Consider the following 71,762-nt stretch of genomic DNA (forward strand, 5'->3'; position numbering starts at 1 on the left):
AAGTGGAAACTAAAAGGAAAACTGTGAAGAAGGACTGAAAGTCGCTCATTCAGCACCTCCTGGAGAAGCAGGGAGATGCCTCCATCCTTCACTGACACAGTCATGCCAAGCCCCTCTCCCTCTCTGCAACTCTCATATTAATTTTACTTGCTGAATTCACATCTCTTAGCATCCCTACAATCCTCTTCAAACCAGGGCGGTGAGCGCTGAAGGACATCACAAAGACGTCCTTTGAAATGGGGCCTCATCAACTGAGAATCTACCTGTCTTGACAGGCATGTCAAGAAGCAATGGATGATGGGGAATGGCATCCTTCCCCTGAATGCTCTACCTGTGAATGTCTAATTTGGTGAGTGTCACACTACTTTTGGGACAATGCCAGTTTAACTTGTCCTTGCATCACCACAGACCTGAAGACATCCTTTGTGAATGAGTAGGGAAGGGAAAGCAGCACTAGGGATGTGGAACCACATTGTCTTTGTGCTCTTTACAGCAGGGCTCTTGTCCTAATGAGATGGGTTACCCAGAGAGGTGGCGGAGTCTCCATCCTTGGAGGCTTTTAAGACCTGGCTTGACAAAGCCTTGGGTGGGATGATCTAGCTGGGGATGGTCCTGCTTTGAGTAGGGGGTTGGACTAGATGCGACCTCTTGAGGTCCCTTCCAGCCCTCATTTTCTATGATTTTATGTTGATCTTCTTGAGTCCTTCAGGCATTCTTGCTTTGATTCTGTGGCATCCCTATAAAGTGAGGTGCGAAGGGTGAAAAAGCAGTAAGGAGAGCAGGGTCATCCTCAGAAAATGATCTAGGAAATTTCAAGGGGGTAACTACTGGTCACTTAAGTCATCCAAACCAGAGAACGCTCCTGAACTCAGCTAGTTTATTCTTTCATGACCTGGGCAAGAGGAACTGAGGCCAGCATCAGGTGGCTGTTGTCTCAGCCACCTGCGGAGGGCTCGGGATTGAGTGTGGTTGGGGGTAGAAAGGTAAGAAAAGTTTATTAACTTAACAAAAACACAACTATGCATAGTAACAAGACAAATGATGACAGATGAAAGCAATTCATATCGGCAACTTATCAGCAGTCCCCTCTTATGCCTGATACACAGCAAGTTCTTCTTTCTACGAAGTTCAGCGAAATCAGATGTCCCCGATCAGCACTGTCCGAGGGGTACCGGGAAGGACCCTGGAATACAGTTCTTGGGCTCCTTGAGGTCCAGGGGTCCACTGATCCAGGCAACAGCTAACTAATCTTTTTCACAGAGCTGCATTTTCCTCCTGAATGGTTTCCAGATATTCCAGCTAATTTATAGCTTCTGAAGGACACTGATAATGTACAACCACTCAGATTCTTTTTCTTCAACTGTCCTTAGACTGACCTATAGCAGTACAAGCCTTGCTTTCCATTGATAAGGTAATTTTAACTGCACTATAGGGCCTTACTACTTCTAGGCTTTGCTAAATTTACCAGGCTTCACTTTATACAAGGCTTCACTACATCTTAAACTTTAATTAGGCTTTTAGCAACAACACATAGCTTAATATCTAAAAATACAGAAAAAATCTTCATAAAGCCTTCAGTAAGTACCTTTATCACACAGGCATACCTTTCAGCTGTCACAGTTGTAAAGAACACACAAAAATATGCTTCTGTGAACGCTGCAGGGCTTCAACAGGAGACGGTTTGCTCACAGCTGTGGGCCTCATTCTCTGCAGCCCTTAGCCTAAAAGCTTTCTCTCAGCTCTTGTCAAGACCACATTTCCAGGGCTTGTTTCATTTACTTTCTTGACTTTTTATGCCTTGTTTTTTCCCAGTGTTTTCTCTACTTAGAATCGAAACTCCTGCTCACGGTAGCTTCATCCCTATCCAGATCACCCCATACAAGTGCTCATCTAACCTGTTCCTAAAACTATACAAACAACTCTGTTGCACAACTACAAGGCACATTGACCCTAAACACCCTTATCTGCCACAGGTAAAGCAGGGGGATAAGGACTGTCAATGTCCTGCCACTGCAAGGGTCAGGGCCATCCCTAAGGGGGGGAGGACAAATCAGGGCAACCGCCCTGGGCCCCACACTTTGGGGGGCCCCGTGGAGCTGGGCTGAGTGGTGGCTCCATGTCCAGCCACTCGATACCCACTCCCATTGCCGCTGCTGCTGCGGCCCATGGCAGCAGCTTCTTCGGTTCCAGGGCCCATGGGATCAGAACAGGGGTGGGGCCCTGCAGAGGAGAGCCATGCGCATGAGCAGCGGTCAGGATAACAGACCTCATGACGAGAGGCTGAGAGCCATGGGACTCTTCAGCCTGAAAAAGCGCAGGCTCAGGGGTGTTCTGGTGGCCACTTATAAGTTTATCAGGGGTGCTCACCAGGATCTGGGAGGATGTCTGTTCACCAGAGCGCCCCAAGGGATGACAAGGTCGAATGGTCACAAACTCCTCCATGACCGTTTCAGGCTGGACATAAGGAAGAACTTCTTTCCTGTCGAAGCCCCCAAGGTCTGGAATAGACTGCCTCTGGAGGTGGTTCGAGCACCCACTTTGAACGCCTTCAAGACACTTTTGGATGTTTATCTGTCTGGGATCCTATGATTCCTGCTGACTTCCTGCCCCTGGGCAGGCGCCTGGACTCAATGATCCTCCGGGGTGTCCCTTCCAGCCCGAATGTCTATGAAATCTATGGTCTGATTTGCTCTGGGCCCCGCACCCTGCTCAGGTCAGCTCTGGCAAGTGTTGTTAAAATATATTTGAGAGATCCAAGGAAAAGGGCCACACCGCCTGCTACAGGGGAAGGAACCCCCCCCACAGTCCATACTGATCCAAGATGCTTTAACTGGGACCCTTCAGTTTTTAGTCTCAGCAGGAGCACTGGCACACCCCAGTCAAAATCCCCAGCCTTGGCTGCGGCCAATACCCAATACTTCTGAGGAAGGCCAACCCCCGCCCCCCCCCCCCCCCCCCGGTGCTTGTAGCAACAGGCACGGAAAAAAGATTCCTCCTTGGCTTCATGTGCCAACCAGCAAAGCCCACTGTGCATGCACCATGCAATCCAGGACAAGTGTGACCTGCACCCACAAGTGAAACCTCTCCATCCACAACTGCTGTTCAAGTGCCTCTGTTTTAGGCAGTGCCATGTACCTATTAGGGCTGTGCGAAATTTCACCGGCTGTTTCGTTTTGATGCTGTTTCAACTCACTTTGAGTTTCGAAGCAGCAGCCCAGCCAGGTGGTGGGAGGCAGGGGACAGCCAGAGAAACAAAACTTGAAATGAAACACTGTTCTGCCGAAAGGGATGTTGAAGTGGGACGCTGCTGTTTTGCACAGCCCTAGCACCTATGTGTCTGGGTGGGAGACTCCTTGTTCCATTACAGAGTCTTCCCACTTTTGTTCGTGGAGGCAGGGGTCAGATCCAACCCCATAATGTTGAGGCAACTGGAAGAACCAAGCCCAGTATGATGTACATAATGCAAAGAGAGCTTCACCAAGCAGCTCCTTGTTGCACAGACCATTAGCAAGCCTAGAAGAGTTGTCTCCTCATTTCCTTATCTCTGAGGCTAAGGAAAGGGAAAATTAAGGGACATTTGCTGGCTACAGATGCATGGATACCTCTGAGCAAACAACCCTTGGCTGAATGGCAGGCCCGGAGCAGGGAGCATGGCCAGAGGGAGTCCTGTGGCAGCAGTGTCTAGCAGCTGCTGCACCACAGGAGAGAAAGGGAGCAAAAGGTCAGCGGGGCCATAAACCATCTGCTGCTTTGTCTGGGCACACGAGAGCAGCAGGGGGAGGGATGGGAGTCAGGGGCATTGCAGGTTCTTTGTCCCCCTGTTTATCTGTTGGTTAATGAAGGAGAATTCGTCAGTATGTGAAATGGAAATGCACGGCTGTGTTCCTGGGATGGTCAGGGCAGTAGAAGAGAGCCCGTGGCACCTGGGGATACAAAGGGGACAGAAGGAAAGACCACAGGATAGGACAGACCCTATCTCAGGGCTGGGTGCTGTAAGGGTGCTGATGGCAACACGTGTCTAAGTGCTACAGAGTATTTGCATATAGGGCACGTGGGGAATGGACGTGGGAGGGAAGTCGATACAGTGTCTCTCATATTTGACCTCAGTTTGGTGGCACAGGGAGAAGCATACTCTCCATCCTTGAATAGGGGTCAGATTCATCCCTGACCATCCCTGGGGGTATAGGCAGGCCCCACGGGGCACCGTGTCGGGCTCTCCGCAGCTAGCAGGGAGAGGGTGCCTGCCTCGCCGATAGATTCAACTGCTCTCTGCCCTGCTGTGTTTAAAAAATCTCTCTGCTGGAAATTGATGGCAAGACCATTGATGGCAAGACCATTGCTGGCTCTGTGTATAGCTCAGGGAAGCAAAGGCACCTCCTCACCCTTAAGGCCTGGTTACCTCCAGCGTGGGTGACAAGGCAGGGATGGCATCCTCCAAAGGCTGTTGCTATTGCACTGGTGCTTTGCAAGGGCATAAGAAGCAGGGAAGGGGTGAGCGGGGGCCTGGCTCCCCGCCAGTGCACTTGAGGGAGTAAAGAATGGGAATGAAACAGTCACTTACTGTAAGGGGCTGGCTGGAGGCAATCTGTGCCTTTCTCCCCTGGTCACCAGGGCTTTGCCCCATGACCCTGGCTTTCACGAGGGGCAGTGACTACCAAGAGAGTCGGGAGCAGCAGGGCTGCGTCCTTTTGTCACCCCTTGCCCCCTGGAGTAGCAGGGGAGTGAGGGGCCTTCCCCAGTGCTGAACCCTGGTCGCTGTGGTACATCTGCTTGAGGGACTGAGTGCATGGCATTGTCCCCTCTGGGCACACGCAGGGCACGTCTTCACTGGCTGCATCTACACAAGATGCTGACTGCACAGCTATTACGGCACAGGCGTTTAGTACTTGCATACCCAAGTACTAATTGACTGAGCGGTGACCAGCGTTACTGCGTAGCAGTGTCCCCGCACGACTTCCTGGTGACGCTGGCTGAGCACTAGCTTGTTACTACTGCACAATGATGTTGCATCATGGTCCGCGCCCCGCGACACTACCGCGCAGTACTAATGAGCTACTGCACAGTAAGCGGCTCATGTAGACACAGTCCCTTAATGAGTCTGGGAGCAGCTGGTAACCCACCCACCTTCCAGTGGGGATGTAGGTTAAACTTGCTGACAGCCCTCCTGTGCCTTCCCATAAGTCCTTGTGTCCCCGCAGCAGACACATTCTCCCACAATTCACTGGGAAAGCGTAGTGCAACCTGAAGAGCTGGGGGGTTTGCTTCCCGAAGTCCTGGTGACACGTGCATGGGGGCAGCACCAGTGAAGGCACAGTTGCACCAGTGTAGCTTTTCAAGGCTAAAGCAGACTTCAGACCTAGGTGCCAGTCACCTGCTTTGACGACCTGTCTCGGAGAAGCCTCTGGGCCTGAAGCAATGAATTATATAGCTGATACCACCTGGAGATGCGGGGGGCAGCTTGTAATTCTCAGATTACTTCCGGCTGCTTGCAGGCCTTGTCTACAGTATAAGAACTGAGTTGGCAAAATTATAGTGGTGAAACCCTCTTAACATACACAGATATATCTGGCTAGAAGTGTTTTTGCTAATACAGGATAATGTAGTTGGCTGAGTGAATTAGCCTTGCTAACGTAAGTGCCGTTATCATGTAATGCTCCCTTAGAGCTTCTGATGGTATAGCTGGTTGCAAAAAAATCTTCCCCCCCCACCCTAACAAATAGCTGGCTGAACTAAGTACGGACCTGTTTATGCATAGGTCACCTTTTCCAGGTTTTCTTTCCAGCTGTGAGGGCTAGAAACATACTTTTATTTCTCCCTAAAGGAAAGCTGAAAGTCTGTCATCATAGGACTCCAGGAGCTGGAGCACTGGCTGCAGGCCCTGTTGTCCGTGACCCATTTTGGTACTGCTAGCATAGACCGGGGGCAGCTGAGGAACCAGGGAGAGACCTGTATGTGGTGTTTTGGGGCAGGGCTGTGACACGCTACCCTTTCCATAGTGTGTGTTGGGTGTGACAGACAGTAAGCCGCACCCCAGCCCCGTCACAGTGTTCGTTCTCTAGTGCCAGCTTGAAAAAACAGTGAGTGCAAATGCAGCCAGGCATTCGCAAAACCCAGCTGTGAGGGCCTTCTCCCCCCGTGTTAGGAGCCATCTAGCTATAAGCCACATTGCAGTGACCCCCCCTGCAGCCAGCCGTGCCCTTAGCCTCCATGGCCTCTCTCCAGCATGGTTCGATCCCTCCCAAACCGGTCTCAGCTCTGGGGACTCGGTGCGCTCCTGCGCACTCGTTCCATGCTATGGTGTTGGGGAAGCTCAGACTGCGCGCTTCTTTCCAGATTTGACTATTTATAAAGCATATCTCCAACTAAAACAGCTTATTGTAGCAAATAGTAGGCTTTTGTGCCCTGCTTTTGAATAGGAGGGGTGTTATTCTGTCACCATGACAACCAGCATTTGAATTAAGAGCAGCCTCCTTGGAACAATTTGCAGTCACATGGCTCGGAGGAAACACTTTGAAACCCTTGTAATCTTTTCAATAGGCTTGATTGTTAACATCTTCCAAACTTAATCATTAACTATGTTCCGTAACAGATAATTACTGTAGTTTGCATTTTTCTGTCCCTCACATGAACTGGGAAATGTGTGGAATGTAGGCCATGCAATGTTTAAATTTTTTTTCCTGCTTCAGGAGGTGAAATAAAGAGATTTGGCTGTTCCCTAACCTCTGTGTCCCATGTTCCTGTAGGGGAAAGTTTGTATAACAAGCACATAAGTTGTTGGATAGAGCATTTGCAGTCCCTAATCCATTCCCCATTCCCCACCATGCTCTTCAGGAGTGCCTGTATAACTCGTGCTTTTTTGGTTCTTGTTGGGATTTTCCTTCCTTGGGGTCCGCCCTCCAGGGGGCTATTTGGGGTTTTGAAAGACTTGTCATTTTATTTAGTGTTCCTGTGTAGCCAACTGCTGTAGTCAAGGGCCCACTGTGCAAGGTGCTGTGCAAACACTCATAATACAAGAGAGCCTCTTTTTTGAAAAGCACTGCAAGCAAAGGGTGAGAAAGGGGAAATAGAGGCACAGAGAGATTAAAGGTACAGACGGAAGTTACATTAATTGTGCAATTGGCCCCTTGAAAGTACTCTACAGCCATGCCTTGAGAGAAGCCTATGGTTGCAGAACACTTTAAAAATCTCTGCTCGTGCAACGAATTAACTCTCATTATATGAGGGTTCAGATGAAGGCACTCCAAAGCAGAGTGTCTTCATTAACTTTTGAGTGCTTAGGCAGCTGGGCTGATGCAGCCCATCCCTGCTGACTGCATGATGGGAGGAAAGGGAGCTCAGGCTGGGGTTTGCCCAGCCTGTGCTATGTGTGGGGAGGGTGGATTGGAGTCCCTTGGATGGGGCTGGGGGAAAGAAGCTGCAGACATGCAGCTCCTCAGCTGGACTGGCTCCAAAGTGGAGCTCAATCCCTCACCCTCCTAACCCAACAGCGAATATCTGTTGGGTCGGGAGGTCAGTCTAACTCATGGCACTTTCTGTGAAGCACCATGAGTTAGATCCAGGAGCTGCATATCTGTCAGCGCCTTTTATGATGTGTTCATTTCATAGTGTAGCCTCACAGGGGGAAACCCAGTGACAGGAGGGAGGTTTCTGGGATGGTCAGAGGTAGTAGAAGACACAGCCTCTGTTGTGTTGGCATTGACAACCATGTTGCTGGTGTCCATTGTCCTGGATGTTCAAAGCCAGGTTCTTCCAACTCCGTTGTCCTAGCTCCCAGCATGCATCCTTATGTCCTCTGAGCACTTGGCCTGCAATATTAGATTGGACCTATAACTTCTACAGCTCAGACTGAAAGAAGGTAGGGAGCCGCTTAATATTGTCTGTTTTTCACTTGTGCTGTGTTTGCTCCTGGATGCCTTATCCCAGCAGGTCCTGTACAAACACAAGCAGATTTTCACAAGTGCTTATGTCCCTGAGTGGCGTAGACACTCTGGAAAATCCCGCTAAAAGATTTTCCTTGGGGTTCTTGAATTTAAGATCATTTTTCTCCGTGCTTAGCACTACATTGTGCAGTGATCTCATTCAGGGTGAAAGTTTAAGTTGGCACACTGTAACCGCCCTGTTTGACTACCACCAGACTGCTCAGCGCAAAGACTTCCTGCTCCCTATGACAATGGAGCCTTCCTGGAACTTCAGTATCGTCCTGATTCAGTCCAATTTCCCCCGGATAAATTACAATGTGAATCAGCGGGATGACAACAGCTGGCTGTATTTGAGATGCCCCATTGTTCTGCATTAATTTGATTTTTATTGTGAGAGGGCTGGTGGTGATAAACTCATTTACAATTTCTGTGCTTGCCACATGTCCTTTCAGAAGTATTGCATTGTAATCACGCATTCATTATCCTGAATGGGCTGCCTGCCAGCCAATCGGATCATAGGGACGGCCTGCTGTTATTCACTGGTAAAATAAAAATAAACCTTCCTCCAGTCAGAAATGAGGTTATTCATAAAAGCATCACTCTCCTTAAAAATGTGCTTTTATGGATAAGACGCTTTGGTCGCTCATTGGCTGAGCCGTATAATGCTTCTGCTCTCTGGAGCTGTCGAGATGCAGCAGGTCAATAATGCAATTGACACTCTGGTGCACCTACATCCATCAAATGAAATGATTAAATCTACATCAGTCGCTAGGCATAATAGAAATAATGGCATTGAGAGAGAAGTGTTGGAGGATTAATTTCATTGGCTTTGAAAATGAACACCTTGCTCTTCCCCTTAGCATTTATGTAGCAGCAGGGAGCTCATTATCCCATGACAATGGTCTGTTTTGTTGACATTATTGCTTAATTAATGAATATTTGCATTTTAGATGAGGTCCATTTTTCCTGCCTTCCACAACTAGAAACACTGAGTTCAAGTTTCTCAACTTCAGCGTCAGTAGTAACAGGTCCCCAAATTTGAAAGGGGTTGTTCTCTTGGTGAAAGAGCAAAACCCCTTTCCATCACTGTTAATAGGGTGGCACGCTGGAAGTGGAAGCAAAGATCAGAATTTCCTCCTTGTCAGTGCTAAGAGCTTCCACCTAAAAACACCGCCCCATGGAAAGTTATTAGATTTTTTGAAAGACGGCATTGGTGTCCTGAGATGTGCCTTGACTTTGATAATGGAGCCATTTTTGTACCACCATGCAAATAGATTTATGTTGCCATACCATCACATGAGGACGCACAGCCCAGAAGACAGTTGCCTTAAACTGTACACAACCAACACGCGTCTCCAGCCTGGATTAATCCCAAGGATGTAGAATGGCATCAGCAATGGGGAGAAGAAATCTGCCCTGAAGGCGGGGCCTGAGCTCCCTCCTTTCATAGTTGTAGCAGTAGTTCACACTTAAGCTCCAGTGCCAGGAAATTGAATGGAGATGGGCAATAAAAGAGGGGACTGCTGGTGTTCCTCTCTGAGCTAAAGTTTCAAATAAAAGGAAGCAAAGGTCAGATCCAGGGCTCAGTCATTACCATGCTCCCTGGCAGGAGGGAGCATGGTTCAGGAAAGGAAGGGAAGTATGATTCTGCAGGATACAGAGCATGCCGTCTTTTCAGAGCAGGAGCTACCGCTGTTATATTCAGGCCATGTCTGCATTGCAATAAGAGGTTTAATTGCAGCACCTGTAGACGTATGCCAGCTTTCTCGCATCTAGTTAGCTCCAGTGCCTGGAGCAGTGAAGATGCGTTGGCACAAATGTGGTCATGAGCTAGTTGCTCATAAATATGCCCAGGGTCCCAGGAAGGTCTGTGGGATCTGTGTCACTCCATCTCTAGTGGTATTGGCCTCTGAGCTAGCTTGGGTATGTTTGCATATTTACATGCGCTGTAGTCAGACCTAAGATGTGATGCAAGCATAAGCGCTGATCCTTCAGGCACTTATGCATGTCCATAATCTTTCTGACCTGACTAGTCCCATGAAGTTAGACACAGAATTGCTCATCTTCATAAAGGCTGGGAGAAGTGGGACATTTTTATGCTGCGGTTCAGGGTCATTCTTAAAGGCCGCCCTAAATTAGTCGTATGAGTTACCCCTCCCTAATTATATCAGTTTACTGTAGCTGCAGGCCAAGCTCAGGGGAGACAAGCAGTGAAAAGACTGATTTCTAGATGGTCTTAGGAGGAGTCAATCTCTCTACTACTCCTCTCCTCCTTTTGTTTGGGCAGTACAAATAGGAAGCAAGATGCTAACAGGTTGGAAATGAGACGTTAGCAGATATCCTGTACCAGGCCCTGCAGTAATTGGGTGCATACTGAAGACACTGGGTTACTGGTAGGTGTGAGCTAAAGGGATTTTAAAGTAGCTGATCAGCAGATCTGGCCTAGGGGTCAGGCCTGGAGGAAGTCTTATGCAGCAGGTGTCTTTAGAGTTTGATCTGTTCCCTTTTCAGTCAATAGAGCAGCTCCCACGGAGTCCAGAGGCAGCTGGATCTTTTAAAGGCTTCCTCCTGTGAAGTGCTGTGTTTTTTCACCTCTGCTCTGTTTATTAAATGTTCAGGGTGCTGGGTCCCAAAATTCAGGCCTTCAGTGGCTGTGGAGCTGGCAGGCAGAACCAGCCCTCTCCAGCGTTATGTACATGTCCCAGGAAGTTATGAAACATCTTGCTATATGAAAAAGAGCCAAAAAAAGAGGCTATGAAGTGCTTTAAAAGCAATAAAAGATTAATGGCAAAGTGCCTGGGTGGAAGCAGATATTATTTCTTCAATTGAGGCCTGAATGGAGTAATAGTTCTGTGTCTTTGAGTGAAGAATAACGGGGTTTTACAAGAATGCTTCAAAAGAGAAACGGGGACAGCGAAGAGCTCTTTAACAATACAGACAGCAGCTTTTCAGATGCAATCTTCTAATTTTACAGCCCGTTTGTTCTTTGCTGTGAGAGAGAAGGCTGCTGTTCTTAATCTCGAATGCAGAGCATGGGGAAGAGTGGTGGGGGGAATTAAAAAAAAACCCTCCTAAACAACCTTTCAGCAGCCGGAGTATTAAACAGAAACAAGCCCTGGGAGCTTTTTGCCATGAGCTTCTTCACAAGAGGAATGCTAGATCTTCGGGCCAAAAGCTATTTGCCAGACATGAGAAAACCACCCATTAACAGCAGAGTTGATTATTTATTCAGAAGCCGGGAGGTTTCTGTGCTGGTTAGTATGGTACTGCTGCCTCTTCGCCTGTGCTGTTAGCCAGGAGACAGCGTCCTGCTGAGCTGCTCCTGCTAGGAGGAAAAGGTGGTAAAATGGGTCAGGGGGTCCTTTGCTGGGATCATGTTTATGTACAAAGAAGGTAAGTTGAAAGGTCCGTTTCCCTGAACAAGGTAGGATCAAGTAACAACCTGGGGTGTCTCACAACAGGGGACCCTGCCTCTTCAGCCATGCTTGTTGTCCAGCGAGTTGTGTCTCTGCTCTCCTCAGGGTGGTGCTCATGAATGCTCTTGCTGTCTGCTTTCAGGTTGTAGCCATGACGGCCTAAGGACATAGGCAGACAAAGTTCTGTGGGTAGATGCATGATATCTTTTATTAGACATCAACTAAATAGTTGGAAAAATTGTTCTTTACAAGCTTTTGGGCACAAACACCCTTCTTAAGGGATAGGGAGAGGCTGTGGTTGTTTGTGTGCTGTCCTGGGTGGAATGGAAGCCAGTATGTACCTACTTGTCTCTCACCTAGGCTAGGGACAGGCATTCAAAAAGCCTAAGCCTGAATTGATTAAATCTCAGCAGGTTAGTTTAACCTGCCGAAATTGAATCAGTTTGTAACTGTACAGGCATTCCCTCTGGACTGAGGAAATGTAGGCACATGCCTGCAGTGGCTCAGGCTGGAAGCTGGTGGGTGCTAGAGCAGCCCTCCCTTCCCTTTTGTAGTGCTGAGGGGGGCGTAGCCAGGCCCCAGCTGGATGCTCTGATTAGGGAGGGGCTTAAACCCCACCTTGGCCTGCACAGCCTCAGGCTTTTCCCCACTCTCTGCTCAAGGGGCGGGAGTGTTGCCAGCCCCCAGCGCCCGGCTAGCACTCTGATACAAAGGCATGTGTGCAGCACATGCATTTGTTGATGATACTGAGCTTTTCAATCCCCCCTCTCCCTGCTTCTTCACTCTGTCTGAAAACCTGATAGGCGAGGGAGCCAGCAGGAGGCTGATGAAAGGGTGTTTAGCAAAACAATCCCTCTCTCATTAGTTCAAGCTCTTCTTAAACAACTTTTTCCAAGGAAGGAATAGAAGGACATTACCAGCTGACCTGTTGATTAGCTCCAAAAAGCCCTAAGCAGACACTGTCCCATCTGCCTGTCTCAGTGAAATTGGGAGGACACACACAGACACCTCTCAGCATTAGCTAGCATACCACATGCCTTGGGTCTATGGGGCTGGGGTCCATGCTGTGGGAGATGGGAGGGAGTGAGGAAGGGAGGGAGGGGGTCCCTGCTTGAGCAGCGAGTGGTGAGGGGGACCTGGGACAGGGGGAAGCCAGGCAGACCCTGCTGTGCCTGCAGTCTCTGCCAGGGCTCTGGCTAGGGAGTGGAGGGGCGGGAAGGGGTCAGCCCTGTTCTCTGGAGCAGACAGCCCAGCCCAGCCCAGCCTAGTCCAGGGCTGAAAAGCATCTGGGTTGCTGGGGGACTATGGTTTAAGTTAAACCAGGAAGGGGTCTGGGACAGACATTGCATAAACCAGTCTGACCCAAATCAGTTAAGTCTGATACTACATGCAACCAGGTTTATCTTAAACCAGTTTTGGCTATTTTGAAACTAGTTTATGTGCACTAAACTTCCATTATGTTACAGGTTTAAACCAATTTCTAATCACTTAAACTGGTTTATGTGTAATGTCTGTCCCTAGCCCTATTGTCTCCCTTTCCCTCTGACCATCATTGCCATGCATTTGTGTTTTCACAGACCTGTATTTTGGTTTCTGTTCCCCCCAGGAGAGCACACCAACACCAGCAGGCTCTCCCTATGCTTGAAGAAGGGTGTTTGCACCTGAAAGCTTGCAAAGAACAATTTTTCCAATTACTCAGTTGGTCTAATAAAAGACATCACATCTACCCAAAGAACCTTGTCTTGCTGTCAGCTGGCTTTCTGCAGCCTTTTGTCACTTCCTCTGCCTTGCACACAGAGCCGTGACCAATCTATTCTCCAGCCCTGTGTTTGCAGGCACTCCCTTGGGAAACCCCTTGACCTGAGTGGCTTAGCTTCTGCTTAGGCCTCACCATGCTGCCTTGGGTGGTGGCTTTTAGTTCACCTCTTTCTACACAAAGGGCTGTTTAATTGCTCCATTCTTTTGCCTGAAGGAAGGGTGTCTAATATACCCATTGCTCAGCAGTGATTGATGGCAGTCATTGATTCCTCCCAGCGCAAAGAAAAGGCATAAAGCTGTAGTAATCTCACATGTTCAGGGTTATACTCTCTGCAAGCTGACCTGTGGCCATGAAGGGCCAAGTTTTTAAAAGCATTGAGGCCTGTGATGATGCAGAATCCCAGGAGGACTTCTAGAAGTGCCCAGGCACCTAATTCCTATTGAATAAACCTAAATACATCTTAGACGTGAGGATTAGGTGGGGAGTAATAGGGCTATCGTGCTGGATTCACCACAAAAGCTAGACCAGGTGGGTTGTATTATTGGCTCCTCGGGCTAAGCGGCTTTTTGAAGACAGAGCTCCAGGAAGTCAGAACGGAGCGGGATTTTAGGAGCAGGTATTTCAGGAAGGAGCTTGTACTTCGCTGTATTGTGTTGGTTAAGGGCTCTGCTACTTTAATCTCCAGGAGGGGCTCTGAGCACACTGGATATTGTGTGTTGCATGTAAGGGGAGAAAAAATGAGTGAGCCCTGCTGGTCTCGACACAAAATGGACACTGGTATGAATCTTTTTGTGATTTTAGAGTAGTTACTGGGAGGGGTTTAATGAGTGTAACTGAGCTCAGGCTGTTAGTGTCAGTGTTAAAGAAAAAATAATACTGGACAATTCCACCGTGCCTCTGATCCAAAGATGGAAAAGCCATTTGCGAATGCTAATGAGGTGAACATTATTGGCAGGTGGGAAAATAGCAGTACTCTCACTTCACAGAGGAGGAAATCAGCCCAGATTTACTTTCCTCTGCTTGCAAATAAATTCTTGATCCCACTTGCAACCAGGAAGGAAATACAGGACAGTAGTAGCTCTGTGATCGAGCTCCCTGCCCCCATCCCCAGGGCCTGCCTCTTACACAGCTTGGCTTGCTGAAAAATGATGAGGATGGAGTGGTCTCCACTGCTTATGTCCCATGGGGAATTCAACAGGGAATTTGTGCCCCTTCAGTCAGTTAATGGTCTCTCCTTGGGGCCCTCTCTACAGTCATTGTGGAACAGCCATGAGATGAGGGCGTGGGAAGGGAGGGGTTGCAGACCAGCTGTGTGGCAGTGCTGGGGCTGGCTCTGTGGGTGCCTCCTGGGCTGGGTGGAGTTGGAATATCTTTTTGACGCTCAAAGCCAAGTTCCCTCATTCATTCAGTGGGGTCTCCCAAGTGCCTTTCTGTAGCAAGCACCAGCCAGGGTGGCAAAGAAGTGTCGCTCTACTCTTGATGTGGCTGTACTGATGTGATGTTCTCAGGGCAACCGTCAGTGCCACCTTCCCAGGGTCTGTCTACTACCCTACACCATATTGCTGGTGCATGCAGGGAGGGGCAGGCTGGTGCATACCACACCCACCTGCTCCCACTCATGCAGTCTGGGGGGGTCCTACATAGCTGCTGTCAGCCTGCTGGACACAGTGGGCATTTATACACATACTTTTTGGTCCCACAACGTGTTGGCGATCTGCTGCTTTGGAGCAGATTCCATTAATCAGGTCTGCTCCACACGTGAGTGGATGTGCACAGCGCTGCATCACATGAAGTTCTATACGCAGCGAAATGCAAGTCAGCATCCAGAAAATGGCAGTGGTGTGCTTTTCAACTAAAGCACCTTTGATGTGTTTTAGTTCAAAAGTGCGCTACCACCATTTTGTCAGTGCTGATGGGCATTTTGCCGCTTAGACAATTGCAAGTGTTGCAACACCAGACACTTTTCAAAGTGCCCGGCACTGTGGCGCTTGTATGTGTAGAAATGCCCAGTGGCTAGGGACAGAAGTTGCACATAAACCAGTTTAAATGATCAGAAACTGGTTTAAACCTGTAAGAGAAGAGAAACTCAGTGCACAAAAACCAGTTTCAAAATGGCTGAAACTGGTTTAAGATAAACCTGGTTGAATGCAGTATCAGACTCAAGTGATCTGGGTCAAACCAGTTTATGAATCTTCTGTCCCAGATCCCCTCCCAGTTCAAGTTAAATCACAGTCCTTCAGCATCCCAGCATGTTTTCCTGCCCTGGGCTGAGCTGTGCTGTCTGCTCCAGAGAGCAGGGCTGGCCCTGCCCACCTGCTCTCTAGCTGAAGCAGTGAGGTTGGGTGACAAGGTGGTAGGGTAGACAAACCATGGCTGGGGTCTGGTGGCAGGGAGGGGGCATTAAATACTCCTTCCCCTGGTCAAACATACTGCTGGCAGCAAGTGTGCACTACAAATCCCAGAGGCACCTGGAAGCAGGAAGAGGAAGTGATGAGAAACTTTGCAGAGCCCTGCTGCTGTAATTCTGGACTGCAAATCCCAGAAACCTTGTGGGGGGGCCGCAGGAAGAGGAAATGAACACACAGCATGAGAGCCATGCATTAGCACCCTCAGCTTCTGGCCTGAGCCGCTGCAGGCATGTGGCTGCATTTCCTGAATCAAAGGTAAGTGTCTGTTCACTTCTGTTTCAATTTAATCTGTGCAGTTTAGATTAACCTGCAAAGACTGCATCCATTCAGCCTTGGGCTTTTGTACTGTCTGTACTTAACCAGTGGTCTACAGAGTGGCCACAGGGAGTTGGCTCTGGAGTGGCTTCACCACTGCATTTCCTGGCATGGAGTGTCCTAGGGAGAGCACAAGGACTTGGTGTGCCTGGGTCCATACTCCTTCAGTCATGCTGGAGATGCAGTGCAGATGGACCCTCAGTGACTCCAGCTCAAATGGGCTTTGCAAACAAACCCATATTCCTAGCTATCAGCTCTGCAGACCCAGCCTGTGAGTCTGTTCTGGCTTGCACAGCTCCCATGGTAATGCGATTTGCGGGTTGAGTTCAGCCCATTACCCAGTAGGGCTGTGCAAAACTTTGGGTGCTGATTTGATTTGGAGGAGATTCGGCCCGAATCGCGGGCCGAATCTCAGAACCCAAATTGAATCAGGGAACCAACTAAAAGGTCTGAATCAATTCGAAGCTCTCCGAGTGGATTCGGAAAAGATTTGGAGAGCTTCAGTGATTTGTGCAGTCCCTGCCCACTGCAGCAGGGAGCTGGACACTGACTCCATGCTGGTAAGTAGGGGCAGGGGGGAGGGAGGCTGAAGAGGAGGGAGGGGACCATGGGTGGACCCTTACCAGGCCCCATCCCCTGCCTGCACCTCCAGCCTCCTATAGCACCCCCTGACCCTCACCTGTTCCCCCAGCCCCCCTCCCATGGCTGCCCCACCCACCCCAGCTCCAAGCCCTTTAAAAAAAAAAGCCCCTACTCACCGGGTACTCCCCAGTGGGGGGGCAAGCCCTGGTGCCCCCCACTGTCCCATGCCACATGGGGGGCTCTGCCACAAGCTCCCTGCCCTCTTTCTCTTTAAGAAGAAAAAACAACCCCCTCCGAACTCACCGGCTGCTGCTGTGGCCTCAGGGCTTTGGGACCAGGCAGCACGGGGCAGTGGGGGGCAGCAGGGGTCGGCCCCTCCACCTGGAAGGAGCCGGTGAGTCGGGACTTTTTTCTTTGTTTTTTTTAAAGGGCTGGGAGCTGGGGAAGGCAGGCAGCTATGGGGCTGGGAGAGCGGGAGGGGGGTTGGAGGGCTTGTGGCATGGCATGGGGCAGTGGGGGGCAACACCTGGTGAGTCAGGGCTTTTTTTCCCTAAAGATCTGGGAGCTGGGGTGGGTGGGGCAGCCATTGAGAGCAGGAGGGGGATGGGGCCTGTGTGATTCGGCAGCAGCCGAATCTCCGAATCCGATTTGGCCGAATTGGTTCAGGACAGTGATATGAATCACCGACTTGAATTATCGTCCCCTGAATCGGCCGAATCCAAAGTGAATACTAGCTGCTGTGCACAGGGCTATTGCCTAGTGCAGGACTGCAGAGCTGGGAGGACCCAGAGCCTGGGAGCCAGGGTTGGAACTTGCTCGTTAGTTTGGCTTGATGAACCTGAGCTGCGTTGTAAAAGCCAAGGTGGGGAAGGGACCTTGAGGATCATCCAGTCCAGCCCCCTGCTCAAAGGCATGAAAGTGAGTCCTAAATTAGGGCTGTTCAGGGGCTGTATTCACACCTTCCCTACTGTCCAGTGCTCATCCAGCTGCTTTTTGAAAACCTCCAGTGAAGGAGATGCCCCAGGATCCCAAGGCAGTCTGTTCCAGTGACTCGGTTTTCTGACAGTAAGGGATTTTTAGTGCTACCAAGGTCAATTTGGTGGACAGCAGGGCCAAATGTCCAGAGCTGAAAGCATAATCCTCTACAGCTTTAGTCAAGAGCCAGGCTTTGTAGCTGGCTCCTGATTCTACACTTGCATCCTCTGTGGGTCATGCCCACGGTACGTGCAGATTGCTGGCTTACTTTGATTCTGCAGGGTGAACGGAAATAGATAAAAATAATAATAAAAGATATTTTGCCACTAAAGTAGCCCGCTGTGGGCTGAGGGAAAGGATGGCAGTTTTATACAGCTGCTTTTCTGTCTCTGACTGCCCATGCGGGACCTGCCAAAGGCATTTGGGAACTATGCAGAGCCCTTGCTCCCTCTTGTAACTACAAGGCTGTCACCAGTGCAATGTTTGGTAAAGTCTATTTAATTTACTGCCAGAAGGTATTTAGAAGCCTTCTGGAAGAGCAGGACACGAGCATTGTAGGGGCGCCAGCAGGCACGTGCCTCTGTACCTGGCCCCAGCCTAATGCTGCTTTCGGACTTGGAAGTTGTGGCATGGCTCATAATTTGGAGGTGAGTTTGGACTGATTTTCATCATGTACCGTAAGGCCTAGAGAACACAGGGAGGGAGCTGAAACAGTGCTCCAGAATAGACCTCATGTGCTGCATCCTAGCTACAGAAAAACAAAATGGAGTTCCTCCAAAAGAGCATGTAGACACCATAACCGGGCAATGCCGGAGTTGACGGGAGGCTTTTTAGATGAAACTTTGCCCTGTTGACAAATGATCATTGTCCAAGATGTCCTACTTTGATAAATGTATCAGTTTCTGCAGAGATTTTGCTGGGAAAGTGTCTTGGAGCCAAGAAAATGAGGGTGGAGGAGAAAATAATCTGGAATATCCCAGAGTTGTTCCTTAAATTCTGCCTGATGTGCCAGGGGCTCGAGCCCACCTTTCCCCATCCCTGGAGTTTTTCCCACCATTGGGCTCTGCTCTCTATCTATATGTCAAGCCCTGGAAATCTGTTTTCATTCTTGTTCTGGAGAAGAGCCTTTTTTTGGGTATTTTCTGCCCCCCACGCCCATCCCCACCCGGTGCACAAATTGTCTTCCCGGAGCTTGTGGCCATTACTCCTGGTTTTCTTCTCTTAATAATATCTAGTTATGTCGACCTAAAATTGTGGCCACAGCTAGCAGCTGCAAGAAATTGTCTGGTTCCCCCTCCAGTGTGTGAGTGCAATCAAGGTTCGGACGGGCTGGGGGGGATGCCTGCCTCTGAAGGAGCCACAGAAAATCGCAACCACAAGCTACTAAGAAGGGCAAAGCGCACGAGCAGAGGCACCAAGATGCCTGCTGCATTTGGAAAGGAGCTTTCCCAGCTCCGGGCTGTCCTGAGAACTGACCTCAGGCTGAAGTTGAACTTTTTTATCTTAATGAGCATGTTGTGTGTGCACAAGTTAAGGATTGGGGAGGAGAGGGCAAAGGGGCATGGAAGTGGGGTTTGCTTTCGGGAGAGCTGGGCTGGAGAGTAGATGCCCACAGTCAGGGTATAACTGGGCAGGGTGCGTTTTGCGTCCCGCATTGTGTCCGCTGGACAGGAGTCAGCTGCAGCTCTCGGCTGGGGGACGGAGGCATGCAGGGGATGTGGGTGCTGCCAGGAAGACCTGAAGGTGGTGGTGGTGGGGGGGGCGTTCAAGTCCGTTTTCAACAGCTGCATCTTCCATGGTGTTTGCCTAAGAGCTGGGTGCTCAAATCCTTTTTTGGGTCTGGCACCTAGTCTCTGGAGGGCTGGAGCATTCCCAGAGTGGGAGGTTGTTTCAAATCAAAGTGAATTTAGGGGCAGGGGCTGGCTGGAGAGTCCTGGGGGATGAAGTTCTTTGTTTCTCCATGGAGCAATGGCCCTGGTGGCAGACAGCTTGCAAGAGGAGACCTTAAAGGTTGCCAGCCCCTGCCCCATCTCTCAGAGACTTGGACCTGTATTTTCCACACCCCTGGCGGGGAGCGCTCTAACCACTGTCGTGCCTGGGATCTCTCCTGCTTTTCTTTTCATGGAGAGGCCTCGTTTTTATCCTGAAGTGGAACGGAAACAAACTTCGAAACGTCGATGCGTTCCACAAAATGGAGGTCTCGTCGTGGCCAGCCTGGCTCTGCCTCCTCCCTTAGCCTTTAGCCTGAGGGGCGAGGTTCCCGCAGCAGGGCCCTCCTTGCCGGCCCGTTCTGGCATCTCCCCCCAGCTCCCACGACTTCCTGCCTGTCTTAGCCACCCGCTGCCTCACCCCGTCGTTTCTCCGCTCTGCAGACTCCAACACGCTGTGTCTGGCACGCAGCAAAACCGTGTCCCCAGGTAAATGCGGCCCACCCTTGGCAAGCTTCCTGGTGCAATGCCCTGCCTTTGCTCCCAGAGCAAGCTGGGAGGCTTTTGGGGAGTGAATCTTGGCAGAGGATGGGAGCAAGGAGAAATGGCGCAGAGGGAGATGAACTTGAGGCCTGTCTAAAATAAGCCCCCTACTTGACGTCCTGGCCCCCTTGGAGTCGGGGGCAGGTTTGTGGGTGACAGCATTAGGGGCTGGAGTGTCCCAAGGGATGTTGTAGTCCTGGACTTGCAAAAGCAAGCCACCGGGGCAGTGGCTTCCTCAGCGCTTGTTCAAGTGGCATCCAGGAGGGTTGGTGGCACGGCGGGAGACACGGCTCCACTGGCATGAGCTGCGGGCAGAAAGAAGGGCCACGCTCTCACCCGACCTCTGACGGGAGCTGGCAGCCGGGCTTCCCCCTTTGCCCGCTCCCAGGGCCGACGGTGCCTGTGACGGAGCCAAGGGCCTCGTTCGTGTTCAGTGCGTGACTATTCGGGGTCGACTCGCTCGCCTCCGAAAGGGCCGTGAGGCAATTAAAAGAATTTGCCAGCAAGCAGCTTAATTAACTCTGGCTTGCGAGAGAGAGAGATCCCCGTGCCTGCGCTTTGTGGTTGGCCGTTTCTTCTCGCTAGATTAGTCAGAGTTTGTTCCCAGCTGCGAGGAAATCCTCCTGGGACTCGTTGAGGCTGCTCGAGTGCTTTCTGCTTGCTTCGTGCGTTCGGCAGCGCTAGCAGGGGAGGGAAGGAGCCCATCGGGTTTAAAGCTGGCTCTCCATCTTCTCTTCGGGCTGCTGCTCTGCAGCAGGGACTGGGGCACGGTGGGGTGCAGGGAGCATCCGTCTCGCTGTGGGAGTCTTCAGGCTCAATTTGTATCTTTTGTTTCCTCCTGTTTCTCCAGAAACTCTTGTTGCCTGCGCGCTTTGGGGCTGCCGAGGGAAATGCCCTTTGTGACTTTAATAAGGCAGGGTGGTGTAGTGGGGAGGGCACTCAGAAGGAGCCCTGCGGCTGACTCCAAAAGTCGCATCTAAACCTCCCCTCTCACCATGTGTCTCTGTCTCTAAGTAGTCAAAAATCCTGGTCCAGAGGAGCGTGCGGCATGTTTGTACAGTGTCTCTCATGCTGGATTTTGGTCCTGATCGGGGCCTCCAGGCAGTGTTGTCATGCTGCTGCTGCTGCTGCTGCTGCTGCTAATGAGGCTAGTAACAAGGATGAATCCAGGGAACCTGGTGGGAACGACTCTGGAGAGAGCAATAACGTTTCTGGGGTATTCGCAGCTGTCCTTGGCAATGCGTTTGCAAGGCTTTCGTTGTCCACCCATTTCTCTAAGCAGGTTACAAATGCCTGCAGAAAGGTTCTCCATTTCCATTTTCATCCCCAGGACTCTGCTTTTTCCTATGCACTTCTTTCTTTTTTTGGTTTTAAAGCTTTGGTGGGCAGAAACCAGCAATGTAACAGGTATTGATGAGGGAGCTTCCAGGCCACCCCTAGTAGTACCTTTGTGGAGACTGACATATTTAGGTGGGGTTTTTCTTTTTCTCTTACAGCCCCAGCTTCTGAACCCAGGCCATGACAGGTGTGTTTTGGCTTGTCCAAAGAAAGGTCCTAGCTCTCCAGGTCTGCCAGAAATCTGGAAAATGAGGAGCTGACTTGATTGCTCGCCTGTTCGGGGTTGGCAGAGGGGAGGGTACTGTAACATTCATTGTTGGAGCTGCCTGGGCAGTTCCTACAAGAAGGCACGCTCCCCACAGCCCGGTCTTGTCATGGGGCAGAGGGGCAAAGGCGTCGTGCTGCGGTTCCAGCTGCACAAGATGCTGTGTGCCAGACTCCTGCTGTTTGTCCCAGTCAACCCAGTAGTAAACGAGGGTTGGCCATTTGGGCTGAGGACTCAGGAGGATGGATGTGATGCCCTGTTGTGTGGCACTGGGGTGTCTTCACTGCAGAAGCCCATTTAATGTAGCCCCAGGGATGTTGGGGGAAGCTCCGGATCATCAGCATCTCTGAACATCTGCCCCCCCTTCTGCTTTGGCAGTTCAGATAGGCATTGAAGGCCTGGTTTTAGCCTCCTGTGTTTGAAAGTTCTGGCTGCAAAAAGGATCTTATCCTCCCTTCTCATTGTGGTGGGTTTTGTATTGTCACCCGCTCATACCTGGTTATTCCAGAGCCCTGGTCTCCTCATCTGAGAATGCATGGGGTCAGATGATCATTTAAAACTCCTGTGGACTATTCAGGAGGTGCAGAACAGCTGGGATCCAGCTGTAGTGGGCAGAAGATAATTCATCTTGCAGAACCGGATACTGCACTGAAAGCCACTGCAGCATACAGATGGGGCAGGGGGATGATGAGGACCCATTCTGCTCCTCAGGTGGAACGTGGACCCTTATGGACATAGCACTGCAAAAATGTATGGTAGTCCTGGGGCAGCTAAATCATGTGAAGGTGGTAGAGACTAGTTTCCTACTAACCTGCTGAGTGAGGAATAGTCTGATCCCTTTACATGTGGGGTTTGTAAGCTGCACAGTTCCAGAGACAGGCAGCTGGTTTAGTGAAAGGAGGCTGGAGATGCTGGTACAGATATAGCTGAGTCTCCCTGGTTTTATCACGGTGAGGGTAAAGATCAAGCCCTTGGCACTGGTGAGAGAAATAGGCTGGGAAGCAGTGGAAGGGCTTGTGATGCATGGGGGAAAATGTTTCTGGCAGCCCAGCTAGCTGGGAAGGTGTTTGCTGCACTTCCACAAGCTGGGGTCTTTAGTCTGCATTTGCACTCCGCTCCAGGTAGAGAGAAGTCCAGTGATCCAGTGTGGAAGTGACCCAGAGCTGGATCCTCACCTGAAAGAAGTTTCTAACCGTCACAGCAATGAGGTTCGGAAACAGCCTCCCAGTAAGAGGAGCAGGGCAAAGAAATCAAATGAGCTGTGGGATGGAGTTTGGTCAGTGTAAAAGCCCTGTGACATTGTGCCAGACTTAGCTGCTCGAGCCCCGGCGTACCCCAAGCTTGAGAATTTTCAATTCCGATTGGTGGAACCCATCCACCAATTGGGGAAGAATGGGGAGGAGCTGGCACCTCCCCTTTCCTGAAGGGAGGGGGCAAGGAGCCCCCAGACCGAGTTTGGACCTGCAAGCCGCAGGTCCGCTGGGCGGCAGGGGGTGGAGCCCCTTGAGGGTGTAAAAGGAGCGGCATGAGCCGCCCGGGGGAGTGCGGCGTGGGACCGTTGGAGAGGGCTGAGCCCGGAGAGGGCCTCCACCAGGATCCCTCCTTCGCCCTGGTGGTGCGCAGATCGGTGCGTGGGGCTCCGGCTCTGGGGGCCATGTCGAGGCGACTCAAGTCTGCCTCTCCAGCCGGGGGCCAGACGGAGCGGTGTGCAGACCAGCGCATGGAGAGCCGGCCCTGCAAGCAGCTGGCAGACAGTGCTGGGGGGTCTCTGACTGAATGGAGGACCCCGAGGCCTGGTCAGCGGCTCCTCGGAGAGGACTGTGAATTGCTAGTGGCGTCGGGTCCCGCAGGGGAGGCGTTCCTGAAATAAGGCCCCTCAGAGGGAAGCCGCGGGTGAAAGGTTCCTTCCCGGCTAGACCCGGAGGAGGGGAGGGACCCCGCGCTAACTGGAATCCAGGGCTAGACGCGCCTTATATTGTGTAAAGCTGCGCCTTATATTTTGTAAGACTGTTATCATAATTATGGATATATTGTACAATATGTGATGGGATTGTTTTCACAGATTTCAGAGACGCTAGGGCTGGAAGGGACCTCGGGAGATCATCGAGTCCAGCCCCCTGCCCCAGGGGCCAGAAGTCAGCTGGGGTCATAGGATCCCAGCAAAATAAACATCCAAATTTTTCTTGAAGGCATTCAGAGTAGGTGCTTGAACCACCTCCGATGACCGGCTATTGCAGACCTTGGGGGCTTGGACAGTAAAGAAATTCTTCCTTATTTAGTTTTGTATAATTGGTTCCTCACTGGTGTGCTGCCTGCTCATACCTCCCCACCCCGCTTCCTTTTCTACCCAGTTATACGCTGCCAATGGTTCCTCTGGGTTCCCTGTAAACTACCTGTTGACCCTAACTTACTGGCTCACCCATCTGGGCACCCACCCTTCCTCCTTGCATGGGCATCCTGAGGACTCACCATGTGTGCCAGGCCTCTGTAGGGCACAGGGTTGAGAAGGCCATCCCCCAGGTAGGTTGCCCATTGGGACAAGCAGTCCCAGGAGGTGGTTCCTGGCTTACCATATTGTAAATATTTATCTGTATACCCTTCATGTTGTCGAAGGATATCATTGGGAATCCTTACCGAAAGTTTTCCTTTATTTGCTGGGTGATGCCTACTGAAATACTTACCTGTATATATTGGATAAAAATAGTATGTCTCTTATAATTTAATAAACTGTAAATAGTTAAGAGCATTGGTGTGAAGTTGACTTTTTAGAGGAAAGAGGGCCCAGAGCTCAAATCACTGGTGTCCCTCTCACAGCACTGTCGCCTGCTTCATCTATCCCTTCCAAGCTGAGGATGGGCACACCCTCGGGTATTCCTGGGTTACAAAGTGATTTCCTGTGATAGCCAGGAAAGTCCTTCCCAGTCCTGTGGCCCCATCAGGAAAGGAAGAGGTGTAGATACCCTTAGGAAAGGCATCTTCCCCCACTGATACCACTAGGTTGTCCATGCAAAGAGCAGATTTGAGTAGGACTCTCAACCTTTACTCTAGTGTGATGGATGAGGGGCGGGCCACTGTCCTGGCTCATTTGCCCAAGCATTTCACCTCCTGACTGGCCTCCTGTCTTGCATCGGGGAGTCAAAAAATCACAGCCTGGCCCTGATACAAAAAAATCCATCGGAAATTTCCTTGAAATAGTTTGAAGGACACATCCTTCGGCGAACTCCAAGAATCCCATTTCTAGTCAGATGGAAAGAACTGCACTGTTCATCACACTTTGATGCATCTGTATATCTGTGTATCTGTATCAAACCATCCCTAAAGGCACCAATTTGCACTGTAACACAAAGCCAACACAGTGCCAATTTAAGTGCCACAATGTTTTTGAGTTATAGGATCACAAAATATGAAACTCTCATTTACTTTCCTGGCACCCTGTCATTTAACACACTTTGTTAAAAACAACCCCGTTTTCCCTGTGGCGGTTTTGTGACAGCAGGGACGTTTCTGGCAGAAATATGATCCCCAGGGAAGAGCTGTAACCTACTGACCTCAAGGGAAGAGATTTATGTGCATGAAGCCTCCCTGCTGTTAATTGCTGTGCCAGTGAGTTGAGTAGAGTACAAGCAATAGCCCAAACCATGTTGTTTTTTCCCCCGCCAGTGAATAAGGAAAAGGAAGTTGGTATTTATATGCCTCTGGGATGGTCCTGTCAAAGAGGAAAATAACAAACGGAAAAATAATTCATCTCCCAAAGTACTCCTCTTTCCGGACTCTGCAGAGAACTGTGTTTGCTGAGCGGGCCCCACCCCAGGGTAAGCACTGCCTGTGGATCTGGGGTGAAGGCCCCATGGCCCCGCAAAGCCTCAGCATGACCTTTTTTTGGGCTTCTCAAAAAATCCAGCTCTGATCAATGACCGACCCAGACTCAAACTCTAGTTCAAGCTGTGTCCTCCCAAAGGATGCTGCAGACTCTGGTGATCTAGTTTGTCAAGCGGGCTGAGTGTCGAGCAGGATGCTGCAGCACCCTGGGATGCCTTGAGATCCTTTTAAGGGTGTTGCAAGGTGCCATGCCATGCTAGCATGGTTAGATGTGTGAGCACGAATCACAAGCATCTGATACAGTGAACTCGGGTTCATGAAGGTTTGTGCTTTCTATATAGCTTAGATACGCATCTTTATAGACTAACTGCCCTGCCTTCTGACTTCAGATTAACACAGCTAACTACCTCTCATAAAATAAACCCAGAGATTTCAAATAAGAATCCATCAGGTTAAAAGCAGTCTGCCCTGTCGTCGTCTTTCTGAGTTCCTTGCAACAGAAGAATTGCTCTATTATTTTTCTGTAGTCGAACGAGAGAAAACTGAAAGCATTTTCCAAGGAGGGCTTGAGTCCAAACCAGGGCCAGGCCATGCCTCCTTCCTCCCTGTGTGGCAGGATCAGGGCTGGGCTGATCCCTGACCCCTGTACACAGCCAGATCAGGCCCTGCCTCCCCTCCCTGAGCACTGATTCAGGCCTCAAGTGGGATCCAGCCCAGGGATGGACTGAGCACTGTCCATCCAGCCCGAGAGGTGGAAAGGCTGGGCACCACTGGTCTAGTAGGTCTGCAAAGGAATACAGCAAAGTTGGATCAGTATGAAAATGTTTCCTGTGAAGCAAAGCTTTGTGTGAAAGCAGGGCTCCTGTCCTCATGCTGTGATCCCCCTCCGACTTGGGTCGTTAGTAGGGTTGGGGTCCATCCACTGCAGCCTCAAAGCGCACAGGCCTCTCTGTCTTTTAATCTATCAGATAACAGTCAACTATTGATCACAGCCTGGATCTCAGATGTCCGGGAGGATTACCGAGGCTCATCCGGCCCTCTGATGGCAACCCCGTGCTACTCATCCATGTGGGCACCAGCGATATTACTGGGGTGACCCCGAGCAGACCAAAGGTGACTACAGGGCTCTGGGTGTAAGGGTGAAGGGGAGTTATGTTCCCTTTGATCCTTCCAGTCAAAGGGGAGCGGAGGCATCCTGCAGATCAGTGCATGGCTGTGCAGATAGTGTTGCCAGCAAAGCTTTGGCTTCTTTGACTACAGATGTTGTTCCAAGAAGGATTGCTAGGGAGAGACAGGATCATCCTAACCAAGAGAGGGAAGCGCATCTTTGCAGACAGGCTCGCTAACCTAGTGAGAAGGGCTTTGAACTAGGTTCACTGGGGGTGGAGACCAAGGCCCGTGGGGAAGTGGGTGACCTGGAGGAGGCAGAAACAGGAGGGGACAACAGGGAAAGCCTTCTCAGTATTACTGAGAAAGTAGGGCAATTGGCTGGTCACCCCAGGTGTCTGCACACGAGTGCACAGAGCCTGGGAAACAAGCAGGAAGAATTGGACGTCCTCGCACAATCACAGAGCTGTGACGTGACTGGAGCAACGGAGACGTGGTGGGAGCTCGCATGACTGCAGCGCTGGCACGGGTTGGGACAAGCTGTTCGGGAAGGACAGGCAGGGCAGAGAGGAGGTGCGGTGCTTTATATAAAAGAGCTGTACGATTGCTAAGGCCTCCGGTATGAAACTGGAGATTGGCCTGTCAAAAGTCTCTGGATTAGGGTCCGAGGAGAGAGCAACAAGGGTGATGGCTATAACAGACCCCCCACCACGACCAGCAGATGAGGGGGATGAGGCTTTCTTCAAACAACTGGCAGAAGTTTCCCCATCCCCGGACCTGGTTTTCATGGGGGATGTCAGTCACCCGCCATCTGCTGAGAGGGCAGTACAGCCGTGCACAGGCAACCCGGGAAGATTTTGGAGACTGCTGGGGACAACTTCCCGGTGCGAGGGCTGGAGCGGCCAGCTAGGGCTGTGCTCTTCTTGCCCTGCTGCCCACAAACAGGGAAGAACTGGTGGGGGATGTGGAAGTGGGCGGCAACTTGGGCAGCAGTGACCATGAGATGATTGAGTTCAGGACCCTGAGGAAAGGAAGGAAGGAGAGTAGCAGAGGAAGGACCCTGGACTGCAGAAAAGCAGACTTTGACTCGCTCGGGGAACTCATGGGCAGGATCCCCTGGGAAGCCGGTCTGAGGGGAGAGGAGTCCAGGAGAATTAACTGTACTTGAAAGAAGCCTGACTGAGAGCACGGGGACGAACCATCCCGATGTGCAGGCAGGCTAGCAAGTACGGCAGAAGCCCAGCTTGGCTTAGCAGGCAGCTCTTCGGTACGCTACAATACAAAAAGAAGTGGAAACCTATAAGAAGTGGAAAGTTGGACAAACAACGGGGGAGGTATAGAAGAGTATTGTTCGAGTACTGTATATAAAAGGATGTGAAACATAAAACTGCACTCCTGAATGCTGAGCGGCAAAGGTTCGGTACTGGGCCTCTGCGCTTCATGCAGCCGTACTAATGGAGGCTCTGAAGCAACATAGTGCTGTGGGACATCTGGCCCGGGTGGGACTCTGTGCAGTTGCCTGGCTTGTATTGTCTTAACATCCACCCCTTGATCCCAGCCCCTGTGCAACTTGGCTGAGGCAAGCGGGTTTCCCCACCCCCAGGACAGCGGGGAAAGCAGGGGGAGTGGAGGGGACATGCCTCTGAGTACCGAGGGGAAGGGACCTGGGATTTTCATTTGCTTTAGGGACTTAAAAAAGTTCCTGGAGGCTCCTGCTCTGTTGTCTAAACCAAACCAGGGGGTGCAGCCCCTTAGACAAGCTTCAGGGCACTAAGTGCCCTTGCTTAGGAAAGAAGCAGGTACAGGACCAATATATTAAATACTAAATGTGCTGAAACTATACCTGCTTCTTCCCCAAACCTGAGGGGGCGAGTACTTCGTTCCTGAATCTAATATCTCTCCCAGCTATATAGTTGGTTAAATAAAAGATATTTTATTTAAGCCCTTGCTTCTTGCGCGTATCTGTGATGGCTCAGGAAATAAGTCTCCAAACCCAGGGGTGACTGAGTGATTTGGGAGCACAAAACCCTGTTGAATACGTGTAAAATCCTACTCCTAAATTCCAGACAGGTCAGAAAGACAAAAGTGCAGAAAGGACTTTAGCTGCATGGTCTTAACTCTTGGGAGGGCCTTTCCCCTGTCTTGCTAAGCATTTACATGGAAGTGTTTTGAGGGGGCTGGGGCAAAATTTATAAAACCTACTTAGGTGCTGGGGATTAGATGCCTCAGTACCTTGATCAAAACTCACCCCTGGGGAGCCCGTTCCGTCTTCAGCGCAAGCCTTCGATCTCTTGGCATTCAAGCTCCTAATGCTTCGTGAATGCCTGCCTGATCAGCGATGAATCAAAGTTTTATGTGTAAAAGGCCTGGGAATGATGAATGAAAATTCATGCTAATGTCAGTAACACTGCACATAACGGTGCTTAACACCCTCGTATAATTAGGCATTTCTCAAAGCAGGCCACCTACCCAATCTCATTATTGTCCGCACACAGCAGATAGATGAGTGCTTTCCTGGGAGGAAAAACAAGTATCGATTAAGGTGCGTGAGCCGGAGGATCGATGATGTACTGGATTTTCTCCGTGGAGTGTTTGGGACTGCTCTGCTGGACGTAGTTCTGGCAGCGGGCTGCTGGCGCTGGGGATGAAATGCAGGCGGCAGTCAGATGAGCATTAATTCAATCAGAAGGCAGTTCCACTGCTCTGCCCCCGATAACGGAGCACAAATATTCCTGTTGTTAAGCAGCTCTGTGGGGCTTCTCTCCCTAAGTGGAAATTGTATTAATCAAACTATGGAGTGCAGAGCAGCCGCCGCTTTCCTGGTTCGGTGCCACTTTCAGTGCAAGAAGTCGGCCTCCTGGGTGGCTGGGGCAGGTGGAGGATGGAAACCAACAGATATTTTGGATGGGGCAAGACACCCTGGTCAAGCCTGTGGGAGAGCTGGTCCGATCCTCTGCTATGCCGACTTCAACGGGACCAAGTCAATTTATCCCAGCTGAGCATTGCCTCACCTTGTGGATCCTCTTCGTTCGCACATCTGCCTTTTGCGTGTGGAAAATGTAATGCCAGCCAGGGCATCGCCTGGTGCCCTGTGCCACGCAAAAGCACTGGGCATGTCTGTGCAGCACGATGGAGGGGTGATTGCAGTGCGGGTGGGCAGCCTTCATTTACCGAGCGCAGGTCGCAGTGATGATGTAGCAATGCACAAGCATGGGTTAGGCTCCACATTATGCAGCCGGGGTGCCAGGCAGGCTTGTACCCTGGTTGTTAACTTGTGCTACCACAATAATCACCGGAAGGTGAAGTTAATCATTACTGTACTAACAACTTTAGCTGAAATATAAAGATATATCAAAATTACATGTCTGTCAAGTACTATAATACATTGATGAGGACAATAGAACCGAACACTGCTTTGCACCAGCTGTGATTAGAGCACAAACGTCCCAGCAGTAAACCTCATTTTAGAGCTTATCTGAACATATCATACCGTGAACCCAAACTGTAACTTCATCTTAGGATACCTCCGTGACACCTTGCAAGGGTGCTGCAGGGTGCTATGTGATGTTTGCACTGTTAGGTGGCCAAACATGATTCACGAAATAAACCCAGGGACTTCAAATGGAAATTTATTGCTGCTGTTCCCAGATGACAGCCAGAACGGCTATGTCGACTATGCTACCACAGCTTACTTGTTTTGCTTTGCAGACAAACCCAGGGGAGCAGAGGAAGCAGCTTTAACAAGCAGTTCCTGGCCCCGTTGCTCCATTTCCAAAATATGGGCTACAGGATTGATACACGTCCAATGTCTCTGCCGGGCCGCCTGCCAGTGGAGAGACCAGGGAACTGCCTGGGCAGGGCAAGGTTGGTATTTATGAAGCTGCCACTCTCTGAAATGCTTGTATGTTTTTTCTGCGTCTACCTCATCTGCTTTGCAGGCATGGCTCTATGACAGCGACTGCCCGATGACAGCACAAGGGCAGTAGTCTGCACAAACTGCAAATCGAAATGAAATGGGCATGGCTAATTTGTGGGCTGCCCGAGGCAACCATGTCATTTTAACCTGGCAACCCGAAACCCCGCTCCGGGTCCTTTTCTGCCCTGAAAGGCGGCGTGGAGGAAGCGGTGTCTTGTGGGGCTAGGAGTCAGGAGATGGTGGTTCTGTTCTGGCCTCTTTTAGGGATTTCCTGCATGACCTTGATAAGTCTCTGAACTGTTCCTGTCCTTTTGTTTCCTTGTTATGTGAAATGGGGGAAATTTATACCCATGAAATAACTCAGTTTGTAAAGTATGTTAAAAAACCTGGTGCAATGGATGTGCCAAGTGTCAGAAGTGCGTGAGCGCAAACCCTGAGGAGCATTTTGTCATCTGCTCATTGGATAAGGAACTAGGGGCCAGATTCAGAGCTCTTCCTTCATCCTTCCTAAGAGACAGTCTCATTGTGTCTGTCTAGAAAAAATCCTCAGGGGGTGGCCTCCTCTTTCTAAATCCGTGATTTCCAACCAAGGTGCCATGAGACCCTTTCAAGGGTGCTGCAGGGTGGCCGCACAAGGTTAGCATTGTTAGGTGTGCAAACATGAGTCACAAGATAAACCCAGTGATTTCAAATAGGAATCTGTGGCGTTAAACTTATTCTCATCCGTTGTGGCCTTCCTGAATTCTTTGCAACATAAAAAATTGCTCTTCTATTTTTCTGTAGTCAAAAAATGAGTGAAAACTAAGAACTGATGTTGTCTGAGGGGTGCCTCGAGTCTAAAGGGGTGCTTTTGGTCTAAAAAGGTTGAGAACTAGGGATTGAAATGTCTGCGCAAGTTATGCTGAACTGTATTGTAGGGCACTCTGGTGCGACTGCCATCAGTCTGTCTACTGTTTATCACAGGGGTAGGCAATTTTTTTTCCTGGAGTGCCAAAAAACCCACAATGTCTACCTTGGAAGCTGCCAGAGTGCCAACATGCTGGAGCCCAGAGCAGCTATTTGCAGCCTCCCGGCTGCAGCTGGCCCAGGGGCACAGTCTGCTTGCAGCAGGGCTTGCAGCCTCCCAGCCGCCTGCTGGGAGCAGCCTGGGCTCCGTGGCTGGCAGCAGCTGCTTAGAGCCCGGGCTGGTGGTGGTGTGCTGAGCAAAATGGCCTCGTGTGCCATGCTCGGCATGTGTGCCGGGGGTTGCCGACCCCTGGTTTATCATGAAATCCATGGGGCTGCTCATACTTTGAGCGACTGTTTCAGGCTGCCAGCAGACTCAGTCATGTCTCATTGCTTTGGTTACACCTGAGTTACATTTTTAAAAGCTCTTCTTCACAACCCAGCAGGCCAGAAACTAGTTTTTTTTTTGATAAAATAAAAGCTTAGTTCATGTAATCATCTAACTCCACAAGCTGGGGCTTGGGCCTATTGTACCAATGTCTGGAACTGGCACTGAAAGTTGTTACAAGCAGCAGCACAAGTGTATTATTGTTCTCATCCTTACCAGTCATATGCATTCAGACAATCAGGGTTTGTTATGTTGCCTCAATGCAGGTCCGATCCATGCACTAATCAGGATATTTAGAAGCACCTTACTTTACACGAGCTGACACAAGGCTCTGTGTCTCCTCTGCTAATCTCCTAGATGTGACTTGCTAGTTTTCAGGTTTCCATGCCAGATAATGGGCACAAGCTAGTTTTGGGGGAATTTAAAGAAATAAGCAGGGGATCCTGTTTGGTCCAAATAAGACTTGAGTGCGATCCACTAACTTTTTTCTGCATGTTCTTTGCACTGCACAAAGTGAGATTTTTAGCAACAGTTGACTTTCTGTTGAGGGTCTTGAGGCCTACATACCTAGCTTATGAGCTGCAGTAGTCTTCATGTGCAGGGAGTTTTCTGCTGTATTTAGTTTTCCTCTCTTTTCCCAACAGTCAATCTGATAAATAGAATGGTTAGTATGGAAAGTCTGCCTTTCCAGAAAAAAGTTTTGGCTTCCAAACGGCAAGATAGCAACTACTCGATGGCTTTATGAATTAATGATCGCTCTGTTATCTGAGCTGCCTTCAGCCCTTCAGGTAGTGACTCAGCTGCCTTTAACGGTGCATGTTCAATACAGATGGTCTTACCCAGCCACTTTGCTGATTACATGGGGAGCGTTGTGTTTGGGATTGAAAGGCAAGTCTGGAGGCAAACGGAAAATAAATGACTATTTTTGTTGTAAGGAAAGGTGGCCCAGCGGGTAGGGTAGTGGTCTGGGAGGCTGGAGAGTTTAATTCCATCCCTAGCTCAACTGCAAACTTCCCCTTCGCTTTGGGTGCTAACTACTTTGTCTGCCCCATGCCTGCGTCTCCAACACTCAACACAGGGCCCAGTGCACTGGGCCTTGCAGAGGCAATAGGGGATAGGGTGACAAGACCACGTTAATACTAGACTGGAATTTTCTTTAACTGATATAAAGCGGCACAACTAAGCCGGATGTTTCTCTTCCATTTTCCTGGAATCTTTCCCTGCCACCAAGATTGCAGCTAATAAGTTTGAGGGCCAAAAATGGCCACTAGTTTGGGATTCCTTGGCTTCTAGGTATCCAAACATTTCTGCCCTGCTTTCTTCCAGAAATACCCCTCCTTCAGCTGAAGACCGTTGGAGCTGAGGGCACTTGCTCACTGAAAGATTATACCGTAGGTATCTGGAGTCAAACAGCCTGACGAGATATCCTATGCTAGCGGAGGTCTTGGTGGCCTATTTTCAGAACTGCTGAGCCACTGGATGAATAAGGTTATTGCCAGGTGCTTATTTGATGGGTATGTCTAGGTTGCAGTGTAGTGCAGAGAGAGCCCGGCTTGCAAGCTCAGGTACTGCGAGTGGCTGCCCCCCAGCTCCGCTCAGCTCACTTGTGACCTCTAGAGCTAAAAAGACCCTGCCCTGAAGTGTGAGCTGAAGTCAGGCCTGATGACGCACCTATAGAAAGGCCTCATCCTCCGAGGGCAGGTCTGATGGGTGCAGGGCAGCAGCATGCTGCTCTGCAGAAGGTGGCTTCTGGTCCAGAAGCAGCATAGCTGCCATGGCATAAGGGTAAGAGGCAGGGGTATTGCTGTGAACCCCCCGCCCCAACGTGGCTACGCTGCTGCCATTTTGGGAGCCAGCCTGCCTCGTGTCGATCTCCGAATTGCAGACATCTGCACTTGACAGACATAATTCCAGAGGTTTCTCCGCAGAGATGGGGAGATTACAGAAAATCAGAAACTTATAAATGGGCACTTCCTTGGACGTTTCTCCCCGGCAGGCCTGTGGTGCGTGAGACCCACGGCAGCCCTGCGCCATCCATTCATACACCCACCGATGCTGGCATTGCTTCACAATAGCCGAAATGAAAAGGCCTTTCCTGCCACCATTGATTCCAAAGGTCAGGGTAGACTTCGGAGGAATTAGTGATTTACCTGCTCTGAGTTGGGGAGGGGGAGTGAAAACACAAGCTGTGCTGCATAAACAAAGCCATAAATACTGCCTGATGGGGAAATATTACCGAGCGCTCATATTCACGCAAGGCAATTCATTACAGAGGATACGCGAATTGGACTCGCCAGTAATGAGAATCTGTCTCTCAGCCTCGCGTCGAAACAAATGTTGTTGTAATTTGTTCAGGTCCTGAGGGGCTGTGCTGAAAGAAGGGCTAGCTACATACAGCCCCTTCCTGCCAGCCTTCCCAGGATGAAGGATTGGCATTATGCCGGGGTCTGGGCCCTCCGGGGAGCCCAGAGTCTGCATTCTCTCACTGGTGGGGGGCTATTAATTTGACTTTTGCTTTTGCCTCATGCTCCGGACAGGTGCACAAAAGTCACTGCTTTGGCTGACACCTCAGGAATCAAAATGGGGCTACAAGCCTGAGGTAAAGGCCACAAGCTGATGCTATAAAGGACCTGCTTCCCCTGTGGATTGAGCACAGAGGGTGGTACTTGCAAGAGCATGCCCAGTTTCATGAACAAGCTCTTCCCAAATCTTCCTAGCCCAGATCACAAATTCTGTGAACGCGGGCTGCCTTGCCCGTGCTTGTCTTAAGCAGTGCCTATCGTAATGGGACCCTAAGCTCTGACTACCTCTGGTATTCCCACCATACAGATAACAGGGAAGAAATCCCTCTACTCCAGGGCTCAGGAGCGTAACAGAAATATTCCACACCATTGTCTCCAACTAAAACGAGAACTAATGGAGCAATGCTGGCATTCCCGGAGGGGGCCAGAGCGGCTATTGTGTGTGGCAGGAAGGATAACTTCCCCCATGTCCTGTTACCTGTTAAAATAAAGCCAGAGCTCTGCCTGCAAACTAAAACAAGCCAGCGAACACGCTCAGCATTCAGACACACTCGCTGCTTGCCTGGTAACCAGCTTACTCCTTGACCTGCCCACCAGAGATTTGCATGAATAGCTGGGCTTCATTCAGTGTAGCAAAGGCACAGTCTTGCTCCACTGATTATTTAGCCCATGAAAACGCAGGCTGAGAAGGGGATCTGATTGCTCTGTGCTACTTCACAAAAGGTAATTGAAAACCAATTACACGCCAACCCAGCAAAAACATAAGTATGTGCTTTCTATTTGAAAAAAACACGAAGCCAACTACCAGCTCGATATTACATGGTCTGGGACTCCACTGTCCTACTGTCCAAACCTAGTGTACTGAACCCTCTTGCACAAAGAACACATCATGAATCCAGAAGCAAAGATAAGCACTCCTAACAGCATTTTATATAAGCTCACCAACTCAAAATGGGGAGCAAGCCCATCAATCATCCGAACATTGCTCTGGCTCTCAGCTTCTCTTCTGCTGAGTATGCATGCCGAGTATGGGACAGATCCATACATGCAGGCCCTACGAGGAGAGGCTATGGGACATGAACCTGTTCAGCCTCCACAAGAGAAGGCTGAGGGGGATCTAGTGGCCTGTTACAAACTAGTCAGAGGGGACCAGCAGGCACTGGGGGAGTCCCTGTTCCCCTGAGCATGACCAGGAGTGACTAGAAATAAAGGTCATAAGCTGACAGAGTGTAGATTTAGGTTAGATATCAGGAGGCGCGACTTCACGGTCAGGGCAGCTAGGATCTGGAACCAGCTTCCAAGAGAAGTGGTGCTGGCTCCTGCCCTGGGGGTCTTGAAGACAAGGCTGGACAATCACCTAGCTGGGGTCGTTTGACCCCAGTACTCTTTCCTGCCATAGCAGGGGTCGGACTTGATGATCTGCTGAGGTCCCTTCCGACCCTACCAACTATGAAACTATGGAAGCAGCCTTGGCTATAACATCCCTGCTTTTCTTAGCATCTTAAGAACTTGGAATTTGGGCTCATCCCAATCCATGCAGGATCAGAGTTTGAGGGGATGAGGGTGTGGGGCTCAGAGGCCATTAATGGTATGTGCATTCCCCCTTGTCATCATTATTTTTGGTTTTCTTCTGGCCAACAAAAAAACAGACCTTGTGTAAAATGAACTTGTGGAAAGGAAGCAGTGAGGCAAAGGAGTGTCCTCCGACAAGCTAGAAGCTGCTCCGCTGCTTGTACAAGAGAAGAGTTGGGACGTTGACCAAATTCTGACTTATTGTCTTCCTGGCCCATCTGCCTTGCTTTATCCATGTGCCATGCACACCATGACCTCCCTGGGGCTCTTTATAACACATCTGCAGAATGAATAGAGCTACAAGACCTTGGTTTTTGACTGTGGTCCCCAGAATCTATCTTCTTTCTCTTCCAGGAAGTTTCTCCCTTGTTTGGAACAAGAGAATCTACGTCCCAGGAAGAACAAATTGCAACTGCTGGGGTGACGGGGGGAAGAACACAAAGCAGGTAGGGGACTGTTCCTAAAGGCACGTATGCAATCAGCTCACAAATCAAAAGCCGTGGTTCAGTTTAATACAATTCTCAGACTCAGTGCAATCTTGTCTCTGTACAACCCTTCCCTTCCCTAAGATTTATGGAGGCCCCTGCTACTGGCACCACTCCTGGGCCAGCTGTTTTCTACCTCTGGGAAAAGCAAATCATTGGCCAAAGGCATCAATAGCCCAGAACACAACACACTCTTGCACGTCTATTTTAAGACTTTACTCAGAGGCCGGCAGCTTGGGTCAATGCTGTAAATCACCGGGTGTGAAGTCGTGCTGTAGCTTTGAGACAAGAGCTTATCTGCCTGCAGAGCGCTTCAGATTCTGCTCCGTGCCATAGAAATCAGTAGAATGAGTTGGGCACTGCTGAAACCTGTGCCCTTCCTTCCCCCTTGCATTGGCGTAATAGAGAGGAGAACCTGGGGCCCGTGTTTCTCATTTGCCATGTTGTAAATCTCTTCACAGTCAGTTTTGATCATACCCAGGAGAGAAAAAAGACAGGCTTTCAGGGGACTGTTAAGGCAGAAGGAGCTCTGTGGTGCTGCCAGAGAAAACATGGATTTAGTCAGAAAATGATGCGCCCAGTCTTCACCTGCCTGTCTCAGAGTAGAAAGCCAATAGGATGCCTGCTGCAATGTGAACAATTAAGCAGTTAATGATGCTTTTACCTCCTATGTGCCCAGTTTCAGGATATCTGTGTGGACATTTTTAAAATACATTGGCCTCTAGTACCCAGTGCTCTTGATCCATCAGCGCTGGGGAGATGACATGGCAGCAATTAGGAGCAAGGTCGGTGCTCTGGCAGAAGCGTGGCATTTATCCTGTTGCCTCCCTTGGGCAGCAGCACTGGATTTAGCGGGGAGAGGTCACCGATGGAGAGTCCTCGGGGCCTGGATTGACCACCAGATGGAGTGGCCTTTAGACGGAGGGGTGAGGCAGGGTTCAACACCAAGCTGTTCTCCAGTCAGCAACCCATCCGGAGATAATGAGCTGCTGAATGAGCAGAAGGAGACTGAGGGAGCATCACACGCGCCAAAATGTGAGTCTTCCTCATTTCCTTTTGAAAGCTGTTTTATTTGTGATAAGAGGAGCTCAGGAGGACTGATGCATCTTTGTAAATGAAGGACAAAGTGTCTCCACCCTACACCACGTTTTCGGAGGGGAAGAGGTAGCGCTCCACAGCAGGGGTGGGCAGCCTTTTCCAGCTGTGGGCCGGAACGATGTACCCTGGATCGGAGGTGAGTGGAGGGCTGGGTGCTAGGGCCCTGCCAGTGCCCATCTCCCTAACGGCATAGAGCAAGTGCCCTCCACTGGCACCTTTCCCGCAGCAGCGTGGGGAGAGCGGCTGCAGAAGGCACCCCCTTGCTACCGAAGCCCCACGTCTGCAGGCTGGGTCTGAAGGTTAAGAAGGGCTGGACCTGGCCTGTGGGCCATAAGTTGCCAACCCCAGGTCGAAACCTCCCGCAGAGCTTGGCAGGAGGCCAGAACGCAGCCAGCACAGCTTCACCAGAGTATCATCCTTGCTAGGAGCCAGGTTTGACCTGGATGCCCATGGGTCCTTGGATCTACTGAATCCCTCCCCCATGGGATCCCCCCAGCCGGTCACACTAGGGGCTTTCAGTTCTGCAAGCGAGTCTGTGAGCCTGCTACCTTGCAGGCTGGCTTGCCCCTGGAGGGCTTGTCAGCAGGTCCTTTAAATGAAAACACAGCCCTTCCTCATATAAATCAAAGCCTGCAGCCTGTCTCCAGGCAGGAGGGGAGGCCTTTGGCTCTGGCTCCTTCCTGGGGTTGAGCTTCTCTGGGATCCAGATCCACTCTTGCTTGTGGGCTGCTCCCCCCATGCTCTCTCCCTTGGGTTTTTAACAGTCAGGGGATTACTCCCGAAGTCGCTAATCGCCCACAGCTGGGCTTCTACAATAGCGCTGTCTGCTCCCGCTTAAAGGGCCAGACCGCCCTGTTACAACCTGCTTGTTCCTTTCTGAACATATTTATCAACGTCTCTATCAACTAATGTTGTCAGCCTTTATTTGAAGGGAAGGATAAAAAAGGGGCTCGCTGTGCTGAGGTGGGTTCCTCTCACATCCTTTGCTGTCTGCAGACCTAATGAAAATCCAGTGCCTCTGAATTTGGGTGAGATCTCCTTAACAGACTGGCCATGCGTTACAATTTCTTATGATTTTTAGATGAACAGATTCTAAGTTGTAAAACGTCTTCTTCCTGCTTGGATCATAACAGTAGAGCTAGGTATATATTGCGTTGTTCTTCACTTGCTGACAGTATTCATAATTGGAGAATTCGAATCGAGTTTGTTTCTGCATTTACTTTACTGCAAAACTGGTTTTGCACGAGAACAAGGGCTATCTTAGGGCCCCAAATCAACTCTAGGGGTCAATGCTCTGATGGTCTCTACATCAGACCACTGGGGAAGTGCCCAGACACAGGTGGGTGAGGCATTTGGATATGCCTAGATGGTGCCTAGCAAGTTAATGCTCCTGCACTATTCTGGGCCACTGACATTAGCAGTCCAGGCTGGTTAGTCCTCCTCTGTATTTTTAGCACTAAGTTCAGGCCTGGAGTCTAAATTTGCCATCACCCAGTCCCACTCACCAGACATTGATGCAATGCTCCAAGACCGTTCACATCTGAATCAGGCTGAGCCAAGCGCCTATTTAGATGCAGCTGCCACTGATGTGCACCCCTGAATTAGACCAAGTGTGCGTTCTCTGTACTGGGGATTGACACTGATGGAGAGAGATCAGCTAAGAAGCCTCCCTTGAAGGCTGAAGCCTTGGTGGCACAGTGAGCAAAATGGGCAATGCCCAGGTCGTGTGTCCAGGGAAGAGCTAAGCTGGTGGTGAAAGTAGATGGAGGGGGAGATACGTTCTCATTGCACTTCTGAGGAGGCAGGGCCCTCCCCACAAGCATTTTTTCTTCCCCTCCACTTGACCCCTGGCTTAAAATGTGTTTGCTGCTGTGGAAATGGGTAGTTACAGACCCAAATGACATGCCTAGGAAGATGTTTCTCCATGAGGGATGTTTGCTACTGAATTGGCCAGTGCTGGGCCTTCCCGTGGGAAGCAGTACAACTGTATCTCCTGGGGAGTGGGCATCTTTAGCACAAGGAGCGACAGGTGCACTATGCTTGATACCCATTGCACGATACCGTCTACAAAGCAAGACGAAGAACATTGTAGAAATCCCCTTGGACACGAGCAGGCCCATTGACAAGGCTTCTTCAGTATATAAGTGATGCCGAGAAGAGCAGGCCTGAGACTTCTTCCCTCGTTTTTGTACCTTGCGTGGTGGTTTGGTCTTCTCAAACTCTCCCAGTTTAAGTGTCACCCAGCAAGGTAGTCTGGCCATGAGAAGGAGAGGGTTACAGCCTTGTGTTTGGAGTCCAGCTCCCACTTGGTTGCCTTATCAAGCCAAACACAGCCTTGCATGTCACATTGGAATGTAAATCGCATTAATTGAATTCACTTTGGCTGTGCTTTGGGAGCAGATGACTGCAGAGTCAAAATCTAATTTGCATACTGATAAGACACAGTTGAAAAACGATGCCTTCTAATGAATAAAATGTGTGTAACTGGTCCAGCTTGATATTAGCATTAAAGTGTTAATCACTTTGGCACACAAGTTATAGCACTGAGTAAATTTGTCTTCAAAAGGGAGTGAAACAGAAATCTATGTTTTTGGACTGCCATAGCAACCTATAGATGTCTTTATTGTATTTCTTGGGCAGGAAGCAGGTGCCAGAGTCTAATTAAAGCCTAATTTGCAATTTGTGTCTTATTCAGTGTTTTTAAGGGAACTTCGATGGCTGATAAGGCAGAGACCAATAACCCACAACATGGTTTGAAAAAGGAATAATGGGGAAATTCATCCTCTCCTGGGGCTTCCTGGTTAAAAGACGGTTAAGAAGGGAATAGGCCAGAGATGTGGTCTGCATTACATCCCCGCTGATAGAAAACTCCTTGCGATAGGGAACAGCACCTGATACAGCTTTTGAATGACAGACTTTGGAAGCAAACTAATGCCAGCCTTTCAGTGAGGCACATTCATGCTGTGTGCATTATTCAGACATCACCGGCTTATTCTCTTTAGTGATGAACTCAGACTTTGCCAGTCCTCTGCTGGGCTGACGGTGGGTTTTGAGCTCTGGATGATCGTTGCTAACACACAGGCCTTGACTGCCCAGAATAAAGGTCTCGAATGACAGAAGAGGTTTTCAGAAGTGTCCAAGCATTTTGGGAGCACAAGTGCCTTTAGTTTTTCAGTGCAATTTCTTCTCCTTCATCACGGATATGCTTTGGAAAAGTCCTGTCCCACATTGTTTGCACTGCTGTGGTAGTGGGCACAAACCCTTGTACAAGGATCAGTCACCTGAGGGTGTCAAAGAGCACACTGTTGTAGGTCATGTCTGTGCTGGGAAGTGCATCCTGCCCACTTGTGCCACCTCCTGGGTATTTGGTAGCATACTAACAGCAACCCCTGCCGTAGACACTGAGTGTGGCATTGGGCATGCACTCAATACCCGCTGCCATGGCTCCTTTCTAGGACTGGCCATGTGCAGAGTCAGCTTGAGCAGGTAGGGTGCGTTTCTCGGCGAGCCTCCTGGTTTAACTGGGAGGCAACAAAGATGGGTCCCGGGCTTACCATGGTCTGTAACTTTGCATGACTGGAAATGGTCCCTGGAAGGCCAGTGGCATGATGCTGCTGTTGCATCGCTTGACAAATCCTGGTGCACGCATGCTGTGGGGGGCTTTGAATGCCCAATTGGTTTGAAGAGAGGATTGGTATGCAGAGACCACTGCCCACAGCGCAGACAATGATTATTTTCTTCTGCTCCTCCCCTGCTACTTTTTGCTCTACACCTGTAAACTCTTTGTTCTAGGTGTGTATGGCACCCAGAGCAGAGGTGTTGTGGCGCGAGGCGCGGGTAGAGCTCCTGTGCATGAGAAAGAAGAAGATGATGATGACGTAGCCAAGATAAGGCACTGACAGAGCTTTCTTAAGCTTTCTTAAGCCCTAGCTTCCACATATGGCAGTTGTGACGTTGGTGTAAGAACTGGTACTGTGAACTGATGTTTTTAAAGCCCTTGGATTTGGGATTCACTCCCCACCTCTTGGTTTGAGAGAGTACTTCAGGGCATGCTGCAGGATGCACAGTTTTCTCCCACCGCGTATGTGGAAGTTTGGAAGAGCTGGGAAGGGGGTGGCTTGGTGAGGGCAAGTAGTTTTAGTTTTGCTGAGACTGACTGGCTTGCTCCCTAAGGTTACATAAGAAGATCAGGCTGCTGCCAGATTCTTGGATATGGATGCCTGGACGCCCTTTTTACAGACTGTGTGTATGTCCAAAGAGTAAAATAAACCACTTCCACTCCTGGCTGTTTACATAAGGATGATGCTCAAAAGAGCTCTGATCCCAGCCAGGATTACAAAATGAGGTGACTAAATCCTGCCAACCTTCGGCAGGGCCTGGATATGAAGGTGCCCTCTATTCCTATCAGCCTCAGATGCCAAAATGAGCAGTCGGTTTTCCAAGGAGCTCATCTCTTGGGTGTTCAGCTCCCTTGAAAATCTGGGTTCCCAGTAACACTTCTGAAAATGTGGCCCCCAAATAAAGTGCCTGCAAATCTGGCCCACAATGTGCTGATGTTCTCTTCTGGCTTTGTGCTCTATTCATCATTTGCAAAATAACATTACCGGGCAGCCCCTTTCCATCCCTGGTCCTAGCCAAAGCAGGAGGACCAGGAAAGAGAGACTGAACAGGCACGGCACAGTGTTAAAGGGCCTGCAGAGACAGGGGCAACTCACTTTAGCTTTGTACACCAACATAAATGACACTGGTATCTGGAGCAGATAGGCTAGGAACTTGTCCCTGATAAGTTGTGCCTGTGTTTGTCTCAGAATAAAAATACCCCAGGGGTGGTGTTTACGCACTTCGCCCTGAACGCTCTGCTGCTTTTCTGCCATGGATTCAGTGATGCAATCTGGGATAATCGCAGAGGTGCCCTTGGCAATATCCCAGGGTAAGTTGCTATGATTTCTTATCCAGGAAACTTTTTTGAGGGTGTATCCTGGGGCAATGGACACGAACACCTGTACAATTCCAGATGTGACATCAGTTGGCAGCCATAGAGATGCAACTGTGCCAGGGCAGCTGCCTGTTGTAGGCTGCTATTACATTGCCCTCCGCTAGATGATGGTGGAGTGGGTCACAGCTTTTTTACCTTGAGTACTTACCCTAGGATATGCTGTAGACAGACAGCATCTCTACTAGCACAGTTTATACAGGTGTAGTGTTACCCTGATTCTGCCAGGGGCTATTCTATGTGGCATTGGATTTAAATTACCCGCCTGCTCCTTCTTTTCACCAGTCACACCAATGCAGATGTGTTGTCTCTCCAGGCAACTACTACGACTATCATTCTTATTTATTGCTGTTGCTGTTGTTAATGATGATGATGATTTGTCTGGGAGCAGTCTCAGTCATGGACTTGGGCTCCCTTGTGCTAGGCACTGTTCAAACATAAGTTGATCTCTACTTCATAGAGCCCCAGGACAATAGACAACATGCAAACAGTCAGGAAGCAGAGCGTAAGGACACAAATGAGACCATGTTAGTATAATGGTCAGCCATTAAGACCCACCAGCTGCCCAACCCCTGTCGAGGCTTTGGGAGGCCCTTAGGTAATATGAATGCCTTAAAAGAGAGACCAGTGTGGGGGCTGGTGGGACCTGGGTGCAGAGAAAGCCCTGAGCTTAGTCAAGCTGGCAAAGAGCGCTCTGGGAAAGCGTTATTAAGTACCGCACACAAGAGGGAAATCTCTGAGCAAACAATATGCCACTATAACAGATGCTGTCTCCACCTAACTCTTTCAAGCCTGATCCTCAGCCAGTGTAAATCAGCATAGCTTCATGGAAGCCTACTTAGACTAGCTAAGGGCTCTCTCCTTCACCGCCAGCCTCCTCCAATTATTAACTCCCAGGATAGATACTATATATACTTAGTCAAGTAACATAATCCATCACAGAATGCTCCTGCTTTTATAATAAACCACTGCCGATTAGGGGCACATTCAGTACGTTCTCACAGTGCTTCAAGAGGCTCCGTTATTCCAGCTGCACCGCACATGCAACTAAAACTGTTGGAGGACACAAAATCCTTCTGTCCTCATCTTTATTTTTTCTCCTTCCTGGAATCAGATCTATGCTCACAAAAAGGCAAACGCAACCAAGTATGTTTATTATCAGTTAATCTCCTTCTGGAGGGATTTTGATCCTTCTGGGTGGTCCCTGTAACTGTGAATGTCCTAGGAGTGTGATTATCCGCTAATAAGCACATTCTTTCTCCCTGTTGCCTTTTGGCTTAATTATACCATTGCCTGTCTCCAGAGGAGCTGGCTGCACTTAGGATACAGCAACACTTTGTAGGGGTTCTGGTAGTACATTGAATTGTTTCTTTATTTTGTCCCACACAAGCACCATAGAAAGGGACAGGGGAGCACCTTTGTTCTTGTTGCAGACTGGAAGTACTGGCAATTGAGCACATATGGGCTGGCACCATTGCAAGCATCAGTTGTGTTCCCAGTAGCTCTTCTGCCTTGGGTTCAAATTCTGTGCGGCTCCTTGCAGAGAAAGCCTGCTGACATAATTTCATGCACATCTGAAAAAGTCCTTTTTCAGATATGTGGGGAGCCGGAGGAAAAGCAAGGGCAACATTGGACCGCTGCTGAACCAGATGGGGCAATTGACAACTAACGCCCAGGAAAAAGCCAACCTATTAAATGGGTACTTTGCATTGGTCTTTCGTCAGTCCCATGGGACGCCCGTGCCTGCTACGGGACAGGGAGGTCTGGGTGGGGGAGATCCCCTGCCCTCCATAAATGCTGACCTCGTGAAGGAACACCTTGAGAAGCTGGATACCTTCAAGTCAGCTGGCCCTGACAATCTGTACCCCAGGGTACTCAAGGAGCTGGCGAGCGTCATAGCCCACCCCTGGCACGGGTCTTTGAAAACTCCTGGCGCTCTGGTGTAGTGCCTGAAGACCGGAAGAAGGCCAATGTGGTGCCGATCTTCAAGAAAGGGAGGAGAGTGGATCCGGCTAACTACAGGCCCATCAGCCTGACTTCTATCCTGGGGAAGATCTTAGAAAAGTTTATTAAAGAGGCCATCCTTAATGGACTGGCCGAGGCCAACATCCTAAGGGATAGCCAGCACGGGTTTGTTGCGGGTAGGTCTTGCTTGACCAATCTCATTTCCTTCTACGACCAGGTGACCTATCACCTGGACAAGGGAGAAGAGATTGATGTCATATATCTTGACTTCAAAAAAGCCTTTGATCTGGTATCCCATGATCGCCTCTTGATGAAAATGGCCAGTCGTGGCCTTGGGTCCACCATGATCCACTGGCTGGGAAATTGGCTCCGTGGTCGGACCCAGAGGGTGGTGGTTGACGGAACTCACTCATCGTGGTGCCCTGTGACCAGTGGGGTCCCCCAAGGCTCTGTCCTTGGACCCATACTGTTCAACATCTTCCTTAATGATGTGGACATTGGAGTCAGGAACGGACTGGCCAAGTTTGCCGATGACATCAAACTTTGGGGCAAAGCATCCATGCCAGAAGATAGGCGGGTGATCCAGGCTGACCTGGACAAGCTCAGCAAATGGGCGGACGAGAACCTGATGGTGTTTAACACCAAAAAATGCAAGGTTCTCCACCTTGGGAAGGAAAACCTGCAGCATCCTTATAGGCTCTGCAACGCTACGCTGGCTAGCACTACAGAAGAAAGAGACTTGGGGGTCATCATTGACCACAAGATGAACATGAGCCTGCAATGCGATGCTGCGGCTAGTAAAGTGACCAAAACGCTGGCTTGCATCCATAGATGCTTCTCGAGCAAATCCCGGGACGTCGTTCTCCCCTTGTACTCCGCCTTGGTGAGGCCGCAGCTGGAGTACTGCATCCGGTTTTGGGCTCCACAATTCAAAAAGGATGTGGAGAAGCTTGAGAGAGTCCAGAGAAAGCAGACCTTATGACGACAGGCTGAGAGCCATGGGGCTCTTTAGCCTGGAAAAGCGCAGGCTCAGGGGTGATCTGATGGCCACCTATAAGTTTATCAGGGGTGACCACCAGGATTTGGGGGAACGTTTGTTCACCAGAGCGCGCCAAGGGATGACGAGGTCGAACAGTCACAAACTCCTGCAAGACCGTTTCAGGCTGGACATAAGGAAGAATTTCTTTACTGTCCGAGCCCCCAAGGTCTGGACCAGCCTGCCATCGGAGGTGGTTCAAGCACCCACATTGAACACCTGTCAGCAGCACTGAAATCAGCTCCATGCAAATGGATGTCATTCCACTGCACTCAGTGGCATTGTGTTATCTTTCCCCAGAAAAGGGACCGTCTTTACCCACACATGCATAATGTGTATTTCAGGCAGCAAACATGATCACTAAATAATGATTGTGATCCCAAATATCCAACTAACGAGCCTGAGTCAACTCAGCATAAATAGTTTCCAACAGGATTGGAAGAAACGCACCCGGGGCTTGATTTTGCACAAGAGGAGAAGAATGTCATGTGGTGGTGTCCACTATTTTTCTGCCCCTGAATGGCAAAAAATCCATTCCAGGAAACAGTGTCTTTCCTGCCAGCTTGTAGAAGTTGGGATGCGATTGCAAAAATTCCCCAGTGGTGACTTCTTGTTCCTGGTAACTGCAGCTGCCCCTTTCTGTGCTCTTGGCTGCTCTGTCAACCAAAACATTTCAAGCAAGGATCAGTACATGTTAATGGACATTTCAAATGGATGTGGATATGCTGGAATGGTTGCGTCTTGATAAAGTCAGTTAATGCGGCTCTGAATAATGCTGGCTAGTGTTTAGGTACTGAAGAAGGGTACGGCTAGTTTTTTCCAAAGTGCCTGAACATATTTAGCATAAGTGTCCAGTGCAAATTTGAACCAATGTGTGCACTTTAGACAGGTATCTTTGAAAATCTGGCCCAAAGTCAAATTAACTCTATAGGAGACAGCTACTGCATCAGTCGAGCATTTTTGAAATGTTTACCCCACAGTGCCTAGCATTCCCTTTTACAGGCAGGAGGAAGAGCACTGAGAGAAAGAGAAATAAGGTAGTGCAAAGAGTGACTTAAGTTAGTGAAAAGAGTGAAAGAAGCAAGTGAAACGAGTGAGCTGGCTTCTGCAGGCTCTGCCAGCCTGCGTGACTTGTTGTTCTAAACCCGGCTCCCTAAACCCCAGGATGAATATTCTCAGTATTATTAAAATGTCATAATGAAGCTAGGGATATTTGAGAAACCTGTCACAGCCTTTGCCTAAGGATTTTGGGGCAGTATCACGGACACGCTCCCTCTGTCCTTTGCAAAATCAGTGTTAACGTTTGCTTTCAGAGAAACTTTCCAGGGAAGACGAACCCATGCATGTGCAGTGGATGATGGCTTTGATCTGGTGAAGGAGCCTATGCAAGCAGATCCCTGCAGTCTTGGGAGCCCCTCGCCCTGGCCCACGCAGGTCTGCAGTCAGCGCTGGGGCCCTCGTTCCACATGGCAGGTTCGGAGCAAACTGCGGAAACGGGAGGTGCTGAGGGAGTCCTTTTCCAGTGGGTAGCAGTGCTGCTAATACTAGCTATAAAGTACTTGGAAGTGTTTGTGAGCAAAGCATCAAGTATTCAATGCAGTTTATTCTGTGGACAGCTGACAGCTGATTTATCCAGGCAGTCATAATATCAAATGATCTTCCAGAAAGCTTGGTTAGGAGTACAATTCTAAAACATTTCTTGTGTGTTTAAAAAAACCCCCAACAACATAAAACTTGGGGTTTTATAGAGCAGTTGCTTTCCCGAGTTTCCTGACAGGCAGTACATCCAGGCCAGGGTCCGACACGCTTGGTATCTGTGTCTAGAATATATTAAGGGCTCCTGATGTCAGATCAACAATTAAAGCCCAAGCGCAGCCTTCCTAGATACTTGCTCAGGTTTCCTTCTGTTTCAGAAGCCAGGGCAGACAGCAAGGATGTCTATGAAGATGACAGTGTTTAATTTCCCTCATTAAAGGCTTTACATAAAAGAACACCTCTAAAAGCTGGGTGGCAAAAGAAGAGGCGCTAAGGAGATTTACTCATTGTTACTCAGTGCTATTATGTAGTGTTTAATTTGCAAATGCATAAAGCACCGAATGTTAGGACATAATGCCCAAGACCCCCTTTATGTATGTGTGTATTTATTTGTCAGGATCTTTTGTGTATCTCAATTTAGCAGATGTCTCTCCTCTCACAATGGAGCTCTTTCCTCGCAGGAGTTGGTCGGGATGAGCAACAAAAGTAACATTATTGCTCAAGAGCAAATATTTTCAAAATATAACAGTGAAAAAAGGAAGGGAGCGGGGGGGAGAAAAAGCCCAGCTCCACAAAAGAGTTGTGACTCACTGGATTCTTATGCGAGAGACACCGTGAATAATTGGCTGTGTGATTCGCAGCACGCCGTTCAAAAGAAGATGTCTTACTCTTGTCTCGTGGGAGAGCATTTGCATGCAGATATCTTTGTACTGTATATTTTGAACAGGGTAAATGTTATTGAATGTTTCTGCTAATATTCAAATAAGGCACAGCATCTCTCATCTGTCGACAGGGCTCGCACTGGGGCGGATCACCCCCGGTGTAAATTGTCACAGCTAACGTCAGAGAAGCCATACAGAATCAGATCACAGGCCCATTTAGGCCAGGATCCTGATTCTTACAATAGCGGAGAGTAGATCTAGCATCGAATGGTCCTAACACAGCAGAAGCGATGGCACTTTAATCCGGATGATGATCTGTCCTGTAAGTTAACTGGAGGACAGGAGGCGAGTTAAAACAGTGGATAACTTACCGTTATAGCCAGTGTAACACTCTGTTGACTTCAGTGAAGTTATCCCAGTGGTACATTGTGCAGAAAGAGCTCTAGCGCTATAGATTTCTGTGTGTGAAAGCGTGGCTGTGATCCACAGAGATGGTTTTCTTTCAGCGCAGAGCCACTTCTAGTGTTTGCTGCCTTTGACAGTACCTTGCGGAAATGCATCATCCATAACTGAAAGGGACCACCTCTTGGGTTTCAATCTCCAGGCTCACTCAGCCCTTTGCCTTTCTGATGGGACTGCCAACAAAGATGTCAATAACTCTAAGAGGGTAATAACTTTGGTTGAAAAGATCAATTTTCTTTAAAGACGCATTAAAACTTTCTCGTGCACTGAGCTCCTCCAGCTTCCTGCTTTGCAGGTGAATTCAGCCTATATATCGCCGCTTAACTGATCATTGACCTAAGTTTTTCACTTCGCCCCTAAGGTGCTGGAAGACATGCGAGAGGAGACAGCACAACATATAGATTGCTTTGTGCAGGTAATGCAGCTCCTGAGCTGCAGAGCTTAGCAAGGCTGAGTTTCAAGTACATGATTTCATCACGAGTCCTGTGATATTTGGTGTTTTTAATGAAAGCACCAGCTCTTGGCTTCATTTAGTTACGTGAGAACTTCAGCTGTCATTTAAACAGAGAAGCAGACTACTAGTGGAGAAAAGATTGAAGAATGTGAAGCTGGAAAGCCCCCAGTTTTAAGCATCTTATGATATTTGCGGGGGGGGGGCATGACTCATGATTTTGGAACAGTTGGAGTTGGCAATATCGATTATCTCAAATGGAGGGATAGCTCTGTGTGTGTGTGTGTGTGTGTGTGAGAGAGAGACAGACAGAGACACAGAAATTGGTACAGAGATTGAGAGAGAAGGAGGATTTAGTCTGTGCATCTGAGGGGACCTCCTGGCACCCCTCCCATCTCTGTTCTCCTTATGAACACCTGCTCAGGCTCAGTTGCACAAGGGGAGCCTTATGGCAGGTGCTTCAACAGCAGATGTTTTCATGACACAGTGGGTTAAATTTGCTCTAAACAAGCCTGAATATTGAAGGCACTGACATCCAGATCCTCCTTGTGCATCTGCATACTAAATGAGGCAAGGTAGGCATTTGTCCAGGATGGTATAGGAACAGTACATCTTGCATCTGTACATGGAGCTGAACTAGACACTTTAAGTCTTTCCAAGCCTAGGAGTCTGCAGTCTCAGGCCTGTATCTAATCAATAGCTCGACAACAGCGAGACTATAACTGTCTTAGAGCGGCGTGCCCGTTCCAGGGCTGCATGCACTCCAAGCGAGTTCCTGGCACTGAAATACAGGCCTCTGATCACAGCCTGGCCGCAAAATCTCTTAGCTGGCTATTTGACCAAGGATTTTGTTATGTCTGCGAAATATGCATAAAACTCATCTATTTACCATATCTTGACCTGCTTAAAAGATGTCATCTCTTGCCTTGTGGCATAGGTGACTGGTAGAGGGTGCATGGGGCTGCACGTGCCCCCCGATGGGGCCAGTGCCCCCCCAATGGCTGACACTGATGCTGTCGGCAGGGCTGGTGGCCCCCCCGACAGGGCCACTGCCATCGGCGGCTTCTGCGGGGGCCCCCCCCGGATTCAGGGGGCACCAGTCGCTCATGCCTTGTGTTGTTTAATACTTGAGTTTGGCTTGCCTGGGTCTGAGCCGAGAGCAGGTCTACCTCTGCTTAGATATTGAGGAAACCCCTTTTCAGAACAGGGGAAGGGTGGGATATCCCAGTGCCCTCGGGGAAACCATGTGGGTCTCGGCCGCAGTGGTATCGGGGAAACCCAGCCACTGAAGGACACACTCTCCGGCCCCTTCTCTTCCTCCACAGATCTTCAGGGCGTGAGCGGGCGGTGAGAGGTATAAGCGACGCTGAGGCTAGCATGGGACGGCTGTTAAGAGACCGTGCTTTGCCTGCGCTATGGAGCGATAGAGAGTGTGTGCAACAGGGTCTTTTCTGTGGAGCCCCATCTAGATTGAGGACTACGGGCAAGGCAGCAAGGGGAAAATGCAGTTTTTGGCCTGTGCAGCAGCAGCAGTTTGGGATCTCTGCCGTTTGGGAGCAGATACCAGGGGCTAATCCATGGCGGTGCAACCCACATAGACCTCTAGACTCATGTGTGCGCTCCTAGCAGAGCTCTCCTCTCCCTTTGGACTCCCAGCGTGTCCTGTGGCACCCCTTTCTGGGATTTGTACCATGCAGGGCCCCGATCCAACCCCCATTGCAGTTATTCATTAGCTGCCTGTTTGCTCTGTTGGGTTGGATGCCTCGTGGTTCTTACAGCTGGCAGGAAAACATGGTCTGAAGAGCTAGACCTACAGAATCAGCAACAGCAACTGGGAAATGGCTGGGCACACATGCTTTTGGACCAAGTTCCACCTGATGCAGGAAGAGGAACAGAAGGTTTCTCCAGCAGAATTGCTTAGCCTCTCCTAGGTTGCATTGGGAAGGGAGGAGAGTGTAATTGCTGGCAATGTGATCAGGGCAGCGCAGGCCCTGTGATGGGGTTGAAGAGAGACAAGGAGTGCAAATGTGATTTCACACCTTGGTGGAGATGAACAGATGACAGCAGATGGTGGTGGTGTCAGGCCCCTTATTCCTATGCAGGTATAAATCAAGTCACCCTGAGGTCTGGAAGCCTGGATTGCAGAGGTGCTTTGAACTCGATTCTTTAAATTTAAAATGATGAGATGGTACTTGCAGTAACTACTGGTAATAATAAACTTAGCTAGTTTCATTTAGGGAGCACATGGTATGTTTACACAGGCATGCTTGCTGTATCATAAGAAGAAAGATCCATGACATAAGTATAAAAAAGATGAGACTCAACATTAGGACCTTAACAACTTTGTCAAAGCTGAAACCATTTTACCAATGAGTGAACTATTTTTTCCCATAGATTTCATAGACATCAGGGCTGGAAGGGAACTCAGAAGATCATCGAGTCCAGCCCCTGCCCCAGGGGCGGGAAGTCAGCAGGATCCCAGACAGATAAACATCCAAATATCTCTTGAAGGTGTTCAATGTAGGTGCTTAAACCACCTCCGGCGGCAGTCCATTCCAGACCTTGGGGGCTCGGACAGTAAAGAAATTCTTCCTTATGTCCAGCCTGAAACGGTCTTGCAGGAGTTTGTGACCGTTCGACCTCGTCATCCCTTGGGGCGCTCTGGTGAACAAACGTTCCCCCAGATCCTGGTGGTCACCCCTGATAAACTTATAGGTGGCCATCAGATCACCCCTGAGCCTGCGCTTTTCCAGGCTAAAGAGTCCCATGGCTCTCAGCCTGTCGTCTGTTTTCCTGACCTCTGATCAGGCGCGTGGCTCTCCTCTGGACTCTCTCAAGCTTCTCCACATCCTTTTTGATTGTGGAGCCCAAAACTGGACGCAGTACTCCAGCTGCGGCCTCACCAAGGCCGAGTACAAGGGGAGAATGACGTCCCGGGATTTGCTCGAGAAGCATCTATGGATGCACGCCAGCATTTTGGTCGCTTTACTAGCCGCAGCATCACACTGCAGGCTCATGTTCATCTTGTGGTGAATCTTGACCCTCAAGCCCCTTTCATCCGTAGTACTAGCCAACATAGCACTGTCGAGTCTATAAGGATACTGCAGGATTTTCTTCCCAAGGTGGAGAACCTTGCATTTTTCAGTGTTAAACACCATCAGGTCCTTGTCCACCTGTTTCCTGAGCCTTTCAAGGTCGGCCTGGATTGCCCTCCTGCCCTCAGGTGTGGACACTTTGCCCCAGAGTTTGGTATCATTGGCAAACTTGGCCAGTCCATTTCTGACACCAAAGTCCACATCATTAATGAAGATGTTGAACAATACGGCCCAATGACAGAGACTTGGGGGACCCCACTGGTCACGGGGCACCACGACGATTGCCTTCTGTCGACCACCACCCTCTGGGTCCGACCGTGGAGCCAGTTCCCCAGCCAGTGGATCGTGGTGAGGTCAAGGCTGGAGGTAGCCAGTTGTGCTAAGAGGTGAGCATGGGATACTAGATCAAAGGCTTTTTTAAAGTCAAGATATATGACATCAATCTTTGAGTTAAACCAGACAAACAGCTGGTCCCACATTACCTTGATTTTCACCTCAGTTGCTTTTTCTTGAGAAACAGATTGTTTCACCTCTCTAGCGATGGGCAGAAGTAGAAATGGTCTAAGGGAAAAATGAGAGGTCAGGATTTTATATTGGAGTGCAGTTGGATATGCAGTTTTTGTCTGAGTCCATTTTTTAATTTTATCTGCGCCTTCCAGCTTTGGCTCCGGTTTAGAGTAACGTGGCACTTGGATAAATGGTTTTAGTTCAGGGTTGTGTTTATTTCTAACAATGGTAGATGAAAGTTAGGGCTTAATGTAACACCTGATATCTCTAGAAAGACACCCTTTAACTTGCCTGAATAAGAGACCAGTAATGGGTAATCTTCCGATCTGCCAGGCAGTACAGTCGTTGGGCTTGATTCTGATATCTTTTTGCCCTCATGTAAATCATAACTCTATTTGGTGAGACTGATGTAAAACCAGGCTGAGTGAGACCAGAATTATAGCTACAAATCCCTTCTACACCAGTTTGATCTGGAAAGCTGTAAAAGGACAGCATTTCACGTGTTCTGGGGGTATGACGGACTTTATGGCTTCCCTGAATGGACTCAAATGCACTTGGAATTACCTTATACACCTTCCTAAGCATTTAAATTGTCATCTGAGTATATTATTTAAAACTGACAAACAAAATCCTTCCTTCAGGTTCATAGGAAGGGCTTAAGCTGAAGAGCTAATTGGCTTCACTGGAGAAAGACACTTTATGGTGCATTTTTGTTACTATAAAACTAGTCTAAAATTATGAGTCTCATGAAAGGATATGACCTAAACTATAAAATGCACTTATTAAAGTTGTATGATAAATCATGGACTGACAGCACTGCCTCTTCATAAAAGTAAGGAGAGTACTTGGTGAGAACTCACATCAGCTGGGAGTAGGACAGAGCTGTAGCATGCTTTCAGCAGGCACTAGGACTTGATGCAACTCAAAATGTTCCCAGACATTTCTTGTCATGGAATTTTTTTTTCCTGGTGCCAAGTATCACATACAGGATCTGCTCAGCTCATTGTGGGGCCATCAGTCTTGTGAATCTACCTTTGTTTGCTTATATGACCCCCATCCGAGCACTTCACACAGATAGCCATATTTTAGACACAGGAAACTGAGGCACAGAGACCCAAGTTCACAGAAAGACTTAGGGACCTCATGGCCTCTTTAAGCACTCAAAGCAGAATTGAGATCTTTAAAACCTGCTGCCTATCCCTGGAAGGGATTCAGTCTGAAACCACCCAAAGTTTCCCACAATAAAGTTCTCTGGGAGCCCAAAGGTCTGCTACAGGCTATGTCCAGTTTTAACAGTGCTGAGCAAGTCATGCCTAAGCGCCTCCCAATTTAAAAAACTGCACGTTTTTCTGCTTGTTCCACCTTTAAGACTTGGCTTGTGCAGCATTCACGCAGCATACTGACCCAACTGGACTCTGCGTAAATGCAGAGAAGATGGTGGCAGTAGTGACAATCCTGTAAGTCGGTAGTGACATCACTCATTTGAGCTTTGGGTTTCAATGACCTCCTGTTCCTGGGATTTGAACCCATATCTCCGATTTCTGAGGAGGGTGCTCCAACTACGAGGATATGGAATATTATTGGGGGTGGGGGGTGAAGCTTTCAATCCCTCCATTGCCCAAAATAGACTTTGCATGGATATTCATCTTGTATTCATATTATATTCATATTAGTCATATATAAAATATTCATTGGGCCAGAGAGAGAGCAAGTGCAAGAGAGAGAGCGAATGTACAAACAAGTCGTTCAGATGCTGTCCTGTGAGCGGGGTAGTTTGGGCGCCAGTGCCTGGTCCAATAAATATTCAACAGTAAATAAGGAAATATTTGTTGGAGTTATGATTGAAACCCAGATCTCCCCTCTTCCAGGTGCCCCTTAGGCAGATAAGGGTTTTGATCTTGCCTCTCTCATATCTTGGATGAGCTATTGAATAGAAAAGGACTGCTGGTACCATCCCTACCAGTGTTACAACAAACACTGATTTTCATGAGAGTTTAGGCATTTGGAAATACCTTGTTGAATCTGGTCCCTAGCCCAAAGAAATTAAAGCCAAATCCACAAAGGAGCGGGGCAGAGGTAAGGCTATGTCAGGGACATAAATGCAGGCCATCTTTGTCGTGGTCTGTTGCCTAGTCACTGAGCCAACTTTCTGCTCTGCAAAAAAATAGGTGTATTTTGGGAGAGCAGGGAAAGAACAACTGTCTGTGACATTTAATCTTCCTAATCAGGTGGTGATTAGAGAGCGCTGAAGGGCGGTGAACTAAGCATTTGTCCCTGTTCTTTGAAAAACTGCAATGCTTTGACCCCTTCTCGTGATTAATTCTTTTATAAACTACCTAATTTTAAGTGCAGGGTCCCAAAATAACTCTCGCTAATAATGATTTATAATTAGGAGCACTGGGGTACCCCCACAAGGCATTGCAGGGTATTGTAATGTCCTTTGTGATGACCAAGGCTGTTCTCATGGTAATGAAGTTAAAGTGGCCACAGAGAGCGGGGCTGGCCTGAGCGGCCAAGTCCCAGATGGGATGTGTGACTTCTCTAATAAATGCCCTCTGGTGCTAAGTGGGCTCAGGCCGTGTCTGAGATAAAAGTTGCCACGCTCGGTGGCAATGCCTTCAGGTGCGCTGCGCGGCTGCACTGCGTTCTGCCGTGGAAGCTGTGTAGCGGAGCTGGCACGGCGGTTCAGGTAGGGTAGCAGGGCTGAGGGACAGTGCCAGTTAGCACAGCTCCCAGCTAATTAGCATGCACACCATGCTGCACACCGCAGCTGCCACTTCTGGCTTAGGAGGCAGCCTGCCCAAACTGGACCGTGTGGCGTGTGGTAGGGTGTGATACTGCTGGGGGTGGTGTTAGCTCTTCTCATCAGGTCATTTTTCTCAGACTAATGCAGCACGGGAGTAGCTAAGGGATGACTTTGGGAATGCCCACTTCTCCCCTGCTTGGGCTTTTGAACAAAGCAATGAAAATGTAGGACCAGAGAGCTGAGAGTTGATGGTTTGCCTTTGCGACTTGGCAGACACCCGCATGGAGCTGCATTAAAGGAACGTGGGGGGAGCGGGGGCTTTCCTTTACACGACAAGGACATCTGGATTTGGTCTCCAGGCCACGGGAAGGCTTGGGGAGATTCTCCAGTCTGACAGGGCTCTTCCTATCTTGTTTTTCTGTGACCTTGGGCATGCTGCTTAACCTATCTGAGCCTATGTTCCTCATCTGTGAAATGGGGTTAATACTCTTAACCTATTGTCTCTTTGTACTGCCTTTTGTACAACTGAGCTGCATCTAGCACAGCCAGGCAATGATCTCAGTCAGGTCTGTAAGCATCACTGCAATGCAAAAAATAAGAGAAATAGATTCCCTTCTCCTTTGAGCAAAGTGCCTGTGTCTGCTTCTGGCAGGTTTTTGCATCAGAGGAAGTGCACTTGGCTTCACAGAAGCTGGTGCTGTTTCTCTATATATCTGTCTTTATTGGATTAATTTATAAAGGTGCATATCTACCCTGCCTTCAAGTTTATTCCAGGGCAAGGGGCATATGTTTGCAAGTATCCCTCGTAGTACTGACAGTATGGCCACGTCTATATTGCCTCCCTGTATAGACTTGGGAGAGGTAGCAACAAACAAGTGCTCGGTACCTCTCTAAGATGTCTACACTGCCTAGTCTCCAGGCCCGAGAGGGGGCAAGTGAGTGGAGCTGATCTCCTCAAAACAGCTCCGGGCTCCGCAGAGAGACAGGCTATTAGACATGTCCCGACTCACTTGTCAGTTCAGTCCTGGGAAACCTAGGAGGCAGCTTTCTGGGCTCCCTCTGCCTTCAGCTCACCTCTACAAAAGGGCCGAGGAGCAAAATATTCCTCACTTCTCTGTGGACAAATACTTTCTGTTTTTCTTCCCCCCTGCCTCCTGGATATTTGCATGCCCTTTGTTTAGCACCAGCTGCCCTGACCTGTCACAGACTGGCAGGGTTTGCCAGCCTCTCAGATCTGATCCTTGAAGGTGGAGACGGGGCTGCAACACACACCGCCATTTCAGCCCCGCGGGCTTTGACACCAAGTCCCTGAGGACCACGCGACAGCGTGCGGGGTAGAGGTCAGCTTGCTGGAGTGCTGAAGAGATCTGAGTGGCAAGGAGCAGAGCGCTCGTCGTCTAAATAAAATTATAGCCGGGCTCTGCTGAAAGAAGTGGTTTGTGCCGGTACGCAGAATAGCTGTGTTTGGCAGGGGGCCAGCGGAGCGATTGTCTTACATCTCAGGGTAGGCTTGTGGCTACATCTTTCACCTTCTGTGTTAGCTCCTGCTCTGACCCAGACTGGGGACTGCTATAAATTGGGGAAAACACCCGTGTGGTGTCATGCTCCTCAAGCCTGAGCAGCTGTCCTCTGGGACTGGCCCTAGAGCTAGCGCTGGCAGAGGTAATGCGGATACTTCCCTCTTCCCAGCGCTAGTTGTGAGGGACCGGGATGATGGCAGGGCCACATCAGCAGGAGGAGCAGCGATGGGGTTGGCCCCGATAGCTGCTTTGCTTTGGTGACCAGGCTCCAGGCACAGTGACACGTCCAGCTCCATATTGACCTTCACTTGAGTGCTGTGGGTAGGGTGGCCATCATAGAGGACTGTCCAGTTGTCCTCTGTTGGTACGAAACCCGACCGCTTTATGTCCTCTATTTTTCTCTTTCTTGAAGATGAAAATAGAGGACACAAAGGCGTTGGGTTTCGTATCAACAGAGGACAGAGTAGCAGAAAACTGCTCCTCTCTGTGGCCACCCTACCTGTGGGTGACTTGAAGGATTTGCGTATATCCTCCCTGTGAGGCTAGCTGAGGATTGAGCTCGTGCTTTGAATTTGTGGATCGTCTAGACTTGGGACCACAAAGCTGGCACTCAGGCTGATTTTAGCTGCCTAAATCCAGAACTGCATCTCCGATCCTCCAGCCTCACGCCAGAGACATGAAAATGCACCAGGCGCCTCTGTTTTTGACATTAAAGTTCACCAGGGACCCATAGTTCTGCCGCTGCCAGGATACCTCCTCCTCCTGCCAGGCCTGAGCAGCCTAGACCTGCCTGCGGTCCCGAGATTAGGAGTTCCCCAAACTATTTCCCCTGTGGGGCTTGATCTGGTGGGCGTTCCCAGCGCACAGCCAACAGATCAGGCTCTGCACAAAGCAGGGCAGGAGAAATCACTTTGCCTAAAAATATGACTGGAGGCGATATCCACTCATTTTCTTTTGAGACTGTTGGACAAGCAGGAGGAAATGTAGGAGCCCATGACAGCTTTTGGACACAAGTGTTCTGTAAGCCAAGATACCAGTGCTTTTTAAACTGGAGGGGAAGCTGATTTTTGAGCACCAAGGGTTAAATCAGAAGACTGGAGGGGTATGAAATCTCTGCTCCGGCAGTCTACTTATTTATAGGTTCTCATATATAAAGCAGCGTTCATTCTTTTGGAAAGTGCAAGCCCTGGAGTCTGGCTTTCCATAAATAGCCTGGTACAAAATGTCCATGCCATTGTCTGGCAGACATGGAAATATGGCACAAGGTTTAATGACCAGAGTGACTAACCACAGACAGTCGTGGCCAGGAGAGACAGTAGATTTCCAACCATCTGGAGTCTTAAAATCATAGCAGAATAACCTTTTTAAAAGAACAGGAGTGCTTATTCAACCCCAAATCCTTGGGCTAAAGGCAAGATCCCTATGGGGTGACAGGCAGGACCCACACATCCAGGGTAAAGTCTCCCATAGCAGGACAGCCCCTGGCAAGGGCACATCCCCACAGCACGTACCCATTCCCCACGGCTCCCTTCCTCACAATTTTGACTCACTTCTGCAAAAATCAATTTGCAGCTCCGCTCAGTGTGTTCAAACATGTGAGTTATCCAGAACTGCAACTCCGATCCTCCAGCCTCACCCCGGAGGCATGAAAATGCACCAGGCGCCTCTGTTTTTGACATTAAAGTTCACCAGGGACCCATAGTTCTGCCGCTGCCAGGATACCGCCTCCTCCTGCCAGGCCTGAGCAGCCTAGACCTGCCTGCGGTCCCGAGATTAGGACTTCCCCAAACATTAAACAAATAATGAGATTAGCTCTCCAGAACTTAAAAAATAATTAAAGTGTGTGTTGGCGGTGGGGGAGGTCCTTTTTTCCTCCTTTCTGGTATTTGAGCCATTAGAGTTCTCTCGAGTCATATTTCCAAGCTTTTCTGTCACTCTGAGGGCTGGAGATGTTCTTAAAAATAGAAGCCAAGATCATGAGGACAATGGCAAAAGTTGAGAGCACTTGTCCCACAGCGTCTATTGATGGTGGCTGGCTGATTGGTTGGTTTATTTTAGCACAGCTGAGTGAGGGTCAGTTAGCTTGAGATATCTAAAGGCAAGTCTCCTTCCAGGAGATGCTGGGACAAACCCTGTGCATAGAGTTCCCGATTTATCCTCTTTGGACTGGGACAGTCCTGATTTAAAAAAAGCCCTTCCAGTGTCCCTATGGAAATTTATAGATCAGGAGTTCATCTATCTTAAAACCTTCTGTCCTGGGAGTGTGTAAAATGCTTCACTTTGGTGTCAAGCAGCTCCTAGTGAGACAGGCCACTTCCACCTCACCAGCTGGAGGGACTGGACCCCACTTAGTGCAAGCTGGTGAGCCTGGCTGAGATGCAGAACTCATTGGCGTTATTGGCACCACGCTAGATTGCCCGCACTAAGCCAGCAAAGCCTCTTCCAGTTTGGGTAGGCTCCTGGCCCAGAAGTAGGCTGGCTGCCTTTCTACAGGACTAAGCATGAGGCAACACTGGCACTTTATCAGTTCTGTGTAAAAACCATCCATGAAGATGGGTCCACTTGGTCCCATCTAGCCTTAAAAATGTGCATGTCTAAAAAGGGGTCTGCTCTACCAACAGAGACTCTGCTAATAACAAGGAGAGTTATGGCTCTCCAGTTAGGATATGTGATGCGCGAAGTTATGTTTGTGGTCCCCAGGTTGCAGTGCAGCGTGGACGGTGTCTGGCTCTCCCAGGCTTCTGGGCTTTGCTGTTTGCTACATGGGGCTAGGAATTAATTGTTTCCCTTCCGGTTGCTACAGATGCTGGGGAGGGTGGGGGTGGCCTTCTTCAGAAGCAGTGAGTTTTGGCTGCAGCCAAGGCTGGAGATTTAGACTAGGGGTGTAGGCTCCTCCTGGGCTGGGTGTACAACCTGCAGTCTAGCAGGGGTGGGCAAAATATGGCCTGTGGGCCAGATCTGGCCTGTGGAGGGCTTTGTCTGGCCCGCGGTGTGTCCCTTGGTCCTGCCTGGCTCAGGAAATGTCTGGCCCTGGTGTCTTGCCACCCTCTGGGCTGCCCTGCAGCTCCTCTGTGCTGCCAGTTCTGCCATGTGGGGCAGATAGGAAGCGGCAGTGATGGCAGCAGAGCTGCAGGGCAGCCCAGCGTGGGCTCCTGGCAGCTACAGCTGGAAGCGCCCAGCAGTGCCGAGGGGAGAGTCCACTTTCTCCTGCTCTGAGCAACCTTTTCTGCCCTGCCAATGCTACTGCTGCTGCTGTTTAGCATGAATAGGTGAGTCTGGAGCAGGTGCAGGGTGCAGGTGCACCAGGTCAGGGCTGTGGCGTGGGTCTCCACTGGTGCGGCACTGGGACCAGCAGCGGTGGCAAATGGAAGATGCTGCTGCTGGCTAGAATGGCAGCCTAGCTGCAGAGCTGCCCCAGCCCTGCTGGATGCCCAGAGAGTGGCAGGACGTACCATGCCTGGGCAGTGTGGGGCAGGCTAGGGTCGGGGCTCTGGCACGGGCTTCAGCTGCTCCGCTCCTGCTGGGGCGAGTCTGGAGTTGGGTTAGGGTGCGCTGGGGCTGTGTGCTGTTGACAGTGGTGGAGAGGTGCTGCCGGGCTGAGGCAGGTAGAGAGTCCCTCTGGAGGCAGGCAGATCATTGATCATGAGTTTCAAGAGAGAGAGCAAGTTTCAGATGGTCCAGCTTCTCTCTCTGAGATTTCATCATGGCTACTGCCCCTCCTCCTGGGCAGTCTTTAGCTTATATAGACCTTATAACCACATTTACCTGGTCCAATGGAGGTCAGCACCTGTTGGCTGCCAGCCAACCAATTTGAAAAGCATCACCGGTTGCCGGGTAGACTGGCATTGCTTAGAACAATAGGGAGCCCAAGCCCCTCACTCAGATATGTCATGCCAGTCACGCAGGCAGAGGGAGCAGGTTTCCCCCCTCCCTCAGGAATGTATCCAGCTCAGATTACCTAAAGAGATGGGATGTCTGCCCTCTGCAGGGACCATGTTAACCAAATTGTCACACAGCAGAGTTTTTGGGGAGAGACAGAGGTAGCATTCTGCCACGCTCTCAACGGCTACCAAAGCTCATTAAGTGGCCCTCCAGCCGAAATAATTGCCTGCCCCTGCTTTAGATGGTGGTGATCCTGCTTTAACCAGAGGTTTGGAGTATATGTGACGTCTTGAGGACCCCCCAGCCGGACTCTTCTATGATTCTATAATGGCATTCAAAAGACTTGAAGAAGTCAAAGCTGAAAAAGCAATTAGAAAGGTGGGTGTGAACGTACTGGTACCTTCCCTGCCAGGTTAGCTGGTCCTCTGACAGATCTTAGGTACGAGGGCTTATATGTTATGATTTCAACACTGCTGTGGCCGCCTGTGGGAGCTCCCTGCTTGCTGCCACCATGCCCTTGCCACCGTCACTGCTGCCACCACCTGTGAGCGGTCGCCGTGCCCCCCAGCCTCCGGGGGCACACGTCGTTCATGGGGGTGCTTGGCCCTTTCTTCCTTGGACATTCCTACTCATCTGATAACGTGAATGCCTTTCTCTCCATCTGAGCTATGTGCCGCCATGTGATTATATTTCATGTGTATAAAACAACTCGGATGTGAAAACTGATCACAGTTTACCTTGGGGATTAGCACAACTTAAGCTCTCTCCTTCTCCTGTGTCTCCTGGTATAAATAAGGACATGACATCTAATTGCAGTGCTCGCCTTCGCAGTAGCACATGGCACTTCTGAAGCCTGCTGATGATGTTAGGAAATGGGGACCTGCTGGAAAGTAGTTTCTGTAAGCAGGACAGATCTGCACAGAAGTAGCTTTTCCCTTCCCAGAACCGATTTGTAGACTGAGTATCTATCAGCAAGCACCAGCTACACCATGGAGCAATTGTATACCTGTGCGCGTGTGTGTGCGCGTGCACGTGGGGAATGTTATGGTTGTATTATTATACCACAGTCCATTGCCCAGCCCGGGCACTCTTATTGAGATGTAGCCCATTTAACTCAGAAGACCTAGGAGAAACCAGCTGCAGCAGCCAGTGAACAGATGCTGGGGATGGGGCAGTGGGGGGAGGAGGCGTCCGAATTCTCATCTTTCACTGTGTGGAAACCCAGCATGCGTGACTCTGCCATGTCCTAATGCGTGTGATTAATGAGCCTTGATTTCGCTGTGCGCGAGCAGCTCAGCACTGTTCAGCTCGCCAGCCTCACGCTCCTGTCCTTCAGGACGCCTTGTCTGAGCGGAAGTGCTGAGCTTGACTTTTCTGGGTGACTTGTTTCAATTTTTCTATTCTAGGCTTTTAGGGAATGGGGGCTGGGGGAAACAAATAGATTGAGCCAGCCTGAGGGGACGGTGGCATCACACTGTTCGGCCAAGTGGGAGGCTGTAGCTTAGCTCTTTAGATATTTGGCTTGTACTTGCAAATACCGGAGGCTGAGCAGAAATGGTAAAGAGGGAAGGTCACTTGACTTATGGTGCCCCTTAACACTATTTTCTGAAATACATGAGCCAGAGACAGGAGGGGGAAGATCATCAATGATCTGGCCCCAGGTTAGGGTTGCCAACTCTATTTGAATCTATTCTGGGATGTTTCTGAATGCCAGCATGCCCGCAACACACTATGCGAATGTGCCTGCATGCCTGCATATATCAATTATGAATTACGGCGCATACACTTCACATCAGGAAGGCAGATGCATATTATTCCATTTTAAAAACCCACTGGACTATTGTATAAATCGGATTCAGCATTTAGTATTTATTTTAATGAATGCCCTATCATTTATCTCCGCAGTCTCCTGGAGATTTATATCTAATTCCTGGAAACTCCAGGGTAATCCTGGTGGGGTGACATCCCTGCCCTGGGTCCTGCAGTCAGACACACCAATGCAGGCTCCTGTTCCTGGGCTCCTGATGCCAGGCTCTGTGCCCGGGAAGGAAGAGCCAGGGGCAGAGTGGAGGGAGAATGCATGGGGGGAGAAATCCCTCCAAAAATGCTCAGTGGGGCTTATTTCACAGACCCAGAGAGATGCCCCCAATCCACGCTTGCTCCTCCGAGGTGGTAAAAAATAAACGAGCTCATGTGTTGGAATTCAGTGCACACAACATCAGTGAAAGATGGAGTGGGCAACTTGGCCTGTGTTTCTCATCTCCAAAAAGCAATGCGTGGCTTTCACTGATTTGGTACCCATTGGACAGCCTCTCCCCTGCTTGAGCCTTGGCATTGGCTCTGGGACGGACCAATGGAGAATTCCCACAGTATAAATGCGGCAGTCCCTCAGCCGTCCGGGCCTAGGGGCCCTGCCAGGTTGCGTCCAGAGGACTGAGTGCCACAGGGATGCTGGGCTGCCTCGGAGACCTGCCCTGGACAGGATGCAGCTTGCTAGAGCAGCTGGAGGCCATAACTCATGCTGGGAGCTCAGCCCCCAGAACGGGCAGAGATAGCGGGAGGCCTCTCTGTTCCCTCCCCCACCCGGAAAGATACCTTCTGTGCAGCTCCTTCTGCAGCGCCATCAAGCTGATTTGCATTTAACCCTTGACATTGCTTTGAACCGACTCCGCTTTCCTACAGCACAATGGCTCTTCGTTTCAGTAAGGCTCAGGGACACAGCCCGCAAAATGTGAAGCTTCCAAAAATCAGCCCGGGAGCTGGCAGCCAAGGCTTTGCTGTCACTAGAGGAAGAAAAATCCTTAAGTGAAGCAAAGTCATACAGCAGTGCCAGTGGTCTGAATAGCAGTGCCATTCTGTAGTAAAGCAGGAATGCGATACCTAGCACACTGGCCCCTCGGGCTTGGCAGGCTTTGCCCTTTGATACATCCGTGTCGCCAGAGCAGTATTGTGGTTCAACGTGCTAAAGCGCTGTGCAAGCCACGTGTGTCCCTTGGATGGCTCGGAGGCAATGCAGTCAGGCTCTGAAATCTCTCGGCTCCAGGTTCTTTACAAAACCCAGCGCTGGCAAGGTCAGGTTTGGCAACCCTACCCTCACTTCTCCAGGACAGAAAAAAAGATGGTCCCAACCCCTTTCTCCAAGTGCTCTCTTTCTTCAAGCAGTTCATTTAACACTGACATTTGACCTCCACGTTCTCATCGGCCCTTGGCGTTGGGCATCTCCAACCTGGCAGAACCAAAATGAGACCCTTGCCCGCAGAGCCCGTTTGAACCAAAACCTGAGGTGCAGTGGGCATACCCTGGGGCACATCCTTTACCGATGCAGTGATACTTGCCCAGCAGAAACCTTGGGGGAAATCCTGACCCTGATGAACTCCATGAAGGATTTGCCATTGAGTTTCATACGGCCACGATTCCTCCCCCTTCCCTTTATGTCTTTTGAATAAGAGGGTTGGTTGGCTGGTCTCTGCTCTAAACCTTTCCTCAGACACAACTGGGAGCGGAAAAGCACTCCCATGCACATCTGTAATTTCTGTCTTGCCACTTTTCATTGTTTCACAGCAACGCTGCACTTAAGGCATTTCTGCAGGTATTCAACTCCTGCAACTGTAGGTTTCCATTACTCCGTGCTGTGCTGATACATTTTGGTCTGAACTTCCCGCATTGTGATAAATGAGTAAATTTCATTTGTGTTTCTGTTTTACTAATACAAAAAAAAAAAAAAAGCAAAGGAAATATTGCTTTCGCTTGATGGCTCCTGCCAGGACTTGACAGTACAGTTCAGCAGGCTCTGTTTCATTAAAACACCAGCAACAGGAATTTCTGGAAAAACATCAGAGGTTCTCATAAATAAATCATCCCTGTCCTTTGGGCTGCATGCTCCCAAACTTCTGCCTTTTGTTTAGTCCATATTATTTTGGGGCATATTTCAAGGGAATACTTATGGGAGAAATATGTTTCCAGCAATGGCAGGATTACTTACAAATTACCCTTTAATCAACAGATTTAATATTAATTAATAATTCATAAACCACTCTTAGGATAAAATTGCATAATTATGTCTGCAGTGAAGCCCAAAGTGTCCATTGTCGACAGCATAAAATGTTAATTAGCAGTAAACTGCAGTTAGGAGAAAACTCTTTTAATTATGTAATGGGCCTCATTACAAGGGGTAATCAACAATGCTTCCAAATTAGTCCACTGACAGCATTTATCTATATATAGCAAATAAACTTTTGTTTGCAGAAAATGTGTTTGAATAGACAGCTTTTTAATTGCTTTTAAGATGTTGTCAAGTCATCGCAGCCCCTGGGAGTGTTTCAGAATGACCAGGCTTTTCAATGCAGATGGACAGTGCATACAACTGAGAGGATCATGGGAAAGAAGGATCCAGAAATATTTGTTCGCGTAGGAAAGGGAATTTAAATTCAGCCTTATGCCTGGCTGTTGTGTGAGTATTTGAGCAGTTTGCTAGTGGCAACAAAGGCAGAATAAGTTTGAATGGATGACTATTCACACAATTAAAAAATGTACTTTAAATTGTAAAATCCACAGTTTTTGGTTTTTGATTAGTTAGCAATATCCAATCCTATCAGGCAGGGAAACTAATGTGACGTGACTTTTGTAATTTACCGAGGCGGCAAAAGTTGTGATCTGTAGGTGTGCACGCTGAGCTGACAGGAAGGGATGTGCCGAGCCAGACGTAGTCATGGAAGAGGCCTGCAAATACCACCAACCAGGAAACATATTTTTTGCAAACTTGCTTTCAATAAGTGCTAATAAGTCAAAAGTGTGTTGCTGTGAATCGCTGAAAAGGTTAGAATGGCTGAACAGATTTGAATTCAATTGCAAACTTGATTGAAAACGAAAACATTTTTGTTATTCTTTTTCTCGGCATGTCTCCTCTGAGCACTTCTTGATTTTGGGACGTAGCCCAAGAACTGCAGGAATTTAGTATTTTTTAGTATGTCTGTCCAAACTCCAGAAGTGCTGAATTCTTATTCATAGGCCACAGAGATCTCCTGAGATCCAGCTGAAGTACTTCTACACCTCCCCTTAGTATTGTATCTAGACATCTCCCAGTTGCAGTTGGCTGGAAGTTCTCCAGTTGGAAGCTTTTCCGTTAGAAAGCGCATTTGTTTAAATTGGAAAAGTTCATGGGGTTGATCTGATTTCAGTGAAGTGGCGAAGAGACCCAGGGCTTCACCGTGACCTTGCCAACATATCTGCCCAGACCTGCAGTCTTTGAGGAGCTCTGCCTTAGAGCTGGCATTCCCATCCCATTCCCTGAAGATATGCAAATACCGTATTTTCTTGCATGCACCATGCTCCACAATAAGATGCTGCACCTAGGATTGCTAACTTCTGTTTTAATCTGGGAGGTTTCTGGAATGCCAACATGCCCGCGACACACAACATGAACATGCCCGTGTGCTTGTGTATATCGGTTACAGATTACGATGCACAGACTTTACGTCAGGAAGGCCAATGCACATTACTATTACATTTTAAAAATCCACTGGACTGATGTATAAATTGGATTCAACATTTAATATTTATTTTAATGAATGCCCTATCATTTATCTCTTGGATGACTCTCAGCTTTCTCCTGGAGATTTTTATGTAATTCCTGGAGACTGTAGGACAATCTTGGAGGGTTGATAACCCTACGCGCACCTGGTTTTTGAAAAGCAAAATGAAGTAAAAATATCTTTCCTTGAAAACACTAGGAAGTAGCAGCTAAGGAGCCCCATGTGCGGCACGGCAGCCTTACTTTTGGTTCTCTCTCTCCTACCTCCCCACCCCCGCCAACCAGAGAGGCAGAAACAACTATTACCACATATCTTTACTTATATTGTGTGCTCCAGTTTATGGCAGATGAATTTTGGAAATAAAGGTGTCTACCGTATGGGAGAAAATACAGTTTTTGGCTTTCATTCAAATGAGGAGGAAGCTATTTCAGTGTATATCTATCTCTGCCTCCCTTGAGTCCAAGAACACCAGCTGGGGTGTCTTCCGAGTCATTTCTCTACTGGGTTTGGAGCATAGGGGTAGGTAGCATGCTTTTGGGAGGATAGACAGCTGGGATGGTTTGGATAGGGATGATCCTGCCTCAGTCAGAGGGTTGGACTAGAGGTGACCTCTGGAGGTGCCTTCCAGCTCTACTTCTGTATGACGATGATGTAACTTGTCAGGCAAGGAAATATTTTCCTTGTTTTATGAATGAGGCAGGCAGGCAGTGTGAGGCCAAGTGACTGGCCTGAGATAGTGCAGGGAGTCTGAAGCAGAGCAGGGAATGTAACCCCGAGTTTCTTAAGTCTCAGGCTAACACCCAAGTCACACAGCAGCCTCTCCATTGGCGCTATGGGAGATAGGTAGGAATTTCTGGCTGTGCCATGGTTTCCCAATTCCCTCATCACTTGTGAATAATACCAGGGGGAAGAGAGTGTCTAACATTGCAGCAGGGCTAGCTCATGCTTTTAGACATGGACCTAAGTGGCAGTCTCCACGTGAACTGCACCTACCCGGCAACCATCATATTTCATACATGCTGTGAGGGCTCAGTTCCTCCCTGCTTCCCCTTCAGTTATGGAATAGGGTGCCCATGTGTACGGTGCCTGTATCAACAGCAACTTACCCCGTTGCTTATGCCAGCTCATTTGTGCTGGCCAGTGCACTGTGGGAATGGAGTCATGGCCCTCTTCACCTATAGACACTTACACAAGTGCAGGCAGCATGTCATGGTGCTTTATACAAAGCGCCATGAGTTAGAGCACCATTGAACCCAATACAAGTTCTCTTGTTGGGTGGGGGGCTCGGAGCTTGTTTGCACTGGCCCTGGCTAGCCAGTGGGGGCACTCCAGCAGCCTCCCAAGAGGCTGCCAGACTGCCCCTCTCCCACGCCCCCCCCACCAGCTGTTAACTGCCAATAACAGCTGGAAGGAAGGGACAGAGCCTCCCACCCATGTGTGCACCCCCAGCTATTCCTTCAGGCGTCCTTGGGGGAGCCAAGCTGGGTCTGCATGGATGGGGGGGCTCCCTTCACCCCCCAAATTCCCTGCATGAGCATCTTGATGGCAGCAGAGGCTGCCACACTCAGAGCTGGGGCAGTGGGGAAAGGAACCCCCCTGACTCATGGGCTCGACCTGACTCCCACCAAGACCCCAGAAAGGGTAGCCAGACTAGGCCTGTGGGACAGAGGGTCTCTGTTTCCCTCCCCCCATCCCAGCTCTGGGCACAGCAGCCATGGCTGCCACTGTCGAGAGCCTCAGGTGGGGGAAGCAATGGAGCCCCCCTGCCACACGGTTTCCCCCCAGCTCCAGCTGCAGCAGCCTCTGCCAGTGTCAAGATGCTTGCATGGGGGGTGGGAAGGGATCCCCCCCACCTTGCAGGGCAGCTCCTGCTCCCCTGCAGAGCCCAGCAGGGGTAGGTGAGGGAGACACATGCAGCTAGAGGGGCTCCTTTCCCCCACTCTCCCTCTCCTTTCCTCCTTTCCCTGCTGCGCAGGGAGGAGACTCTGTTTTTCCCTCTGTGACAGCCCTGGGGCCAGGGCTGGGATGGTGCTTGGGTGCGCAAGCTCCAGGCCAGCCCCCACAAAGGCCCATGGGATATGTGCAGAATCACCCCAAATTAACCTTTTCTGCCTGTAGAGCGCCCCTGTCTGATACTTCATCAGATGAGGGTTGATTTTTTATGCGATCAGCCATTTTAAAAGCGCTCTGCAACCCTGAACATTTGTTAAGTTACGTCCACAGAGCCCTTTTGGGGGCCTCTCTGCATGAAAAATCAAACATCTGTAAGTGTCCTCTGTCTCTGAGGGAGTAAGTTTATTCCTGTATGCAGGGCTCAGATCACCTACCTAGGGGAAGACAGGGTGGGTGTTGGTGTGGATGGAGGGGCTGGTTTAATCCTGCGTACAGGTATGAAACACAGTTCAGAATCCAGCCTAAATCTTCTGAACTGAGACTGTGCGTCTTATGTCGTGCGTACAGTAGGCAAGACAACAGGCCTTGTTCTGTGACCTGCTCTACTACAGATAATTAGAAGCAGTAATAATAGCTCACAGCAAGTTTCTACTTACTGTTGCTGGTTTCCCTCAAATGGCTGGTACGACTCTTCAGGTTATGATGACCTTTACTTGTTCCTTCAAGTTGTTTTGTGTTCCTGTTCATAATTTTCCTCTAATGCTCTGCAGCACAAGTAGCAAATGCTTATCAATACTGTCTGACGAGTGCTCTGATATTAGATTAGATATCACGTACACTGGGCTGTGTTGTTCGATGGTAATTCGTAGTCTTGAAAACCTGCTGATACAGATTTCTGCCCACTTCACTCTCTGGTCATTTCCATTCATTTCATCTCTGGAATCTAATGCAATAAAATTATAAAAGCCTCTAAACTCCTCAGCATTTAATCAGCTTAGTCCACGAGAATTAAATCAAGAGCTTTAGGTGTGTACTTTTTATACCCCAAATGAAATCTCATGTTGGGAGACAATCTTATTAGTTTGGCTACTAAGGATTGCATGGATTTCTTAAGAAGCAGCAAGAATACAAACAAGTTTAAATAGGCTGCTGTTTTATTAATATTAATGGGAGAAATAGTACAGGCCACCTGTGCTAGTTGGGTAGTTGAATGGGACTGGTTTACCTAGTTAAACCACTACAGGTTTGCAGCAAGAATTGGAGGATTTCACCAGAAGTTGTCTGGTACGAAGGGCCTTCTGCATGTTCAAGGTTGTCTTCATGCCAAGGGGAATGGCTTTTGATTGAGGCTCCAATTTTATAGTTCACCGGCCACCTGATCTCACTGGGACTTAGACGTGTTTAAATTTAAGCATATGCTTTGCTGAATCAGTCATGCTCAGAAGAGGGTAGTAGGGCCCCACTGGGCTCCTTGTCTCCATGGTGTCTCTGGTGCTGCCAGGGGCAGCTCCCCTAGGATGCTTTGCCCATCACTTCCATTCACATGCACCAACAAATGGGGAAATGGGCCTGTGAAGCTGCTCCAGTGATGTCCCCACACATTTGCTGTTGAGACTTCTGCCTCCAATGTGCTTGGGGGAAGCAGCGCAGGAGGCTCCTGGAGCAGCTTCCCCATTATATTTCTGGGTTTGGTATAAGCAGTGGGATAGGTCAGGAGTGAGGACTCACTGGGGACAGGCTATAGACATTCCCCAGAATCCCAATGCATCCATGTAAGAATATGCTCCTTAAGCTGAGACGCACATGGGGGATGACTCTCAAGCAGCTGCCTACCTCGAGTCTAAGGGTCTTTAGGATTGACAGACTGGGCCTCCCTACACCTCAGTCCCCAGGGAGGCATGCCTGACACGTGGCAACAGCATGAAGTTTGGCACAAAGTTTAACACCTGCCGTCACTGTTATCCAAACACACAGCCACTAGAGGAAGAGGTGGAAGTGGAGGTCCCTGGTCACCATTTGCATCATGGGTAAAGCTTTCATCCTGGAAGTCAGAGACGTGGGTTCTAGCTCCTTATCAGCCTCAGGGTGCTCAAACCCACATCTCCCATCTCCCAGGAGAGTGCTTTAGCCTCCAGGCTACAAAATACACTGCCCACCCCTTCCCCTGTTGCCCCACTGAATCAGGGCTGCTGGCCAACCACAAATACTAGTCGTGAAGCCAATGAGCAAGCAAGCAAGACTCTTTAGTCCAGTGTTGAGGACACTTCTCTGGCAGGAAGAAGTCCTCAGCTCTGGTTTCCGCTTCAAAGGCCATTTCTGGATTTTATTTGGTAATTTTCTCATACTGCATATGCAGTCCCAGGGACAGGGACCAGGACCCAGGAGTTCCCCATTCCTTTGAGCACCCTTCTCGCTGGGCTGCAGACACATGTGGCCTCTTGCTCGCTTTCCCTTTGGCTCCAGAGGTCTAAGATTAATTTCTACCAAAGGGTCTAGCTTCCATGTGAGGGATGGAGAATGGCCCCAACCCAGCCTTGTCGCTTGCTTGAGAGTTTGGGCACCCTCCGAGGTGACAAGAGATGTGGGGCTTGAAGCCCATTAAGCTGAGGAGGGACCCGAACCCGAGCTTTTCACTCCCTGACTGCTCTAAATACAAGGTCACTACCCACCGCCATTCTCTGGACGTAGGCACCTGAAGTTGGGTGTAGGTTTCATACAGGCACTTAACTCAGGGACATGCCGAAATGCAGGACAGAGGCAGGAGTTCAGATACTCTTCTCTCGTGGGATTTCCTGTTGACTGACTCAAGCAGCCTCTGGCTATTGTGCATCCTGTTCCTAGGCACCTGGCTTGGGTCTGTGAAACCCAGGGCCAGATCCAGGCATCTCATGTTAAGGCAAGGGAGATCTGGTCCTGAGAGACTTGTGCAGGGTCCCACAGGAAGCTGTCAGTGGAGCAGGCCACTGAACTCGTGTCTTGCGTATGCAAGCTGGGTGCATTAACCACAAAATCCTCCTCTTTTTGTCTTTTGAGCCTGCCTCCCCACAATCCTGCCTGTGGGCGGCTGCAACTACTGTGAAAACAGGTTATTTTTGGCACAGGCAGATCCAGTCCTGGCTGAAAAGCAGCTGTGGGGAGGAGGAGAGTCAAACCATTAACGAGCCCCCCCCCCCCGAGTGTGAGAGTGAGTTTAACTCTAGGAAGGGGTGAAAATTCAAGAGGGTTTGAATTTCACCTAGTCCTCTTGCCAAAGGGGCTGCCCTGAATCATGCAGGACAAAGCTTGCCCTGCCCGAATCATGCTGCATAAAGCTTCATTTTTCCTGGACAGAGAAGCTAATTTGAAACCAGATGCCCTGCTTGCCTTCCGGCTCAGAGCTGGCTGAGCCAAGTAGAGGCCCCCTCACTGCAGAAGAAGGCATTATTTTTGTCCTGATAACCTTTAAAGGGCCATCTCGGGCTGTTTCGTCTGCCTGGCTTTTGCTGGGAGTCATGGAGCCTGGTAAAAATAGAGGAAAGCCTGAGTTTTTAGTTCGTGCCCTTTGAAATCCAGGATGAGGATGAATATAAAGCTCAGGAGGTTTGGGGAGTCTCTTCCAAGGGAATCTGCCTTGCATGTCTCTGCTGATCTGCCTCCTAGGCCATGGGCGATTGGATGTACCTTAGAAGGGGTGGGTTTCTGTTTCCCAGGTTTGTCTTTAGATCTTCAGGACTAATTAATCTCCCCAAGTACCTGGGTGCCTTTGGAGGTTGTAGTTAACTCTGTTCCTTTTTTAACACATATGTCAGCCTTGCAAAATTGTCAGACCAGCCCAGGCAAACCCACCCCGAATATCAACACAAACAAAAAAACCCCCAACTCGTGTGCCCCGGTGCACATGCATATACACGCAATCTCTCTTTCTGCCTTGTGTGCAAGCACTTGCTCTGCCCTTTCTTGAGATGAATTCACTTTATATACACAC

Source organism: Crocodylus siamensis, chromosome 2, assembly GCF_052110815.1.
Source record: "Crocodylus siamensis isolate JL-2025a chromosome 2, ASM5211081v1, whole genome shotgun sequence".
Taxonomy (NCBI): Eukaryota; Metazoa; Chordata; order Crocodylia; family Crocodylidae; genus Crocodylus; species Crocodylus siamensis.